This window comes from Sarcophilus harrisii, chromosome 4, assembly GCF_902635505.1.
Source record: "Sarcophilus harrisii chromosome 4, mSarHar1.11, whole genome shotgun sequence".
NCBI lineage: Eukaryota > Metazoa > Chordata > Mammalia > Dasyuromorphia > Dasyuridae > Sarcophilus > Sarcophilus harrisii.
In genome coordinates, this window is record NC_045429.1 from 355,435,260 (window position 1) to 355,507,348 (window position 72,089).

The following is a 72,089-nucleotide window of genomic DNA, read 5'->3' on the forward strand; positions in this document are numbered from 1 at the left end:
AGTTATATAAATTAAATGTTTACTGATAATAAATCATAAGTCACTGCCTCCCATTCATTTATAAGACCCTCTGTGGGATCACATACCACAGTTTGAAGCTGGATTCTAGAGTTTGGGACACTACAAAGTTTCCTTTCCATTTGTGGGGGTCTTCAACTTATGAAAGAAATAAAAATATAATTCCTGTCCTCAGTCTCCTACCTTTTCCCTCTCTCTAGTCTCTCTGTCCTCTTGTCTTCGAGAGAAATCCAACTGTGCACATATTTTAAGCATTCGCTTAAAAAATAACCCACTGAATCTAAAGACAGAAACCTGACTTGAGGATGTCTGTGACTATGGAAAAGTCACTTAAACCTATGGAGTCTCTATTTTTAAGATTCCTGAGATCCCAGAGTGTCCGCGATCTTGAAGATTGTTCAATCCCACCAATCCTTAAAACTAAGGAAAAAGAAATTCAGAGGTGGAAGAAACTCATGCAAGTTCATGCAGCCAGCAAGTCATAGAATTGGGAATTTAGAAGTCTTTTTTTAACTCTAAGGTTTTATTATATTTTTAATGTTAATTTATATATTTTATTTATTTAAAACTGAGGTGTTTAAGGGAATCAGAAAGATGAAGATTGGAACTATTTCCAATCTTTTCCTTTCCCACCCTCAGAAATTTAAGTCCTGTTCCCTAAACTAATCCATCCCAATGCAAGAAGTTTTTATTGAACATCTACTATTTCTAAGGCAGTGTGCCATAAAGTTGGTCTTAAAGTCAGGAAGCTCTGTGTTCAAATCCCACTTCTGACATATAATGGCTTTGTGTCCCTGGATAAATCACTTAACTCCCCAGTGTTCTAGACATTCACTTTCCTCCTCCATTCCTTTCTCCCTCTCTTCTTTCTTCTTTCATTCTTCCTCCTTTCTTTCCCTTCCTCTTTTCTTCCCTTCTTTCCTTCTCTCCCTCTCCCTTCCTCTTCCTCTCCTTCCCATCTTTGTTCTTTGCCTCCTTTCACTCCTTTTTTTTCTTCTTTCTCTCCTTATTTTCTTTACTTCCTCCTTCTTTCCAAGTGGTTCAAAGTGAAGAAATTGTAAAGCCCATAGCTCCCTTGGCCTTGACTGCAGCTCATATTTTTGACAAAAGCTCTTGGACTATACCCATCAAAACCTCCAAAGAGGTATAAGGCAAACTCAAAAGAATTCAATCCATAGAAAGAGACAATAAGAAACTGGAAACCAGCAGTCTGAGACAGAATATATTTAATTCAATTCAACATATAATTTATTAAGCGCCTACTTGGAGACAAGGACATGGTCAGAAATTGCTTTATCCCAAACTTCCACTGGAAAGAATTCTGGGTGAAGAATAAAGAAATTTGAGTTCTAGTTTAAGTCTTACTTCTTGATCTGCAATGTTCTTTACTCGCCATGGGGCTTAGTTTTCTCACCAAAAAGATAATGCAATTGGAATACTAATATCTAAACCTATTCCTACTTCTAAATCTTAATACTCTGATCAAAAAGTAAGGTATTAAGGTATATATACTGGCCATCACAAACCATGTCTTATACATAGAATAGGGAGGAAGGACTGGATCTGCAATTTCAGGACAGCTAGATGGTATAGATAGATAGCAGGGCCTGCAGTCTGGGGGACCTGAATTCAAATCCAGCCTTAAACTTACAATTTGTGACCATGAGCACATCACTTCATCTTGTTTACCTCAATTTCCTTTTCTGTAATATGAGGTGGAGTAAAAAATGACAAATCACTCCAGTACCTCTGCCAAGAAAACCCCAAATGGGCTCACAAAGAGTCAGACATGAGTGAATAATGCATTTTAGCTATACACTTGAGATGTTTAAGTTTAAATGACTGACCACTGTGATCAATCAAATGCATGATTCTAATAGGAGTTGGACCCCATCAGCCTCTAGCTACTCTGAAATCCCAGTACTGAGATTCTATAATTCTATGTCCTCTATACATAAAGATGGCATATGTTACAAAGCCAGTTTCAATAGGATGTTCCCTTTGAGGTCTTTTTTCCAACAATGGAGACAGGTTTACACTGAGCCTCAGCGCCTAGTGGCTGAGGATACTGCAGCCAGTGAGGCTAAAGGAAAGATCAAAGGATAGTCTTTGGGTCTGATGAATAGCATCTTTCACCAACTATATAGTTTATTTTGTTGTTGTTTTTTTTTTTAATTCCATCCAAATCCCCTGTGACACTCTTGAAACCAACATTAAAGGATTACAACTGAAGTGTAGAAAAATAGACTTCACTTAGCCCGGTTACTCAGTACTACAAAACAGATGATATAGAATAGCAAATAATACATACATACTTTGTGCATTATTATGGAGCCATCCTGGCACAACACAAACAGTGTTATATCTAGCACCTAGAGATGTCATCATTAAATCTATGGTCCTTAAGGATAAACCATCAAATGAAATAATATTCATAGAGTATTTAGCATAGCACCTGGTGCATTATTGTTCAGTCATTCACTAAGGTCCAACTCTTTATGACTCAGTGAACCATAATACACCAATATTGTTTGTGGGATTTTCTTGACCTACAAGAGTAGTTTGCCATTTCCTTCTCCAATGGATTAAGGCAAACAAAAGTTAACTGACATGCCAATGACACCCAGCTAATAAATGAGTGAGGCTGGATTTGAATTCAGGTCGTCCTGACTCCAAGCCCATTGCTTTCCACCCAATGAACCACCTAGCTGCCTCTTCCTGGTACACAGTAGGCACTTAATTCTTCTTCCCTTCCCTTTTCCCCTAATGCTTTTCTTAGGTTCATATGGTAATGATTTAGTCTTGAATTACCATCCTTGCTTCAATTTCCCCAAATAAATGTGCCTGACATTTATTTCTTAGATGATTATTTGTTTTTGCCAGCATAATATTGGCTATGTTTCTGTGGCTTCTCCCACAAAGGACCATTTTGACTCCAATTTGGAGCTTAACTAATTTAAAGATTTTACATGGAAATTAATCACTTTGAGTTATTTACAGAAATCCAATGGAGACATACCTATTATCAGTCTTGACTGTTGCTCAATAAAGTGACATGTACTTGTTTCAAAAGTATTTCCATAAACTTTTTACCTATTTATCATTTATTGTTATGTTAAATGAGATCATGCATGTACAACAGTTTGTAAACTTGAAAGTGCTATATATATCAAAGGTATTGTTATCATTTGTTTTAGCATCATATATAACCTTATGGTTCATATTGGTATAAAAACTAGATTGAATGGCCCAACTAGTCACATCAATGCTGAGCTCAATGCAGAGGCAGTTTGGTTTAGTGGAAAGAATGCTGAATTTTTTTTTAATGTTAAACATGAACAATCCTTCTATATGTATTTCCACAATTATCATGCTGTACAAGAAAAATCATATCAGAAAGAAAAAAAATGATAAAGAAAACAAAATGCAAGCAAACAACAACAAAAAATGCAAATACTATGTTTTGATCCATACTCAGTCCCCACAGTCCTCTCTCGGGGTGCAGATGACTCTCCATTACACCACCATTGGAACTGCTCTGAATCACCTCATTGTTGAAAAGAACCACATCCATCAGAATTAATTATTGTATAATCTTGTTATTTCTGTGTACAATATTCTCTTGGTTCTACTCACTTCACTTAGCATCAGTTTGTGTATCTCTCCAGGTCTTTCTGAAATCATCCTGCTGATCATTTCTTACAGAAAAATAATATTCCATAACATTCATATGCCATAACTTATTCAGCCATTCTCCAACTGATGGGCATCCAATAAGCTACAAACATTTTTGCACATATGGGTCCTTTTCCTTTTTTTATGATCTCTTTAATATACAGGTCCAATAGAGAAACTGCTGGATGAAAGGGTATGCACAGTTTGATAGCTCTTTGGGCATAGATTCATACTGCTCTCCAGAATGGTGGATCAGTTCACAACTCCACCAACAATGTATTAGTGTCCCAGTTTTCCTACTTCCCTTCCAACATTCATCATTATCTTTTCCTGTCATCTTGGTAATTCTGAGAGATATGTAATGGTACCTCAAGTTGTTTTAATTTGCACATCTCTGATCAATATAGATTTAGAGGATTTTTTTTTTTCATGTGACTAGAAATGGTTTTAATAACATGCTGTAATCTCTTTGCTAATATTTTATTTAAGATTTTTACATCAATATTCATTAGGAAAATTGGTCTGTAATTCTCTTTCTCTGTTTTGAGCCTATCTGCTCTAAGTATCAGCACCATATCTGTATCTTTTTTTTAATAGCTTTTTATTTACAAGTTATATGCATGGGTAATTTTACAGCATTGACAATTCCCAAACCTTTTGTTCCAATTTTTCCCCTCCCCCCCCATTCCTTCCCCTCTCTCTCCTCCAGATTTATTGACATATAGTTGGACAAAATAGATCCTAATTATTGCTTTAATTTCCTCTTCATTAGTGAAAAGTTCACCCTTTTCATTTTTGATACTAACAATTTGATGTCCTTCTTTCCTTTTTCTAATCAACTTAACTAAAGATTTATCTATTTTGTTGGGTTTTTTCATAAAGCTAACTCCTAGTTTTGTTTATTAGTTCAATAGTTTTCTTACTTTTAATTTTATTAATCTCCTCTTTTATTTTCAGAATTTCTAATTTTGTATTTAATTGGGAGTTTAAAATTTGATCTTTTTTTAGCTTTTTTTTTTTTTTTTGGTTGCATGCCCAATTCATTGATCTTTTCTTTATTTTATACAAGTAAGGATTCAGAGATATAAAACTTCCTTTAAGAACTGCTTTGGCTGCATCCCATAAATTTTGATATATTGTCTCATTATTGTCATTCTCTTAGATGAAATTATCAATTGTGTCTATGATTTGTTGTTTCATGCATTCATCCTTTGGGTTACATTATTTAATTTCCAATTGATTTTTGGCCTATTTTTCTCTGGCCCTTTATTAATGTAATTTTTATTATATCATGATCTGAAAAATGCATTACTGTTTCTGCCTTTCTGCATTTGATCCTGAGCCCTAATTATGCCCTAACAAATGATCAGTTTTTGTGTAACTTCCACATACTACTGCTCCCCCCCTTTCTTATTCCTTTCCCTTTCTACTTCTGTTCTCTCTTCTATTAGCCTCCCTTTCCTCTCCTTCTTTCTTATAGGGTGAGACAAGTTTCTCTATGAAATTAAATATGTATGATATTCTTTCTTTGAGCCAAATCTGATGAGATTAAGGCTCACACATGCTCATCCCCTTCCCTTCTTTCCCTCAATTATGATAGATCTTTATTGCTTCTTCATAAGATGTAATTTACCCCATGAGATGTAATTTCCTCTTTTTCCAGTACAATCCCTTTTCTACCTCTAGTTTCTTCTTTATATCATCACAATAAAGTCAAATTATACCTACGCCATCTAAGTAAACCCCTAATAGAAATACATGTTTAATTCTAAAGAGTTAAACATATCATCTCATATAGGGATGTAAACTTTTTAATTTTTAAAAGAAACGTATCTTTCCTTTTTACCTTTTTTTGCTTCTCTTGAGTTCTGTGTTTGAAGATTAAGCTTTCTGCTCAATTCTGGTCTTTTCATCCAAACTAAATGAAATTCACTTATTTCATTGAAAATTCACCTTTTTTCCCTAAAAAAAATAATGCTTAATTTTGCTGGATAATTGAATCTTGGCTGTAATCCAAGCTCATATTCCTTTGGAATATCATATTCCAGGCCCTTCAATCTTTTAAAGTGGAAGCTGCTAGGTCCTGGGAAATCCTGATTTTGGCTCCTCAATATTTCAATACTTTCCTTCTAACTACTTGCAATATTTTCTCCATGATCTGATAATTCTGAAATTTAGCTACAATATTTCTTGGAGTTTTCATTGTGGGAAATCTTTCTTTTTTTTTTTTATTTAATAGCCTTTTATTTACAGGATATATACATGGGTAACTTTACAGCATTAACAATTGCCAAACCTCTTGTTCCAATTTTTCACCTCTTACCCCCCCACCCCCTCCCCTAAATGGCAGGATGAGTAGATGTTAAATATATTAAAATATAACTTAGATACACAATAAGTATACATGACCAAAACATTATTTTGCTGTACAAAAAGAATCAGACTCTGAATTATTGTACAATTAGCTTGTGAAGGAAATCAAAAAATGCAGGTGTGCATAAATATAGGGATTGGGAATTCAATGTAATGGTTTTTAGTCATCTCCCAGAGTTCTTTTTCTGGGTATAGCTAGTTCAGTTCATTACTGCTCCATTAGAAATGATTTGGTTGATCTCGTTGCTGAGGATGGCCTGATCCATCAGAACTGGTCATCATCTAGTATTGTTGTTGAAGTATATAATGATCTCCTGGTCCTGCTCATTTCACTCAGCATCAGTTCGTGTAAGTCTCTCCAGGCCTTTCTGAAATCATCCTGTTGGTCATTTCTTACAGAACAGTAATATTCCATAATATTCATATACCACAATTTATTCAGCCATTCTCCAACTGATGGACATCCATTCAGTTTCCAGTTTCTAGCCACTACAAAAAGGGCTGCCACAAACATTCGTGCACATACAGGTCCCTTTCCCTTCTTTATAATCTCTTTGGGATATAATCCCAGTAGTAACACTGCTGGATCAAAGGGTATGCACAGTTTGATAACTTTTTGAGCATAGTTCCAAACTACTCTCCAAAATGGTTGGATTCGTTCACAACTCCACCAACAATGCATCAATGTGTGGGAAATCTTTCAGGAAGTGATTGCTGAATTCTTTCAATGACTATTTTACCCTCTGGTTCTAGGATATCAGGGCAATTTTCCTTGACAATTTCTTGAAGGATGTTGTCTAGACTTTTTTTCATTATGGTTTTCAGGTAATCCAATAATTCTTAGATTATCTCTACTGGATCTATTTTCTAGATAAGTTGTTTTTCCAATGAGGTATTTTACATTTTCTATTTTCTTTTTCATTTTTTTTATTTTGTTTGATTAATTCTTGATGTCTCATTGAGTCATTCACTTCCATTTGTTCAATTCTAATTTTTAGTGAATTATTTTCTTTAGTAAGCTTTTTTATCTCTTTTTGCATTAGGCCAGATGAACTTTTAAGTGAGTTGTTTTGTTCTTTGGATTTTTTCCATTTCACAAATTCTGCTGAAAAGTAGTTATTTTCTTTTTTCATTTCATCAAATCTATTTGTAAGTACTTACAAACAGATTTTTTCCATTTCACTAATGTTAAGGGACAGGTCAATTCTCCGAGAGCCTCCACAGCTGTGAATCATAATATCTGAAGAAGTTGCGAGGCAGCCTTTGCTGACACAGGTGTTGCGGACTGGGAATGAAATAAATTGGAGGCAGAGGGAAGAAGAGAGAGGTCAGACAATGCAATGGCCTCTTAGAGAGGTCAGAGAACAGTAACTGCCTCTCAGTCTCCTTGTGTCATCCTCTCACAAGAGGAGATCTATTCTGCAGGTCTAGGTTGAATCTTGAGCAGCCACTGTCAGGTAGCTCCTATATATTCCAACAGCTCCCATGTATTCCAACATACTAAAAATATTTTAAGAAGTTTTCTTCAGATAATTAATGTGTTTCCTTTTCCAAACTCTCCTGCAAAATTCTCATTTCCTTTCCCCATTTTTTCATCTAACTCTCTATAAGTTAGTTCTTTCATCTGTAAAATTAGTGAATTGAAATAGATGATGCCAAACTCTTCCAAATTTATATCTTATTATTGACACTTATTACTCCCCCTTGTGGTTCCTGTACTCCAACCAAATTACAATGAACTGAGTGTTTTCTTATCTCTGAAGTTTTACTGACAACTGTCTCCTGTGTCTGGAACATCTTTTTTGTCTCATCATCCATCCGTCACTGTCCATTAAAAATCATTTCTATCCTTCAAGGCCCAGCTGAAATGCCACTTTTTCCAATGGACCTTTTCTGACTCCTTCCTATGTTGCCATGGTTCTTCATATTGCTTTGATGCAATTATCATATCCTGTTCTAAGTTATGGAATCTAAGTAGCACAAGAGATAGAATAATGGACCTGAAATCAGGAAGACTTCTTTTCCTGAGTTCAGATCTGACTCTTAATAGATATATGATCCTAGACAAGTCACTTAATCTGTTTGCCTTAATTTTCTCATCTGTAAAATGAACTGGAGAAGAAAATAGCAAACTATTCTAGTATCTTTGCCAAGAAAACCCCAAATTGGGTCATGGAGAGCCAGATATATCTGAAATGACTGAATAACAATTCGAAATTATCATCACCTCTATACACATTACCCCATCCCCTTCAAGTTTTTTAAGTAGGATAGAATCCTTATTATATTTGTGTTTCCTTCAGCACTTAGCACTGTGCCTTATAGCACCTGGTACTTTGGAGGCAGTTAAATGACTTCTAAAGGAACGAGAAGCAGAGAGAAAAGAACCAAAAGTGTAGGAGAATTCCAAGGAAGATCAGTGATCCTTTGCTATAAATAAACCCACAATGTGTTTAATCCACAGACAACTGAAAGAATCAGGACTGTCAGCCCTTATTTCTTTGTCTTAAACCCAAGCCCAGGGAAGCTTGAAGATATATTCCCAAGTTTGTAGCCTACAAATCCTCTAGCATTCTTTTCCTAATTCCGCTAGCATTCTTTCCCACTCATAAATTTTTTATAAGGATATAGATACCAGGCCCTTTAGTTAGGGCCTGTTCCCTTATCACTAAACAATCTCTGAGGTGAATTCCAGCCCCTAGGAGATATGGCCCAAAATACCACAACTTTTTTCTAGGACACCTGCAGCAATGAAATTCCTTTACTGGGCTCATTCTATGCTCCTATTCCTATGCTCCATCCATCAAGTGGTGAGGAATCAGATGAAATTAGTTCAAAGAGAAAGCCTAATAACACTGAAAGAAATTCTGCAGTCAGAAGAAATGGATTCTCATCCTAATTCTGCCAAATACCTAGCTTTGTGATTATTAAGGAAGTCTTTCAATTTCTCTGATTCTCAGTTCTCTAATTTGTAGAAGGAACTTGACTCTGATGATTTCAGCCTCCGAATATGTTTATTCTGAATCAAAGAGTAGCATTAGGCCATTTCCCTTTACTGCTCCCCTATCAGAAACTGGCTCTAAAAAACCACTTGACTCTGTGTCAGATGTAGCCCAATAAATCAGTCAATAAGCATTTATTAAGCAACTACTATGTGGTAGGCACTGTGCTAACCATTCAAGATACAAAGAAAGGCCAAAACAAACACACCAAAAACCCCAATATAATGAGGGGTTCTATATGCCAAGAACAATGTATACACAAGATATATACAAGATAAACTGAGGACAATCTCAGAAGTAAGGCATTTAGATTAACAAAGAGTGGGAAAGGTTTCTTGCAGAAAGTAAGACTCTACTTAAGAGTTAAAGGAAGCCTGGGAAGCTAGGAGGCAGAAATGAAGAGAGAGAAAATTCCAGACATGAGAGACAACCAGGGACAGTGCTTGTAGATGGGAGATGGAATGTTTTGTTTGAGAAATTTCAAGGAAGTCAATGTCCTAATTGAGTATCTGGGGGTAAGGAGGTAAGGTGTAGTAAGGTATAATAAGATTGGTAAAGTAGGAAGTGACCAAACTCATAAGGTCTTTAAAAGGTAAATATAATTTATATTTGATTCTGAAGGTAATAGGGAAGTCACTGATGTTTATTGAATAGGAGTGGTCAAACCTGTGTTTAAGAAAAATCAATTTGATCGTTGAGTGGAAATTGGATTGAAGAAAAATTTGAAGCAGGGAGACCAATCAGCAGGCTAATACCATTGTCCAAATGTAAAGGAATGAAAACATATACCAGGAAAGAACCACTGTCAGAGGAAAGAGAGGTTTGTAAAAGCATGATATGAAGATAGAAACAATAGACTTGCCAGATGATTAAATATGAGGAGTGAGTTATAAAGTGAGGAGTAGAAAATAATAGGTTGCAAGCCCGAGTATCTAGAAAGATGTTGGTATAGTCTACAATAATAGGAAAATTAAGAAAAGAAGTGTTTAATCTTAAAGAAGAGATTTTAACCAATTCAATGAATGGTTTCTCTTTGATTCTGAAGAGGTAATAGTGCATTCTTAATTGACTCTACATTTTGCATTCATCTATTAGCTATATTATGTCCTGTCATTTCCTATTATAACCTTTTTATATTCTTCATTCCAGAAAAATTGGTCTGATAGCTGTTCCATATATGGCATTCTTTTTCCTATCTCCATGACTTTGTCTAAGCTTTATGTCATGTCCAGATTGCATTCCAGATTCAGCTCTCTTTCAAAGAACCTCCAACTTCCTTCAAAGGACAAGCCACCTCATACATTTTCTCTTTTTCTTTTTATTAAGCTTTTTATTTACAATACATATGCATGGGTAATTTTTCAACATTGACCCTTGCAAAACGTTTTGTTCCAAATTTCCTCCTCCTCCCCCCCCCCCATCCCTTTCCTAGCTGGCAGATAATCTAATACATATTAAAATATATGTTAAATCCAATATATGTGTACATATTGATACAGTTATCTTGCTGCACAAAAAAAATCAGATCAAGAAGGAAGAAAAAAACTGATAAAGAAAACAGAAATGCAAGTAAACAACAACAGAGAGTGAGAATGCTATGTTATGGTCCACACTCGGTTCCCATAGTCCTCTCTCTGGGTATAGATGGCTCTCTTCATCACTGAACAAGTGACTGGTTTGAATCATCTCATTGTTGAAGAGAGTTATGTCCATCAGAATCGATCGTTGTATAGTCTTGCTGTTGCCATGTATAATAATCCCCTGGTTCTGCTCATATCACTTACCCTTAGTTCATGTAAGTCTTTCCAGACCTCTCTGAAATCATCCTGGTGGTCGTTTCTTATAGAACAATAATATTCCATAACATTCATATATCATAATTCATTCAGCCCATCAACCAATTGATGGGTATCCACTCAGTTTCCAGTTTCTTGCCACTATAAAAAGGGCTACCACAAACATTTTTGCACATGTGGCTCCCTTTCCCTCCTTTAAGATCTCTTTGAGATATAATCCCAGAAGAAATATTGCTGAATCAAAGGGTATGCACAGTTTGATAACTTTTTGAGCATAGTTCCAAATTGCTCCCCAGAATGGTTGGATGTTGGATTCAGAAGGTAAAAATAACCCAGGAAGAAAAACAAAGATGCAAACAGTTTACATTCATTTCCTAGTGTTCTTTCTTTGGGTGTAGCTGTTTCTGTCCATCATTGATCAATTGAAACTGAGTTAAATCTTTTCTTTGTCAAAGAAATCCACTTCCATCAGAATACATCCTCATATAGTATCATTGCTGAAGTATATAATGATCTCCTGGTTCTGCTCATTTCACTTAGCATCAGGTCATGTAAGTCTCTCCAAGCCTCTCTGTATTCATCCTGCTGATCATTTCTTACAGAACAATAATATTCCATAACATCCATATACCACAATTTACCTAACCATTCTCCAACTGATGGGCATCCATTCAATTTCCAGTTTCTAGACCTAGAAAAAATAACAACAAAATTCATATGGAAAAAAAAGGTCAAGAATTTTCAAGGAAATTAATGGGAAAAAAATCAAATGAAGGTGACCTAGCTATACCAGATCTAAAATTATATTATAAAGCAGCGGTTACCAAAATCATTTGGTATTGGCTAAAAAATAAATTTGTTGATCAGTGGAATAAGTTAGGTTCACAAGACAAAATAGTCAATAACTATAGTAATCTAGTGTTTGACAAACTAAAGACCCCAGCTTTTAGGATAAGAATTCACTGTTTGACAAAAACTGCTGGGAAAATTGAAAATTAATATGGCAGAAACTAGGCATTGACCCACACTTAATACCGCATACCAAGATAAGGTCAAAATGGGTTCATGATCTAGGCATAAAGAATGAGATTATAAATAAATTAGAAGAACGTAGGCTAGTTTACCTCTTAGACCTGTGGAGGAGGAAGAAATTTGTGAACAAAGAGGAACTAGAGATCATTATTGATCATAAAATAGAAAATTTTGATTATATCAAATTAATAAGTTTTTATACAAACAAAACTAATGCAGACAAGATTAGAAGGGAAGCAATAAACTGGAAAAACATTTTTACAGTCAAAGGTTCTGATAAAGGTCTCATTTCCAAAATATATAGAGAATTGACTCTAATTTAAAAGAAATCAAGCTGTTCTCCAATTGATAAATGGTCAAAAGATATGAATAGACAATTTTCAGATGAAGAAATGGAAACTATTTCTAGCCATATGAAAAGATGCTCCAAGTCATTATTAATAAGAGAAATGAAAACTAAGACAACTCTGAGATAACACTACACACCTGTCAGATTGACTAGGATGACAAGAAAAAATAATGCTGAATGTTGGAGGGGATGTGGGAAAACTGGGACACTGATACATTGTTGGTGGAATTGTGAATACATCCAGCCATTCTGGAGAGCAATTTGGAACTATGCACAAAAAGTTATCAAACTGTGCATACCCTTTGATCCAGCAATATTACTACTGGGCTTATATCCCAAAGAGATTTTAAAGAAGGGAAAGGGACCTATATGTGCAAGAATGTTTGTGGCAGTCCTGTTTGTAGTGGCTAGAAAATGGAAATTGAGTGGATGCCCATCAATTGGTAAATGGCTGAATAAATTGTGGTTTATGAATATTATGGAATATTATTGTTCTTTAAGAAATGACCAGCAGGATGATTTCAGAAAGGCCTGGAGAGACTTACATGAACTGATGCTAAGTGAAATGAGCAGGACCAGGAGATCATTATATACTTCAACACCAATATTATATGATGATCAATTCTGATGGACGTGGCCCTCTTCAACAATGAGATGAACCAAATCAGTTCCAATAGAGCAGTAATGAACTGAACCAGCTACACCCAGCGAAAGAACTCTGGGAGATGACTATGAACCACTACACAGAATTCCCAATCCCTCTATTTTTGTCCTCCTGCATTTTTTAATTTCCTTCACAGGCTAATTGTACACTATTTCAAAGTCAGATTCTTTTTGTACAGCAAAATAACTGTTTGGACATGTATACATATATGGTATTTAGCTTATACATATTTAACATGTATTGGTCAACCTGCCATCTGGGAGAAGGGGTAGGGGGAAGGAGGGGAAAAGTTGGAACAAAAAGTTTTGCAATTGTCAATGCTGAAAAAATACCCATGCATTATATCTTGTAAATAAAAAGCTATAATATAATTTTTAAAAAAAGAAAAAGAAAAAATAAAGTGGAAGCTGCTAGGTCCTGGGTAATCCTTATTGTGACTCCACAGTATTTGAATTGTTTCTTTCTGGCTGCTTGTAATATTTTTGCCTTGGTCTGATAGTTCTGAAATTTAGCCACGATATTCCTTGGGGTTTTAATTTTGGGATCTCTTTCAGGAGGTGTTCAGTGAATTCTTTCAATTGCTATTTTACTTTCTGATTCTATGACATCCAGGCAGTTCTCTTTGATGATTTCCTGAAAAATAGTGTTTAGGCTTTTTTTTCCAATCATAGTTTTCAGGGAGTCTGCATCACCCCACAGAGTCTTCACCATCCCGGGTCTGCACTGTCTGCACTGGCGTCTGTCCCAGCCTGCTTGCATTTGGCTGCCTCCCTCTGTTTCCGATTGAAACAGACCTTTTCTGGCAATCTCCAAAATTATCTTCTGCTGGTAATTTGTTGCACTCCCAATATTCGTGGATTCTGCCGGTTCAGAACTAATTCAGAGACTGGATTCGGTAATTGGTCTGAGGGTTGTAGAAGAAAGTCAGAAAGAAATGTGTGTCCTCTCTGCTATCTTGGCTCCACCCCCAGAAGTGCCCACCTCATACATTTTCATGAATACTCTCTCTTTCTTGATAATTACTTTGTATATTCATTGTGTTTACTTATTTGTGGACACACTGTATCTCTCCTCAGCCTCAAGTAGAATGTAGCATCTCTGAGGGCAAGAACTTTTATTTTTCTTTTTATATCCCCTAGCACGGAATACATCTTTCAGATAAAAAGTGCTTTATTAAGCACATTTATTAATGTTTGTTGAATTAAATTCTATTGAATTGTTCCAAAGTCTAGGCCTGTATGTCTACTTCATTTTCTAATCATACAGCAGACAGCATCTGATGGCACCTAACAGATATGTGATCACAAAAAGCATAACATATAAGGAATAAGGAATGCTGGGTGCCTTCTCCCTGGGATTATTCCCAATTTATCCTGCATATATTTTTGTATGTATCGAATTGTTTGCATGTGGTCTCCTTGAGACCAAGAGTCTGTTTTTGCTTTTATATCCCTAAAGCCTGACCGATCTTAGGTGCTTGCTCACTTGATTTGACTAATCCCAGAGCTGCATCTAACTCATTGTTTGATAAGAGAGTCTCTTGACCTCTTTAGCTTCAGCATCCACATCCATAAAATGAGGAGGTCTTGCTAGATGATGGCAACTAGGCAACACAATAGACAGAGCACCAGCCTTGATGCTCAGGAGGACCTAAATTCAAATTTGACTTTAGACACTATGTGACTATGTGACTTTGGACAAATCACTTAATACTGTTTGCTTCAGTTTCCTCACCATGCCTTCATGAATTGAAGAAGGAAATGGCAAACCACTCTAGCATCTTTGCCAAGAAAATCCTAAATGGCAAACCACTCCAGGATCTTTGCCAAGAAAATCCTAAAAGGGGTCATGGAGAGTTAGATAAAATTTAAATGACTCAACAACAACAACAAATGCTGGAGTTCAAATGCTAATAACATAAGTTAATTCTAAGATTCTAAACCTGAAAAGATTGAATAAGTTACTAAATATTAGTGACAGCCAGAGCTACACTAGAACTTGGTCCTTCTACTCCCAAACCAGTAATTTCTGGCCTACAGCAGGCTGCCTCTTTGGAAATATGATTAATTTTCTATTTATGACAGTGACTCCAGACAGGACACTCCCTTAGGTATTTAGAGGCAAAAGACTTGAGTTCAGGTCAACGTTATATCCTATATAACCTTAAACAGGTCACCTGTCTGAGCTTCAATTTCTCATCTATAAAATGGGGGTGGAGGGGAAATAATAGCTTCACTACCCATTTCATGGGGCTGTTATTGTAAGGAAAGACTTTTGTACAACTGTACAAGTTGTTTTTATTCTTGGGGTGTTTTTGAACCACCAAAATCTTACCTAGTTGGTTAGCTGGAAAGAGAATCCAAACCAATGATCAACAAGTACTCCTTACACTCCCTGCTGGAAAGGGAAAGGGAAGGTATATACTATTTCACTTTTAAATTAAATTTTATTTTATTTTTATATCTGAATACTCTTTCTATCTCTCCCTCTTTCTCCTCTCACCATGAGAAAGCAAGAAAAATGTTTGAGATTCTCAATGAAACCAAATGGGAAAAAATAATTCACATTTAAATATTTTAAGGATTACAAAATCTTTTTCTCATAGTAGGTGGTATAAGTATAATCATCTCCACTTTATAAATGAGGAAACTGAGGCCTGGGGAGGTTAACTCTACTTCCTGGAGGCAGCTGAGTGGTATACTGGATAGAACATAAAGCTTGGAGTCAGAAAAAGTCCTAATTCCTTCTCAGAAAGTTTGTATGTTTGTCTGTCTCAGTTTTCTCAGCTGTAAAGTAGGGATATTAATAGTACCTACATCACAAGATTATTGCAAGAATCAAATGAGATTGTATTTGTAAAGCACTTTGCATAATGCCTGACACATAGTAGATGCTTTAAAAATGCTTATTCCCTTTTCAATCACCCCAGCTATAGCCCCACAGCTAGTAAACTTTGAATTCATTTTCAAATTCAGTTTCTCCTGATTCCACCATTTATGCTGCTCTGCAGAAATGTCTATGGGTTTTTATTCTCAAAGGACTTCAAAGGGGAAAGTAGGAATAGAAGATAAATTGCTAGTGATAGTACAAAATCTGGTGGATAAGAAAGACCCTGAAAGTCTATATGGTCCTATCATTAATTAGATGTGGAAAAACTGGGCAAGTCATTTAACATCTCTGAGTCTCAGTGCCTTCAAAAGAGGAGGTTGAACTAGATGACCTGGAAGGTCCCTCTTCCTCCCCGGCCCCACCAGTTATTTGAGTCTACATATGAATCCAAGATTTCCTGAAAGAGACAACAGCAAAACTGATCCCAAAGCTATAATTTCTTTTCTCCAAAATTGTTCTCATCCATATACCAAGATATTCCCATGATAATTCACGAACAACCCCAATAGCATAAAAGTAGCCTGAAAAAGAAGGGATGATGGAGGGAAGGGATGAGCTGGAGGAAAACTGAAAGAAAAAAAAATAACTCAGACATAGGGCTACATGCAACCCAAATATACAGTATTGGAAGCAAACTAAACTTATTTTTCATGACTAGATTTAGGCTTTCTAAAGCCTGTGCTTTTCTCCATAAGATTGAAGGACTAAGTATGACTCATAAGACCAAGGGATTCCCTTAAGGTGGCAGCTGTTCTCCCTATCTGAATGAGAGCACCTGAAAGCAAGTACAATGTCTTCTGCTATAGTATTCGGGGCTCCTAGAAGGCAAAACTAGTTCTTCCTCCAACTGATTAGGGACTTCCTGAAGAGAAGTTCTCTAAGACTATAAATTTACTGAAGACAAGTTTATAGATCTTCCCATCACACCAAGCATTCATCAAGGATATGGACTGGGTACTTCTTGAATCTTAGAGACTGCCTGTACTATAAAAAAAACTGGGAGTCTCAGAGAACAGAAACCATATTTCCTTCATAACATTGGAGGCCCACTAAAGACAGAGTCTGTGTATCCTTTTTCTCAAAATGTGAAGTCCCTGAGGGTAGGTTCTGTGTGCATACAACTCACATCCCCCTCCCAGCAGATTGGAGATTTCCCAAAAACAAGAACCTTTTAGCCCATAAGACTGGGAACTCAAATAAATGAACTGTCTCTCTCCTTTAAGACCACATATTACTCCCAATGCTGAATGAAGTGACTAGAATGAAGAGAACATTGTATACAGTAATAGCAAGATTAGTTGATGATCAATTGTGATGGTCTTCTCAGCAATGCAGCAATTCAAGACAATTCCAATAGATTTGAGATGGGAAATGCCATCTGCATTCAGATAGAGAACTATGGAAATTGAATGTAAATTGAAGTATAATATTTTCATCTTTTTTTATTTGATTATGTTTTTTTCTTTCTCATGGGTTTTTCCCTTTTGGTCTGATTTTTCTTGAACAACATGACAAACATGAAAATATGTGTAAAAGGTTTGCACATATTTAACCTGTATCAAATTGTTTGCTGTCATGGGGAGGAGGAAGGGAAAGAAGGGAGGGAGAAAAATTTGCAACACAAAGTCTTACAAATATGAATGTTGAAAACTCTTTTTGCATGTATTTGGAAAAAATGCAATGTTATTAAGAAAAAAAAGAAAATATAAAGACTAAAGGTTTTTTAAATTATAGTATATGAATGTAATGGAATAGTATTTGTTCTATAAGAAATAATGAGCAGACAAATTTCAGGAAAACCTGGAAAGACTTACATGAACTGATGCTTAGTAAAGTAGAAAAATCAGGAGAACATTGTACATAGTAACAGCAACATTGTGCTATGATAAATTTTGATAGACTTAGCTCTTCTCAGCAATACAATCATCTAAGACAATTCCGAAAGACTCATAATGGAAAATGTTATCCATATACAGAGAAAAAACAATAGACTCTGAATGCAAATCAAAACATACAATTTTTACTTTTTAATTTATTTTCTTTCTTGCGGTTTTTTCCCTTTTGTTCTGACTCTTTTTTCACATGACTAATATGGAAATATATTTAATGTAATTGTCCATAAACAACCTATATCAGATTGCTTGCTGTCTTGGGGAGGGGAGAAGGGAAGAAGGGAAAGAGAAAAAAATTGGAAATCAAAATTTTTAAAAGTGAATGTTGAAAACTTATTTTTACGTATAATTGGAAAAATAAAATAATATTAAGTGAAGAGAAAGTTCTCAAAATCAGGAACTGTTCTATTGTTGTTCTTTCAGACTGGAGCCAGCTAAGGGCAGAAGCCATCTTCCCCCTAGAAGATTAGAGGCTTTCTAAGACATTGCATCTTCCCATCAGATTGGGGTTTCAGTGAGAGAAGGGAATGTCTCCTCTGTTAGACTTAAAGCTTTCTAAATACAAAAGCTGTGTCTCTTCCTTAAACTAGGGGATTCCAGGGTGAGAGACTGTGTCTCCTGTCATCGACCTAGTAGCTAGCTAAAGGCAGAAGCTTTCCATTAGACTACGAACTCTTCAAGAATGGCAACCATGTCTCTTCCTTTCCCAAAAAATTCCTTTCCCTCACAATCCTATCCAGCACAGCACATGATGGGGAGAGGGGTGGAACTATTATTTCAGTGCTTAGCAGCTACAAAAGCTAATTTTTTAAATTTTTTCCCTTCCTAGCCCTGAGATCCTGAAGAAAAGCTTATGCTAAAAGGACATGCCCCATCAGATGAGCTGGGAAACAGGAAGAACAGCTCCTAATTCTGTATCCTGAATCAGAGCTTGATTTCCTCCCAAAGATTTATTTATCACTTTGGACAAATCGTAATCTCTTTTTCATCTCTATCCTGGAAGAGGATGGTCCCGAAGAGTGAATGGATTCTAAAGAAACTCATGATGGATCCCAAAGAGTTCTAGAGAAAAGATCTGGGAATGGAGGAAAGTTGGCCTTAATGTTTACATAATTTTAATTTTTAAAATTTAATTTTAATTATTTAATTAATATATTAAATATAATATAATGTATGTAATATAATCAATTCAAAGAACTTTGATTTGGAGTCAGATGACCTGAGTTCAAATCCCAGCTTTGCCACTTTTTGACCATGTAACTTTGGGAAAATCACTTAAGCTTCTCCAAACTTGCATTTTCTCATTTTGAAATGGGAAAGTGGACTAAAGAAGTGGTATGATATAGTGAAGTATAGAGTGACAAGATCACTAAGTTTTCAATCAGAGGGTCTGGGTTCAAAGTCTAACTATGCCATTTGCTTCCTGACCTTGAACATTACCTCTCTCTATTTTCTCCTTGGTAAAATGAAGACAGTTAGACTAAATGGTCCCTTCTAGCTCTAAGACTACCTTTGCATGACCTCATAACCTCTTCTGGTTCTAAATTTCTGGTCTTAGAAGCCTAAGATCTCTCATGATGCATGAGCATCATTTACTCATCAGGTCAATTTGTAGTTTCAGGATGCATCTCTCCCAACAAGATCCCTTGGAAGCAGAATCAAGATAGCGAAGAATAGACAGGTCTTTGTCTGAACTCTTTCTGGCTTCCCTCAGATAAACACCAGATTAAACATCTGAATGCATTCTAGAGTGACAGAACCCACAAATATTTGGACTGTAACAAATTTCCAGCAGAAGATATTTTGGAAGAATTTCAGGAAAGGTCTGTCCCAATCAGGCAGGGGGGAATGCACAGGTGCAGTACAATGATAAATATATTGTGTCCAAGATGAGATTTGAACAAAAACTCCTGTATTTTCCACTGTACCAAAACTCCTTAAACTGTATATTGTAAGCACATCTGGGATCACATAAATGTATAGGTCCCAAAAACTTTGACAGTAGAAGATATCAAATATTCAATCAAGATTTAATTCTTTACAAAAAAATAAACATCTCATTAGTATGTAAATTTGCTTTCATCCTTTATAAATAGTAAAATTACTTTATACCAAATAACATTTTGGAATACATTTCTTTATCATATATTACAGTAAATATTTTCTTTGTATTTTATTTTGTATTCTATTTTATATATCTATATACCCAAAATCACATAAAAATTCTCTGGTGAAAAGGGAGTAGATAAAGTTCTAAAGACCCTGCGCTGTGCCACCCTGGCAGTTATAAATATAGGGTATCCTATACCCTAAAAAAAGTATAGTCATATGTGGCAATAGGACATATATATATAATCATGGATTTAAATCTGGAAGGGACCTTCCAACTCCCTTCTTCTTCAGATGATTTTCTGAAATCATTAATTTCAGAATTAAATGATTTTCCCAGGGTTGCACAGATAATAAGTCATCAAAAAATGGATTTGAAACTAGATCTTTCACCTATGTGGAATGTATGCCTTGAAGATAAGGACTGTGGTATTTTTGTATAGATATTCCTAGCACTTGGCAGAATTCCTGGTACATAAAAAAATGCCCAATCAACTTTTTTTTCCAATTTTGTTATCTATTTTTAACATTGTTTTCTTTTTTTAAATACACATTTCTTTATGAATCATGTTGGGAGAGAAAAATCAGCATGTGTTGATTTACATTCCTTCTCCATAATTCTCTCTCTGGATGTAGATGGTGTTTCAATCCAAAGTCTGGGATTGTTTGGATCAATGAACCACTGAGAAGAACTAAGTCTTTTGTAGCAGATCATCACACAATCTTGCTGTTACTATGTACAATATATTCCTGGTTCTACTTGTTTTGCTCAGCATCAGTTTGTGTACATCTTTCCAGGCCTTTCTAAAATCAGATTTGTCATCATTTTTTTATAGAACAATAACAATAACTTATTCAACCATTCCCCAATTGATGGGCATCTATTCATTTTCCAATTCTTTGCCATCACAAAAAGAACTGCTACAAACATTTTTACACATATAGGTCATTAACATTTATTTTATTGCTGTATTGAAAACAGAATAAAATAAAATAAAATGCCGAATCCTTTGAACTCAATATGGGGGTTCAAGGTTATCTAGTCCATTGGTGTCAGTTTTAAAGAAAAACATTCTTATGGCTGCATATTGACTTAGAAAACCAACAAATTCACATTATCTGTGTTTTATTGTATTTTTATTTATATTTTAATTGAATTCAGGGTCTACTGGCTGTGAGGTGAATTGTGTGTGTGTGTGTGTGTGAGAGAGAGAGAGAGAGAGAGACACAGACAGACAGACAGACAGACACCCATATGGCTTTATTATATATTTAAAAGAAATAGCAAGTTGTATATAACAGATTTGCAGTTTCACATCTTATAGAAATGCTTAGTTTTTTTCCACAAATTAAGAATAAAATCAATAATGTTTTAAAAGATAAAGTGATTTGTTTAAGGTCACACATAGATGACATAATGACAGAATCAGGATCAAACCCAATTTCTCTGAAAATCAATCCAAGGCTCTTAAACTAAATTAGTTCAGTTCACTACCACCATTATACCACTAATTCCCTCAAGGAAGATAAGAAACCTGGCTCCTCCACAGCAAATGATTCCGTGTCTTGATTGATCAACCATAAGGGAATTTTTCCTCCAAATCTCTGTTCACAACAGAATAGATTAGAGGCATCAAACCATTTTTTCTCCCAATTTTGAGGAGCCTTCTTTCAAGAGAATTCCTTGTTTCCTGAGTTTCTTCAGTCTCACATCCTTTACAAAATTAGGGTGTCACAAGTTTCTAGTCTCTACTAATCAGGATTTGGGTCATCAAAAACTGCACCTTAATTAAGAGACAATGTATACTATAGACGATTACAGTTGTCATTTCAACATGTTACTGGGTGGAACAGAGTTAAAATATGATGTCTCAAATATCTAGGTTACCAATAACAATCCAGTTTCTGTGGTCAATCAAAAAAAAAAAGAAAAGAAAAGAAAAGAAAAGAAAAGAAAAGAAAACATCAACATAGGTTTGTTTTTTCACAAACTTGGTTGGTGTTATAATGCTACTATCAAGGACATAGACCTCACCTATTAAATTCCTACCAATTCTTCATACTCATTTCAAATTCTACCTTGTCCAAGAAGCCTTTCCTTGAACCCCGGGAATAGATTTTCCCCCTTGTACTGGATGATTGGATTTGTTCTACGGTTGCCAATGTTCTTAATTATTATCATGTACCAGAGTAGTCTATATTTGTGTTATATTCCCTCTGAATAAAATAACTATATTTTATCTACATGTTTTTATTTCCCTCATTCCATTGCACAGTGTTCTACATATATGTTTAAATGTTTCTTGAATGAATAAATAAATGGATTAATGGATGGTTTGATTTGTTTTTCTAGTGGAGTACATTGTTTTTCTCTGAGTCATGCCACATATATCTCTGGTCCTCCTCTGACTAAGGGCAAGTATTTGCTACATTTGGCCAAAGTTAGAATTCTGGTGGTCCTAAAAGACCATAACATCAATTAAATGATGTTTAATTTAGAAGAATTAAAGAAGGTCTTAGGAAATCAAAGTTAATTGGCCCACAATAGAATGAAACCCACAGCCTGAACCAGAAAAGACCCAATCCCTGTTCTTACAATAAAGAGCTTCCAATCTAGATAGAGAAATAAGGTAATGTGACTGTGGAACAATGAGAGAGAGAGAGAGAGAGAAAGAGAGAGAAAGAGAGAGAGAGAGAGAGAGAGAGAGAAAGAAAGAAAGAAAGAAAGAAAGAAAGAAAGAAAGAAAGAAAGAGAAAAGAAAACAGACTTTCTTCCAAAGTGATTATTGTGAAGCAATGCAATGATTGGACCAATCCTGACAAATAAAGGATCTTCAAGTCCTGCTAGTGTGAGATGGGGGAAGAAAGAGAGAAAGGGAGGAAATTATAAAATGTCAGAACTATATGAAATCTTGAAGATTTTTTTTATAACTTTACACTTTTTTCACTTTTATACTTTACAAATAAGAAAAATGAACATTTAAGATAAGTTACTTTCCCAGTGTCACATAGCAAGTAATGGCATAGCTAGCACTTGTACTTGAGTCTCCTGCCTCCCAGGCTAGGTCACCTCTTTGACCTCTGTGATGCTATCAAAGCCCAAAAACTAAGAATCTTGGGGCAATAGTCTAGCAAGCTCCTCATGCCATTCGTTCCTTGCCAGATCTTTCAGAAACAATGTCAACTATCCACCCATGTTAGTCCTTATTGACACCATTACATCAGGGATGGGATCAAGTCACCTGTTAAGTTGTGCATTTCAAGAATCTCAAGTGGTCCACCCTGTGCCTTCATTGAGGGGGAGGTGGAGCCCCATAGCAAGAAAAATCACATAAGGATTGGCTCACAAATGCAAATGAGGAATCAGGCACAGTATAAAAGGCTCTGGAACCAAGTGTTCTTCACTCATCTCAGCTAGCTTCTCTTCTTGCTTATCCCTCCTGGTGAACCAGGTAAGTAAGAGCCTTGGGCTTGGCTGATTTGTCTCCTCTAGGGGCTTGGTCATTTTCAGTCTTTTTGGCTTCTGCCTCAATTTATGGTAGCTGGACAGGGTCAGAGATTCTTCAGGCTTTATAGGGAGTCAGAACCTGTTCAGTCTTTGTGTTGCCAGATTCTGCAGTTCCGAAACTATAGATTTGCTTTTTTGAGGTGGAGAAGAGATATCTAAGAACATTTGCGGGGGGGGGGGGGGAGAAGAGAAGGGGGAAAAGATTTGGCATTGATGTCTCCTCTGAAAAAGTTAGAGGACACATCTGTCAGTGCTTGCAGTAGAGCTGGGATCTGAGCATCCCCAAATGCCTCCAGAAGGTATTAAGTACAAAGGGCAGGCACTAGGCTTTATCAGAATTCCAGCTCTTGTCTTGGCTCTGACACTTAGGAACTTTGTAACCTCGGACAATTTTATTTCTCAGTTTCTTTATTTACAAAATGAGGCCATTTGAACTAGAGGATAGCTAAGATCCCTTCCAGATGTATGATGCTCTGGTTATGGTCCTCCCTAAGGAGAGGCTCATCTTGAAGCTTCCTTTCATTTTTTTAATCTCAAAGAGTATATCTTCAAAGACAAGGACTACTCTCTTAAAACTTGAGAGTGCTGAGCATAGAGTAGGTGCTCAGCATCTCCTTAGAAATTGGTTAGTTGAGGAAGGAGAGTTTGTGGGTGTATCAGGATTTCTCTATCTACAGTGAAATGAGCTGCCTTGAAGCTGTTTTCATAGACTAAAGTGGACTAGGAGTCTTCCCTTCCGTTTCAGGTGTAGGGAAACAGATTACAGTACACCAAGTGTGGATTTCAGCCAATCATGTTGGAGTTAGAATCTCTCTTCCAAAGCATGGCTGAAGTACCAGCACTTACAGGAGGCCTTCTCTGATGCTCTTTCCTAATTAATGCTTTATTTTCTCTTAAAATTACTTTATATCAGTTTATATATGCTTTAGGTTGACTTCATTGTAAACATGTTGTATCTTCCCCTAATACGGTAAAATGTAAGCTTCCTGAGTGGAAGCTTATAGTTTGGGCTTCAGTTTTTTTCTCCTCATCATTTGGAATGGTATCTTGCATTTGGCAGGTGTTTAATAAATGCCTGATGAATTGATTAAAATTGAATTTATGGACAGAGGTCCAAAAATTCTGAGGCTGAATGGAATTGAGGAAGCCAAAGTCACTGAGGTCAATTCTATCTCTAAGTGGAACTACAATAGAACCAACTTCTTCTGATACTTGTTTTCTAACTTTCTCAGTCTCAAACCATCTACAAGATTCTAGGTCCAAAATCTATGCTTGGTCTACTATAAAGAGTGTGGAAATTGAAGGATGATAGATTCAAATTCTACCTCTAATAAGATTTGTGTTGGAGCTGGAGTTGGATATGAGTAGATCACAAACTTTATGCCTCAGTTTCCTCATCTGTAGAGATAATCATGCGTGTAGTTTCTACCTCACAAGGTTGTTTTGAGGCTCAAATGAATTGAATGCAAACCAAGTGCTTTGTATATATTATTTTCATAGTAGGTTAGTTGTATTATCATCTGTGATGGAAAGAATCCTGAATTTGGAGATACACACAAAACAAACAAAAACAAAAACAAAACCAGCACGAAATCTCAACTACCTGTGTGATTCTGGACAAAGCACTCTGAACCTTGATTTCCTCACCTTTTCCTCACACTATTTCTCTAAATCTCTTCCAGATATAATTCTATGACCTTATTAAATGATCACATTGAGTCCTGAAAAAAGCAGAACTTTTCAGAAAACCTCACTGTGGTGGTCTGGGTGGAATTGCTGGGCGAAATCTGGGATAATATCTTATTACACTTGTTTAGAGTTTTCTGAGAAACCCCAATTAGTTGCGATCAAACCAGGACGCCCTCCCTTCAGCTTGAATTCTCAGTCCAGACAAGAGGATTCTCAGGTCTAATTGTTTCTCTTTCTTTCCAAGTTCTTCATCCCTCGCTACTTAAAAGATGTCTTACCAGAAGACCCAGCCCACACCCCAGCCCCCAGTAGGATGTGTCAAGATCTCCGGTGGCGGCGGCGGCGGCGGCTCAGGGGGCGGCGGATCTGGTTGCGGTGGGGGTAGCAGCGGTGGTGGCAGCGGCGGCGGCGGCGGCGGCTACTGCTACTCCAGCGGCGGTGGTTCAGGTGGCGGCGGATCCGGCTGTGGTGGCGGTAGCAGCGGTGGTGGCAGCGGCGGCTACTGCTACTCCAGCGGCGGTGGCGGCGGCGGCAGCGGCGGCGGCGGCTGCTACTCCAGCGGTGGTGGTTCCAGCGGTGGTGGCGGCTCCTCCGGCTGCGGTGGCGGCTCCGGCGGTGGCTCCTCCTACTATCCCAGCCAACAGAAATACTGCGGAAGCAGCGGCGGCGGCGGCGGCGGCAGCTCCGGCGGCTCCGGCTGCGGCGGAGGCTACTCTGGAGGCGGCGGGGGTGGCTCCAGCTGCGGAGGCGGATACTCCGGTGGAGGCTCCAGCTGCGGAGGCGGATACTCCGGTGGAGGCTCCAGCTGCGGAGGCGGTTCCGGGGGCGGTTCTAGCGGCGGCTCCAGCTGCGGAGGCGGCTCTGGCGGCGGCTCTGGCGGTGGCTACTACTGCGGCGGCGGCGGCGGCGGCGGCTCCAGCGGCGGCGGCGGCGGCTACTCTTCTCAGCAGTGCGTCCAAGCTCCGTCCCAGCAGAGCAGCGGAGGGGGCTCATACGGGGGCTCCTCCGGCTGCGGAGGCGGCTCCAGCGGTGGCTCCAGCGGTGGTGGCTGCGGCTACCCCAGCGGCGGCGGCGGCTCCTCTGGCTGCGGCGGCGGCTCCAGCGGTGGTTCCAGCGGTGGTGGCTGCGGCTACCCCAGCGGCGGCTCCTCTGGCTGTGGCGGTGGCTCCGGCGGTGGTTCCAGCGGTGGTGGCTGCGGCTACCCCAGCGGCGGCGGCGGCGGCTCCTCTGGATGCGGGGGTGGCTCCTCCGGGGGCAGCGGCGGTGGCTCCTCCGGGGGTGGCAAGGGAGTTCCCGTGGCCCACCAGACCCAGCAGAAGCAGGCACCTTGCTGGCCATCCAGCAAGTAAACCATCCTGCCCAGCACCCAGAGGAATGAGCACAAAGTTTGCTCTTGCTGTAGCCTAAAGGTTTACAGTTCTCATGATATTGCCTTAAAATTTCCAAATGCCTTCAATTCTTCCCCAGTCTCTAAAAGGAAGGGTCTCCTTTCAGCTGCCCTTTAACCTCAATGGCAGTTCCAACACCTGTGTCTTATTTTCCGGGATATTTAACCGGACTGGGAAATGTCATCATCCCATCCACAGACCTTTCACCCTAGTTTCTGTACCATCTTCTTATTTTGCCTTAAGCTAATAAACTTGCAATTCATGAGAATTTCTGTGTCTAAAGCAGTCTTTCTATATCAGGTTCTTCTGTTCTTTGGGGAGGTGGGACTTGGGGAAAAGTGCAAGCAGAAATGGGGGTGAAGGTGGAAAAGAACTGAGGATATTCTACATTTTCACATTCACTTATGAGAAATCCACATAATTTTTTTTAATGGATAGGAAAGTTGCTCATAATCAAATCCTTCTTTTGGTGGAAGAAACTCCAGCTTCGAGGGGAAAAAAAAAAAAAAAAAAAAAACTAGAAAAGTCAGATATTCCCAGGCTCTTGACTCAAAGACAACCTTCTAGTCGAGTCAGTAAGAGAGGTTGAGTAAGTGATCTGGCCAACCCAGAGGAAGCACCCCAAATGAAATGCAGAGTCGTCCAAGTTTTATTCACTATGATGTCTTTATGTAAAGGACATTAAAACAGGAACTTAAAGATAAGGATGTGGGGGCAGTGTACAATTCTGTAAGGATTGATGAGGGAAGGACTCATAAGTAGTCAGGTTCACTGTAACTCTGGGATTGTAGAACATTGTAGGGGATGGAAGTGTGGCCTGATCTCTCAACCCTGCAGGCTTAGGAAGTCTATGATCAGTTTCACTGAAGAATGTGCAGACCCTGAAAATACTGATTTCTGCCATCTGAATTAAAATAAAAACCCATTAACAAATTTCAAGAAAAAATTAAGGAGAACACATTGTTTGTCTAACTTTGTTCTGGGCTCTCTAGAGGGACCACAAAGAACATAGATGTTAAAGAAAAACACATTTTTTGCATTTCTATAACATTTTAAAGTTTGCAAAGCACTTTCATCACAATAATCCTAAAAGATTGGCAGTACAATATTGTTATCCCCGTTTTGCAAATGATAACCAGGACTGAACACCATGCTTCCTAGGTGATATGATCAGCAAAGAGTATTTCCACCCTTTTCCCCAATATGATATGAAAGATGCCTTGTCCAAGATCATGTTAATAGAGTTTCAAAGACAGGATTGAACAAAGATTTCCTGATTCCTTGAACAGTACTTAGCTACTTTACCTCAATAGATAACATATTAATAGGCAATGAATGAATTAATGAATAATTTGGGGGGGAAACAATTCATACTAGAGAAAGTGCAGGAAAGGACACAGATTTCCTAGAAACCTGGAAGAAGAACTAAGATGATGCCATAACAATAATAATATCTCATATTTACAAAGGACTTTAAAAGGTGTTTTTCATAGATTATCTTATTGAAGACTTGCAACAGCCCTTGTGGAGTATTTTTATTCTTATTTTAAGAACAAGGAAATTATACTTAGAAGAAGTGAGCTCAGGTCATAAACAAGTGAGTCAAATCTCCCATATGGATCAGAGGCGGAATTGATCCCATGAGTAGCATTTATGCTTCCAACCTGACCAAGATGCTGAGACCTCATCTTTTTAAAAAATGATGATGTACATTTGTACAATACTTTGAGCTTTTGATATTCCTTCTTGGATTGAGGGTCCAAGACAGTAGTCAAAATGATGTTAATGGTAGTTTGATTTGCTAGGAATATATGGTAACTCCTGTCTCTCCCTCAGACTTCCTTGTTGCTTCGGTAGGTTGAAATGTAGGCTTCCCTATGGAAGCCAGTTGGTTGTCAGAAGTCTGCTTCTTTTTTCATAGGAATTGCTTCCCAAGATGATGGCTATGAGGGCTGGTACAGAAGCAGACAGTGTGTGTGTGTGTGTGTGTGTGTGTGTGTGTGTGTGTGTGTTTGTATGTGTGTGTGTTTTGGGGTGGGGGGTGGGGAGCAAAAGGGAAGGGGGTCAGGAGTGTTGCTGCCATTCCCAAAGCTCTTCTGCTTATCTGTCTGTTGGTGGTCAACAGTTGTTTTTGGTGGTGACAAGGAAAGTGGACTCCCTATTCAAAAAGATTTCTGCCCATGATAAGAATGCTCAAAGTCTTCTATTTCTTTTCCAGAGAAAATGTTTGGGTAAGTGGCAAATAAGAGGGATTATAGTTATTCTATGTAAATACCACAGACAAAACTAAGAGAAATTGATTTGCTTGCAAAAAGTTATCAAACTGTGCATACCCTTTGATCCAGCAGTGTTTCTACTGGGCTTATACCCCAAAGAGATACTAAAGAAGGGAAAGGGACCTGTATGTGCCAAAATGTTTGTGGCAGCCCTGTTTGTAGTGGCTAGAGACTGGAAAATGAATGGATGCCCATCAGTTGGAGAATGGTTGGGTAAATTGTGGTATATGAATGTTATGGAATATTATTGTTCTGTAAAAAATGACCAACAAGATGAATACAGAGAGGATTGGCAAGACTTACATGAACTGATGCTAAGTGAAATGAGCAGAACCAGGAGATCATTATATACCTCAACAATGATACTGTATGAGGATGTATTATGATGGAAGTGGATTTCTTTGACAAAGAGAAGATCGAACTCAGTTTCAATTGATCTAGGATGGATAGAAGCAGCTATACCCAAAGAAAGGACACTGGGAAATAAATGTAAACTGCTTTCATTTTTGTCTTTCTTCCCAGGTTATTTTTACCTTCTGAATCCAATTCTTCCTGTGCAACAAGAGAACTGTACAGTTCTGCACACATATATTGTATCTAGGATACACTGCAACATATTTAACTTGTATAGGACTGCTTGCCATCTGGGGGAGGGAGTGAAGGGAGGGAAGGGAAAAGGCAGAACAGAAGTGAGTGCAAGGGATAATGTTGTAAAAAAAAAAAAAATTACCCAGGCATGGGCTTTGTCAATAAAAAGTTATTTAAAAAAAAAAAAAACGAAATTGATTTGCTTGATTTGGGCATCCTATCTCTATTTTGATCTTGTGCTTTTATCATCTCTCATCCTGGGTCAGCATTAACCATCACCTTACAGGTTTGTATTTGCAAATGAAGTTAATTGGAAAAAATTCTGATGGGTCGGCTAGCCTTTACAAAACTGAGAAAGTCTTGATTAGTATATTATTATGCTCGAGCATGATTTTCTATCAAAAAATAAAAATAAATTTATTGTTAAAATAAGACATAACAATCAATCTCTAGACAGTAATTGTGAACAAAGCTATATACAATGGAGAATAGCCTTTGCAATAACACACTGTAGAGAACATGTTTATAGACATCACTTCCTACAATGCTTAGGAAATGAGAGAGCCTTATTTATTAGGAGGAATTGTCAGGGCTACATTTCTCAGAAGTTCACTAGTTTAGTGATATTATCCAGCATATATCTCATCTGACACCCCATTTGGAACATGATAACTAAAAGAGCTACAAGAGCTACAGCAAGAAGCTTCAATATTTGCCTAGACTCAAGACTTTGGTCTGGAACATTGAGACTAAAAGGGAAACTAAGCCAACGAGTTTTAAATTCCAAGTTCAGCAGTGGTACTACTGACTTCATCCTTCTTCTACTGTGTGGTTTGTATATGTTGGGCAAATTTATGTGTGGACATAGGCAATATTTACTATCTAATTCATTGTTATTTATCTTATTCTATTTTAATTAAATATCCTATGTTTTTTTTTTTTTTATTTTATGTCTCACTTAGAATGGCTTAACACTGAAATATATTGATGGGAACTTGAAGGATTATTTTGAAGAAACAATCATCTAAATGGTGTTCTGAACCATTTATGCGTAGCTAAATTGAGAGGAGGCACAACAAACACCCAGCTAGAAACGTATGCGCACATCTTCAGTAATAGCTAGTAAAGTCAACCTTGCTGTTTGTTTCCTATTCTACTTTAAGGAGAAAATTTGATCCTTTCCTTAATAGGATTTGGGGTTGAAAGTAACTTTGGCTCATCCACACAACCTACTTATGCTTGAAGTCAATACAACTTCCCCCAATACTGGATTTCATTGCAAAATTGTTGGTGTCCCCAGCTTTTTCCTTCTCACCCACGGTAATATGCTCTCAGTAGCTGCCCTATTTCTTTCTTCCTTTATAAGAGAAAGTGGCTTTCTCCTGCCTGGACCTGATTTTCTGCTTTTAGGAGGCCACCCAGGCAGCTGCTCCATGAACTGGGCTTTTTTACGTAACACCCTGTATGTCAGGGTGTTAAGAAATGGGAAATGGAAGAAGATAAGTTCTGAGTGTGTCATTTGCCTCCACCTCATAGGCAAAGTGAAAGTAGTCAGTCCCTGCAGCAAATATAAAAGGGAAGATGAGCTAAATGAGTCCAGAGCTACCAGGTCGAAGAAGAGGACTTGTTAAACTTTTTTCACTTGTGACTCCTTTTTGCCAAAGAGATTTTTGCGTGACCCTGGGTATGTAGGTATATAAAATGGGTATACAAATCAAACATTTATTAATAATAACTCACAATTTTATAACCCCCACATCCAATTATGAAATTCCATATAGGTTCGTGAACCAGAGTTTAAACATCTGGGTTGTAGAATGCCAAGGAGTAAAAAGGTACAAGAAAGACAAAAGGTCTTAAAAGAAAACCAAAAGGTTTAAGAGTTAAGAGTTAAGTAAACTGAGGAAATGCATTTAAGGATGTTTCTTTCCTGTGGAGCCTTTAACTCTTGGACTCACCTGCCACTGAATTTTACTTTATTCTACATATTAATGAGAAAAATCTATGTCTTCTAGGTTTGTGCCAGGCCAGCAGTTTTGCCCCCCACCTCCAGGAGAAAGTTTTCTTTCTTTAATTCAAATAAACAAACAATTATTTCCTGTCTGTTATGTAAAACTTTGTACTCAACCCAGAAGCTTTAAAAACAAAAGGCAGAACAGACCCTGCCCTCAAAGAGATTAACAATCTACTGGAAGGAGAAAAAAAAAAAAGTCTTAGCTGGAGCAACTAGCAATCTTCAAAACTGAGAAAGGTGTTCATGGGGAGGAGGAGTTCTTCATAGTGCAGAAGCAATGGCAACCAATGAAAGTTTCAAAGAAGCAAAAAAAAGTTTTTTATTTAATTTAATTAGGTCATTTATGCTTTAGTATTTTTTTCTTCAAAACCTCATAGATTAGTTACCATTTTCATATTTTCATGTTCAAGGATCTGGTCAACATATGTGAAGGTCTTATCCCTTCATGTCTACATTATTATAATCATTTCAGTCAAAACACTGGACACTGAGGCATTAGGAATACAAATTGAAATATTCTCTGACTCTGGGAGATGACTAAAAACCATTACATTGAATTCCCAATCCCTATATTTATGCACACCTGCATTTTTGATTTCCTTCACAAGCTAATTGTACAATATTTCAGAGACTGATTCTTTTTCTACAGCAAAATAACGTTTTGGTCAGGTATACTTATTGTGTATCTAATTTATATTTTAATATATTTAACATCTACTGGTCATCCTGCCATCTAGGGGAGGGGGGGGGGGTAAGAGGTGAAAAATTGGAACAAGAGGTTTGGCAATTGTTAATGCTGTAAAGTTACCTATGTATATATCCTGTAAATAAAAGGCTATTAAATTAAAAAAAAAAAAAAAAAAGAAAGAAAGAAATATTCTCTGACATTAAGATGGTGACATTCTATTAGAGGAGATAACATACTCATATAGAAATACTATATTCAGAAGAAATACAAATAAAAGCAAGGTGATTTAATCTAAGGACAACTGGGTAATGCCATGGATACAGTACCAGGCCTGGCGTCATTTTCCCGGGTTCAAATCTGGCCTCAAACACTTATTATCTATGTGGCTCTGGGCAAGTCATTTAACTCTGCCTCAATTTCCTTATCTGTAAAATAATCTAGAGAAGGAAACAGCAAACCCATTCTGGCATGTTTGCCAAGAAAGCTCCAAATGGGATCACAAAGAGTTGTACATGGCAGAAAGACTAAACAGCACAAATTTGTGTTAAGGAAGGCATTAGAAGCAATGGAAATCAGGAAATCATTCATGTGAATGGTAGTTAAACTAAAATAGAGTTAAGATTAAAAGATTCTTAGAAGTATGGTAATGAGATAAAGATGAGAGATGGTGTGCTATGTGTGAAGACAATCAGATCATTTTGGCTGAACTACAGAATCCTGGTATATAATAAAACTGGAGAGATAAATTGGAGTCAAGTTATGAAGGGCCTTAAAAACCTAGATCTTCTGTGATATATTCCTTATTCAGATGAATCCTGCAACTGAAATTAAAGGCTATTATATTGGAAAATCACCCCTGAATAGTGTGAAGCTGAATGATGGAAAAATCTCCATAAACTCCTTTGAGAATCCTAGACCTTCATGTGCAAGGGCACTGTTTACCACACCTTTACATTTTCTGCAACTGTTCCACACACCTATCCTCATAGTGCAGGCTATACTTTTTTATCTTAGAGTCACTAGGGAACTACTGAGATTTATAAAGGAGAGGAATGACATAATACCGTGTATTGGTTAGGAACTGCTGCGATACCATAGCCCCAAGTCCCAGTGTTTATTTGAATCAGAATAAGAAAGTACCCTACCTCTCTATGGCACAGCAGAAAATTAGCTATGTGGGAAAAAAGAAAACCATATAATAAAAAATAAAGATAGAGGAGAGTCCAGAGGCTCCCAAATCACATACTCATTTTAAATATATATATATATATATATATATATATATATTATTATTATTATTATCATTCTCTATTGTTGTATCACCTAGATTTCCCCTATGTCCCTCCCAGGGAGCCATCTATCCTTTATAGCAAAGATTAAAAAAAAAAAAAAAGTAATGAAAAAAGAAAGAGAAAAAGTGAAAATTCTTTAATACATAGAAAAATTTTATATCATATGCAATATTCCATACCAAAGGACCCTACAAGGGGGTCTCTACAAGGGAGATGGGAGATTAATATTCTCATATATTTTCTTTGGGATCAATCTTGTTTTTTATGCCTTTATAACATTCAATTTTGAATGTTTTGTCATTGTCCTTCCATTTACATTGTTGTCATCATTGTTATACTGGCCTTTTTTATCGTGTTCATTATTTCCTACAACACAGAATATTCCATTATATTCCTGTATCACAATTTGCTTAGCCATTTCCTAATTGATTAGCATCTATTTTTTTTCCAGTTCTTTGACACTACAAAAAGTGCTGCAAGAAATATTTTTGTGTACATGGAGTCTTTTTTTTGAAAATGATTTCCTTAGGGGAATTTCCTAGCAATAGAATTTCTGAGTCCAAAGGTATAGACATTATAACTCCTTTATTTGCATAATTCCAAATTGTTTTCTAGAATGGTTATACAAATTCATGCATCCATTAATAATTCATTATTTTGCCTGTCTTTCTACTACCTCTTCAACATTGTACTCCTTCAGTCAAAAGGAGGGTTACATGGAGGGTTACATTTCTAAGAATGGTCCCTTAATAAAGCTATGATTGTATTTCTTCCAGCATGGACTTCCTTACTTGCCATGTATTTAGCTTGTCATGAATTTGTTGGATGTCCGAAGAAATCTCAGGACTGTTTTCATTTACAATTTTCTTATTAGTAGTAATTTGGAATACTATTTTATATAGTTGTAATCATTTGCAGTTTTTTTGAAAATGGTTTGTTCAAGTCTTTTGACCAATTCTTTATTGGGGAATAGCCTTTGGTCTGATATGTTTCTGTTAATCATCTATATATCTAGGGTATTTAATCCTTATCCAAGTCTTTGATGTGATTTTTTTTCCCCATAAGGAAATTTTGAATTTCTGGGTTCTGTGAGGAAAATAGAACATTATATAAGAAGATTAAATAAGAAAAAACTGCTGGAACAAGCTAAATACATGGCAAGTAAGGAAGTCCATGCTGGAAGAAATACAATCATAGATTTATTAAGGGACCATTCTTAGAAATGTAACCCTCCATTGGTTGTTGCCATGGTCATCCAAGGAAGTTCTGTTCCTAGGCACAGCGCTATTATCCAGAATTCCCGAGGTTTTGACCTTAAAGGCATTTCTTTCCAAGGAAAGCTTCCAGAGAGGTCACACAAGACCATAGGATCAGAGATTTGGCACTAAAAGGGACTTAAAGGCTATCACATCAAATCCCCTCATTTACAGAAAAGGAAACTGAAATGCAAAGAAAGGGTTTGAGTAATTTATCCAAGGTCACATAAGTGGTAAATGATGCAACTGGAATTTTAATCCAGGCCCTCCTATTCTGATTTCAGTGCTTTTTTGCTATTCAATACTGTCCTATCGATTTGATTTGAGTTGAGTTGAATATCACTTTATCTTATATATGACTCAGACTAAAAACCTGTTGTACATTCAGTTATCAGTTCCTCAATTTCCAAGAGTTGAATGGCTTAGTAACAAATTCTGATGTTGTAACATAGTACCTGAGTTTTTCATTCTGATGTACCTATTAACATTCCTTATTCACTGTAGCATTTCAAACTCCGTTGAAGGATGTGATGAGAATTTTTTGAACCACAGAATTTCAGATGTGGGAGAGGGTTTTTAAGTCCATGCCAAAAACAAGAATCTCTTAGTATGTCTTTCCATAGGGATTCCTCTAAGGAAACTTTTGCAATAAGCTTTCAAAAAGCTCTGGAATCCGACCTCAGATACTTAAATGTGATCTCTTACACTTACTACCTGTGTAACTCTGGACAAATCACTTAACCTCAATTTCCTCAAAAAAAAAAAAAAAATACTCTGAAATATGAAAGGGAAGGTTTCATGCAGTTTTCTATCATCACCAAATTTGAGACCTTCAGGCTCTTGATTGAAAACTTTGTTCAGACTCAGATAATTTACTTGAAGGGCAACTAATGTGGCACTGCAGATAGAGGACTGGCCTTGAAGTCAGAAGGAGCTGAGTTCAAAAAGCAATAGAATGGGTCAGTATGAGGAATCTCGGGAGGATCAGCGGTGGAAGATTTTGCTATTTACAGCAATACATACTTAGAGGAAGAACTGATTATGTCTGAATACAAATTGAAGCATACTTTTTTTTACTTTATTTTTTCTTGAAGTTTCTTTTGCATAACTTCACTTGTATTTTCTCAATAGGGGGAGTATGGGGAGGAAGGAGAGAATCTGGAAGTCAAAGTTTTAAAAACAAGCATTAAAAAAATTATTTTACATATAAATGGGGAAAATGAAAATATTAAATAAATTAAAGTTTAAAAAGAAGAAGAACAAGGAACCCCAGGATAAAACAAGTTAGGCCTGTTCTATCATACAGAACTTGAGCTATAACAAGACAATTCCTCCCTAAAAAAAATCAAATAATTGTTTTTTTAAAAAATCAAATACTTTGTTAAAAAAAATTTTCATTATAGCTTTTTATTTACAAGATATATGCATGGGTAATTTTTCAGCATTGACCCTTGCAAAACTTTCTGTTCCAACTTTTTCTTTCTTTCTTCCCACCCTCTCCCCTAGATGGCAATTAGACCAATACCTGTTAAATATGTTAAAGTATATGTTAAACACAATATATGTATACATATCCATACAGTTATTTTGCTGCACAAGAAAAATCAGATTTAGAAATAAGGTAAAAATATCCTGAGAAGGAAATCAAAAATGCAAGTGGACAAAAACAGAAGGAGTGGAAATGCTATGTTGTGGCTCACACTCATTTCCCATAGTTCTTTCACTGGGTGAAGCTGGTTCTGTTCATTATTGAACAAATGAAACTGATTTGGTTCATCTCATTATTGAAGAGGCCCATATCCATCAGAATTGATCCTCATATAGTATTGTTGTTTCCTTGTATAATGATCTCCTGGTTCTGTTCATTACTCAGCATCAGTTCATGTAAGTCTCTCCAGGCCTTTCTGAAATCATCCTGTTGGTCATTTCTCACAGAACAATAATATTCCATAACATTCATATACCACAACTTATTCAGCCATTCTCCAATTGATGGGCATCCACTCAGTTTCCAGTTTTTAGCCACTACAAAAAGGGCTCATGCAAACATTCTGGCACATACAGGTCCCTTTCCCTTCTTTAAGATCTCTTTGGGATATAAACCCAGTAGTAATATTGCTGGATCAAAGGGTATGTACAGTTTGATAACTTTTTGAGCATAGTTCCAAATTGCTCTCCAGAATGGTTGGATGCATTCACAGTTCCACCAACAATGTATCAGTGTCCCAGTTTTTCCACATCCCCTCCAACATTCAGCATTATTTTTTCCTGTCATCCTAGTCAATCTGACAGGTGTGTAGTGTTATCTCAGAGTTGTCTTAGTTTTCATTTCTCTGATTAATAATGACTTGGAGCATCTTTTCATATGGCTAGAAATAGTTTCCATTTCTTCATCTGAAAATTGTCTGTTCAAATTCTTTGACCATTTATCAATTGAAGAATGGCTTGATTTCTTATAAATTAGAGTCAACTCTCTATATATTTTGGAAATGAGGCCTTTATCAGAATTGTAAAATGTTTTCCCAGTTTATTGCTTCCCTTCTAATCGTGACTGCATTAGTTTTGTTTGTATATAAACTTTTTAATTTGATATAGTCAAAATTTTCTATTTTGTGATCAATAATGATCTCTAGTTCCTCTTTGTTCACAAATTTCTTCCTCCTCCACAGGTCTGAGAGGTAAACTAGCCTATGTTCTTCTAATTTATTTATAATCTCATTCTTTATGCCTAGATCATGAACCCATTTTGGCCTTATCTTGGCATATGGTGTTAAGTATGGGTCAATGCCTAGTTTCTACCTACTAATTTCCAATTTTCCCCGCAGTTTTTGTCAAATAGTAAATTCTTATCCCAAAAGCTGGGGTCTTAGTTTGTCAAACACTAGATTACTATAGTTATTGACTATTTTGTCTTGTGAACCTAACCTATTCCACTGATCAACTAATCTATTTCTTAGCCAGTACCAAATGGTTTTGGTGACCACTTATATATAAAACTATATTTTTTAAATTTCAATATAAATTTTTTATTTATATATAAAACTATATTGTTTTAGGTATGGTGCAGCTAGGCCACCTTCAAAAATCAAATAATTTTAAAAAGAAGACTATCCAAAATCCCAGTTTCTAACTTTACATGCACTCACATTATAATACTCACAGCTACAGCCCTCCCTCACTTATATACAATTCACTTGCATGTCATGGCATCATCTAACTAATATCATGGTCTTCTTCGAAAATGAAGGCAAACAACAACAACAATCTTATATATAATAACAAGTTCACATAACACTATGAAGGCTAAAAAGTGCTTCCTTAAACAATACTGAAGGGTAAGTAATTCAATGCTGTGATTTCTATTTTATAAATGAAGAGATGAAGGTTTCTAAATAAATGAGGAAACTAATTAGTTATCTCAAGGCCACACAGCTAGTAAGCAGTAGAATCAGGATTCAAATCCAGGTTTTCTGATTAGAAATTCAGGGTTCTTTCCACTATAACTTGCTTCTTACTTTAAAACTTCAAAAGATCTCAGATTTTACCTAATGTTTCTACCTCTCTCCATTTGCTGTACATTGTAATCCATTCATTCCTTCTCATTGTATAACTCTTGTTGTGTAAATTATTCACAAGATGCTCATCCAGTGCATAAGAGGTCTTTCTCTAGGTCTCTTGTCATTGTTTGGGTGTCCATGGAAGATAATAAAGATTTATTAAGCACCTACTATGTGCCAAGTACTGTGCCAAGTCCTAGGGATACAGAGTCAAAAGACAGCTCCTGCCCTTAAGAAATTAATGAGGAAAACAAATATATACAAAGCAATTTATATACAGGATAATTGTTCAGTCCTGTCCAACTCTTCGTGACCACATTTGGGGTTTTCTTGGCAAAGATATTGGAATGTTTTGCCATTTCCTTCTCCAGTTTATTTTATAAGTGAGGAATTGATATAAATAGGGTTAAGTGACTTGCTCAGGGTCACAAAGCTTGGAAGTGCCTGAGGCTGGATGTGAACTTGGGAAGATGAGTCTTCCAGGCTCCAGGCCTAGAGTTCTATCTTTTCAGCCACTTAGCTGCACCACAGAGGAGAAATAGGAAATAATTAAAAAAAGAAAAAACACTAAAATTAAGAAATGTAAGGGAAGGCTTCTTTTGGAAGGTGGGATTTTAGTTAGGAATTTTAAAAAGCCCTGGTGGGGATGGAAAGAAAGGGTTCAATAGTCTGAAAAGAGAAGGGAAGGAATTCCAGGCATGGGGAGAAGGAGGATCAGCAAAAGAAAATGCCAAGAGCCAAGAAATTGATTCTCTTTTTTTGTGGAACAGGCAGGAGATAATGTTACTAAGTTAAAGAATATATGTTGGAGAGTAAGGTATAAGAAGATTGAAAAGGTAGGAAGGGAATAGGTTATGAAGGGCTTTGAACACCAAGTAAAGGATTTTGTATTTACTTCTGAAGGCCATAGGAAGCCACTGGAATTTATTGAGCGGAGAGGGGAGTTAACATGACTGAACCTATGTTTTAGGAAAAATCACTAATAATGGAATGAAAGATGGATTGGAGTGGGAAGAGACTTGAAACAGATCAACCCATTAGTAGGTTATTTTAATGATCAAGGTGTGAGGAAATGAAGTTCTACTCTAATGGGTTGCAGAGTCAGAGGAGAGAAGCGGGTATATTCAAGAAATGTTGCAAAGATGGAAAAAGCAGACCTGGGCAATAGTTTGGATGGGGGGCTGTGAGTTGCGGTTCAGGGATACTGAGGTATGAATCTAAGAATCATAGAAAAACCTACTCCTTAGGAAAACCTACTCCTTTGATGACTCCTATGTTGTGAACCTGAGGGACAGGAAGGATCACTTTCTGCAGTAACAGAAAAAATAGGAGAGGAGGGTTTTGGAGGAAAATAAGAAATTCTGTTTGAGACATACGGAGTTTAAAATATTTACTGGAAATCCAGTTTGAGACATCTAAAAGGGAGTTGGAAATGGAGAATTATAGATCAGAAGAGTGATTGGAATAGGAATGGTAGATTTAAAAATCCTTAGAATAAAGATGGTTATTAAATTGATGGCAACTGATAGAAACACCCAGTGAAGTAGCATAGAAGGAAAAGAAAAGAGAATCCAGGACAGAACTCTGAGAGATTCCTAAAGATATAAGGCTATCTGTCTGTTATCCTTAAATCTTGCTCTTGGAAGGCTTGGGTGGCTCGGTAGAATATTAGATTTTAAGGCAAGAAAACAAGTTCAAATTCTCCATTGAATATAGTGCCTATCACATAAAAGGTAGCTATTTAATAAAATGGAACAAATCTTTTTCCCTTCCCCTTTGTGATATGTTAACTAGGAGTAAAATACCTGTAATATCTAATTTAAATGAGAATGCTGTGAAACCCAAATGTTTTTTTAAATGCTTTGCAAACTTTACATTGTCACATCAATGTCAATTATTATTATTGGTACATGACCAGCCCACTTCCTTTTTAGTCATACATTTCTTTGATGATATCTTTAATGTTGATTCCAATGCACAATTCTTCATTGGAAACATGCCATAGTCCACTACTACTCATCATCTAGGTCTCCACTACCCTGGGACAACCAGAAATATTGTTTCTTCTAAGTCTGTGATAATTGATAATTTGCAGCCATACTATCAGAAGAATATTGGTGTGGGTTTTGTTGTTGTTGTTGTTGTTGTTGTTTAAATGCGTTCTCACTTCAGGAAATTGCTTGGGATTATTAAAAAGCACTATTCCATTTTCCAAATATGTTCCTATTATATTCTTGACCCAAATCATTGTCCAACCATAGGGAAGGAAGGAAGGAAGGAAGGAAGGAAGGAAGGAAGGAAGGAAGGAAGGAAGGAAGGAAGGAAGGAAGGAAAGAAGGAAGGAAGGAAGGAAGGGAAGGAGGAAGGGAAAGAGGGAATAGGAAGGAAGGGAGGGAGGGAGGAAAGGAAGGAGGAAGGGAGGGAGGGAGGAAGGGAGGAGGGAGGAAGGGAGGGAGGAAGAGAGGGAGGAAAAAGAAAAAGAAACATATTCTGACAAAAAAGCTTTATAAGAAAGCAACTCAGGTCAACAAATCTTTATTAACTGTCTACTATGATCCAGTTGTGGATATTCAGTCACTTTCAGTTGTATCCAATTTTTCATGATTCTATTTGGGAACCATTTATTTCTCCAGTTCATTTTCCAGATGAGGAACTGAGTTATACTATGTTAAGTGACTCGCCCAGGGTCACACAGCTGTCTGATTTTTAACTCAGGTCTTCCTGACTCTAGGCCCAGCACTCTATCACTGTGCCACCTAGCACCCCTCTGTTTCAAGCATTGTGCCAAGAGCTGGTCCATCCAACTATACATCATAATTTGTATTGCATTTGGTTTTTCTTCTGTGTATAATTAGAGCAAATTCTTTTTGTGATTATAGATCTCAGTTAGGAAGCTCTATAATCTTCCAGGGCTGGGTGTACTAAGTACATTGTCACCTACAAACAGTAGTATCTAGAGGGCCTCACATTCTATAGGAAATATTTCCTCCATTTTGAACTCTGTGCTGTAACTCTTCCAAGTCAGTGGCAAACAACTTGGCCAAGAATGCATCTCCTTGTTTTATGCCTCATTATTATGTCTCATTAGATATGAGGGACATCAAAAGGAATTACTCTATTGCTCCAACTATCAAGGAATTTTATATGATTTTAATATATGCAAGGAGACCCTTTGTTGGTGAAAAAACCTTTAAAGTGAATACTTTTCTAAATTAGTCAACAAACAATAAGTCCAGTGAAATCTTATATTTCCCTTACCTTTCAGTCAATTGTGCACTGTAAAGATATGATGGATTGTCTTTTTACTTTTGCTTCCCTTTAAGATAACATGTGCATTATTGTACACATGTAAATTTTTCTCATAAAAGCTTTGTAGAGATCATAAGGAAAATGGCATATAGTTTAAAAGTTTTGCTATTTTATCCATCATGTTTTTTTGCTACTAATAACATCCCTGATTTTTCCAAATGTTTCCTAATCTCCACTCTTTTAAATGAGGAATAAGTTCCTTACTATGTTTTATCATTCTTACCATTTTTGCTGTCTTTAGTAGCATTTCTACTTTCTTAAGCTATATATCAGAGATTGTGACATTGTCATTGATGGAGACGATAGTTTAAACATATCAGCAGGTTTGTTTACATTTTTCTGCTGTTTCTTGTGAGGCAGCAAGGTGGTACCAGCCCTAGAGTTCATGTTTGTGAGTTTAATCTGGCATCAGCTACTTAAATGCTACGTGACCCTGAGCAAGACATTTAATCCTGTTTGCCTCAGTTCCCTTATTTGTAAAATGAGCTGGATAAGGAAATGGCAAACCACACCAGTATCTTTGCCAAGAAAATTCAGAATGGAATTATATAAAGCCAGACATAACTAAAATGACTCAATAACAACTGTATGTTGCCCCTTTCCCTTAAATGATCTGGCTTAACTAAGTCTCTTAATCAATTTTTCTAACTATGTTTTTCCCTCTTTTACATCTCAGTGTTTTATGAAAATATATTGTTCATAATCTTCTACTATCCTTTTCACAAGATTTTGGAAATCATGTTTATATTTTAAACCTGTCTTGTGAGGTTAAGACATATATTACTCTAAGAAAGAACTCAGTCCTTACTTACTCTCTTCCCCTCCCCCACTTCTAGAATTTCACTCTAATAATTTAGATTTAGTTGTTGAAATTGTCTACCTTTCTTTGTCCTCATCCCTCCTCTACTATGGCTTCTGGGATATTTGGAAGATGACAAAACCCCAGATAAAGTTATATGTGGTATAAATCCCTATAATCTGAGACCTCTGCTTCAATATGAAATGCTCTACTTTCTTGTTAAGCTCCCTTTACAAAGACCAAGAAGCAAAGGAACCTTATTGTCATTTTTTAAAATAAATAACTGACTTCTGATTGCCTCCGATTTAGCTATAAAAACTGAGACTGTGAATCCTAAGATCTTTCATTTTCTGAGCAGGTTGGTCTCAGAAAAACGTGGAAAATCCTCCATGAACTTCAAGCAAAATGAAAATGTACAGTGCACAAAGTAACAGCAATACTGCAGAATGATTAGTTGTAAATGACTTTGCTATTGTCAGCAGTGCAATGATCAAGGACGACTCTGAAGGACTTATGATGAAAAATGCTATCTATCCATACTCAGAGAAAGAACTGATTGTGTCTAAATAGACTGAAGAATTCTCTTTTCCTTCCTCCCTCCCCCCCTTTCTTTTTCTTGAGGGGTTTTTTTAGGGGAGAGATCTATGTTTTCTTCCCAACATGACTTTTATGGCAATGTTTTATATAATTTCACATGTGCTCTCTTAGTTCTCATTAAGAAAGGGGTTGGGATAAGAGAGAGAATCTACTTTTAAGTTTTAAAGACAAATATTTAAAAATTATTTTAAATGTAACTGGGGAAAAATAAATTACTTTTAAAATGTTAAAAAAAAATTAGTTGTAATTGGAAAATTAATGAAATAAATAAAGTGTATTACTAAAAAAAAATCTTTCAAATTCCTTTTTCCATACCTCAAAATTCAGAATAACAAAGGTAAGAAAATTAGGGATTCATCCCAAGCCTCATGATCTCAGGTATTTGTCGACTTTATATTTCAGAAAACAAAACCTCCCTCTCTTCTTCATCATTCATTATTAAAAGAACACTTCAAGATGATAGGAAGTGGGTCCCTGGGACTATAGGGAGCTACAATATATACTTCCCTATCTACGATTTTGACATCTCCAAATATCTCAGAGGCTGTACCAGAACAGGGATGGGGAATACAAAGGTAGCAAAATTGAGAAATTGAGCCTAAGATTTTAGAGTGACTCGAGTATTGAACTCATTTTAAATATTGTCAAGACAAGAGTAAGGCAGGCAATGAATCAAAAGCTTTCTCAATACCATTCACTTAAACCCGTTATCTTCTTTCCACCTCTCCCACTGCCTCCATTACACCCTGCTCTCCCACCCAGTTCATCAGGCTTCTCCATCTCTATCACCTACATCTCAAGCTGATCTCAGTTAACAATAAGGTATCTTAAACCTTCCATCACCTAGATCTGTTTCACCTCCATGACCTTCAATTCTGGCATTGCCTTTCTGATCACAATCTCTCTCTTTTTTTTGCCTTTCTCATTGTCTTGATACTTCTAAACCTTCTTTTCATTTCAGCCTTCCCTTCCCAAACTCCTAGTTCCTCACTCCTATTCTAGGTTCAACATCCTTCCTTTATAGCTCAGACTCTATAATTAGCTAATTCAGCAATGTAGTGTCCTCAGCTTTGGAATCTCTTGCCCCTTGTCCTTCTGCTCTTCATCATCTGCCAATCCTTTTGGATGACCTTTTCTACTCCTCAATCAATGAATGCTACTCATACAAATCATGAAATCATACCAAATGAGCATACTCCATAGTTAAATGAGTTCATTTCAACTGGGTTTGCTTCATGGCAATTCTTTTTTTTCTTCCCAGATTGATTTTTTAAATATCATTCCATAATAGCAGCTGTCACAAACCTATTATTTGAAATCCCCAATATAAGAGCCAGCATTTACCTAGCACTTTAAGATTTGCAAAGAGCTTTGTTTGCTTTTCAAAACACCCAAGTGTAAGTTTTAACTCCGATTTTATAGATGAGGAAACTGAGACCAGGAGATGTTAAAATACCTCCCCAGGGTCACATAGGATGCATTCCTAAAAGGAAGTCAAATTCTGAGCAATTGAAAAAAGCAAAGTGATCCAAAGGGAATACTAATGAAATATACCTACTTCTTTTTGCCAGAGAGGTGGGGAAATATTAAGAATGAAGAAAACAAACACTTTTTAAGCACTTTACTTTGTGCCAGATACTGAGTAAACGCTTTTCAAATATTATTTCAGTTGTTCCTTACAACAACCCTGAGAGATAGGTACTATTTTAGAGATTTTAGAGATGAGGAAATTGAGGCAAACAAAAGTTAGGTGACTTGCTCAGGGTCACACAGCTAATAAGTATCAGAGGCCAGATTTGAATTCAAGTCTTTCTGTCTCCAGGACTAGCTCTACCTACTATGTTTCTTAGCTTCTGCCAAATTATTCAGGAGATCGTATCAATAATGAGGTGATTCAGGCCAATTCCAATGGACTCGTGATAGAGCCATCCATATCCAGAGAGGACTATGGGGACTGAATATAGATCACAACATAGTATTTTCATCTTTGTTGTTGTTGCTGCTGCTGCTGTTGTTTGCTTGCTTGTTTTTTTCTTTCTCAGTTTTTCCTTTTTGATATGATTTTTCTTGGGCAGCATGAGATATGTGGAAACATATTTAGAAGAATTGCATGTTTTTAACCGATATTGGCTTATTTGTTATCTAGGGGATATGGAGAGGGAGGAAGAAAAGTTTGGAACACAAGGTTTTGCAAGAGTGAATATTGAAAACTATCTTTGCATGTATTTTGAAAAATAAAAAGCTATTATTATAAAAAATTGAGCAGAATGTAACAAATATACATTGTTAGAAAAAAACATTGTATCATTTTTATGTAACTATTTTTGTTTGTTAACATCTGGGTCAGTTATTTTCAGAAATGACTTATTTAAATAGCAAACAAGTGGCATCGATTAACTTTAGTGTTTTTAAAATAGAGGGTACATGGCCTAACTGTACCAGACCTAAAACTCTATTATAAAGCAGCAGTCATCAAAATAATTTGGTACTGGCTAAGAAATAGTGTAGTTGATCAGTGGAATAGGTTAGGTTCACAAGACACAATAAATAGTCAATGACTATAGTAATCTAGTTTTTGGTAAACTCAAAAATAACAGCTTCTGGGATAAGAACTCACTGTTTCACAAAAATTGCTGAGAAAACTGGAAAATAGTATGGCACAAACAAGATATTAACCACACCTAACATCCTATACCAAGATAAGATCAAAATGGGTTCATGATTTAGACATAAAGAATGATACTATAAGCAAATTAGAAGAACAAAAGATAATCTACCTCTCAGGTGTGTGAAGAAGGAAGGATTTCGTGGCCAAAGAAGGACTAGAATACATTATGGAATAAAAAATGGATAATTTTGATTACATTACGTTAAAAAGTTTTTGTACAAACAAAACCAATGCAGACAAGAGTAGAAGGGAAGCAATAAACTGGAGGCAGGGAATTTTACATCCCAAGGGTTCTGATAAAGGCCTCATTTCTAAGATATATAGAGAATTGACTCAAATTTATAAGAATACAAACCATTATCTAATTGACAGTTGGTCAAAGGATATGAACAGACACTTTTCAGATGAAGAAATTAAATCATTTCTAGTCCTATGAGAAAAATGCTCTAAATAACTATTGAGCAGAGAAATGCAAATTAAAACAACTCTGATGTACCACTACACACCTCTCAGATCAGCTAAGGTGACAGGAAAAGATATTGATGGATGTTGGAGAAGATGTGGAAAAACTGGGACACTGATACATTGTTGGTGGAGTTGTAAATTGATCCCACTATTCCGGAGAGCAATATGCAACTATGCCCAAAGGGCTCTCAAACTGTGCAAACCCTTTGATCCAGCAGTGTCTCTACTGGGCCTGTATCCTAAAGAGATCATAAAAAAAGGAAAAGGACCTATATGTGCAAAAATGTTTGTAGCAACCTTTTTTGTAGTGGCCAAGGAATTAGAAATTAAGGGGATGCCCATCAGTTGGAGAATGGCTGAATAAGTTACGGTACATGAATGTTATGGAATATTATTGTTCTATAAGAAATGACCAGCAGGATGATTTCAGCAAGGCCTAGAGAGACTTACATGAACTGATGCTAAGTGAAGTAATGAATTCTGATGAATATGGTTCCTTTCAATAACAAAGCGATTCAAGCCAGTTCCAATGGTCATGTGATAAAGAGAAAGGTCATCCTCACCCAGAGAAAGGACTGTGGGGACAGAGTACATATCATAACATAATATTTTCACTTTTTTACTGTTGTTTGCTTGTATTTTGTTTTCTTTCTCATGTTTTCCTTTTCAATCTGATTTTTCTCATGCATCATGATAATTGTGGAAATATGTATAGAAGGGTTACACATGTTTAGGGGTGAGAGTAAGGGAAAGGAGGGAGAAAAAAATTTGGAACACAAGGTTTTGCAAGGGTGAATGTTTAACTCAGATACCACTACACGCCTGTCAGATTGACTAAGATGACAGGAAAAAATAATGACAAATGTTGGAGGGGATGTGGGAAAACTGGGACACTGATGCATTGTTGGTGGAGTTGTGAATGGATCCAACCATTCTGGAGAGCAGTTTGAAGCTATGCCCAAAGGACTATCAAACTGTGCATACCCTTTGATCCAGCAGTGCTACTACTGGGCTTATATCCCAAAGAGATATTAAAGAAGGGAAAGGGACTCAAGGGAAGGGAAAGGGAAAGGAGGGGAAAAATTGGAATAGAAGTTTTTGCAAGGGTCAGTGTTGAAAAATTACCCATGCATATGTTTTGTCAGTAAAAAGCTATAATAAAAAAAGAAATCATATATACCAGATCAACATAAAAAAGAGTGAATGTTGAAAATTATTTATTCATATGTTTTGAAAATAAAAAGCTTTTTTAAAAATAGAGGGCATAACATTTAGTGGATTTGTACTTAAAAAAAAAAAAAAAAAAGAAAAAAGTCAAGTCCTTTCCCAGCTCTGCCCCTCCCCCAGGCACCCAGAGAGTGACTACAAGTCAACATAACTAAGGGAAAATCATGGCAAGGTGAGGCAGAAGGAGTTTCTCTTCTACACTGTGGGTCAACATTCTAGGATTACCAGTCCAGCTGCCATCTCTCCACCAAGATCTGGAGAAATCAGGGCCAGGCATCTAGCTCCAAATCTATGTCTTACCTCCCACTTGCCAAGGTTTCAACATTCTGGGTTCCTCCCATAAAAGATGAGATCAGGAGGATGCAAGGGATTAGAACTGGGAGGCAACCCTAAAATCTTTCATTTTTTACTCAAGATCCTTGGAGAGGAGAGGAGGGAGCAGGAAGGATGCACAGAGTTTCTCTGCTACTGAGCAATGGATTGAATGAAACTTCGATCTTCTATCATCCTATATGACCTAGTCCCTGCTCATCCCAGCATAGTCTAGGACTTATTCCAAGGACAGAAATGAGCAAGTGAGCCTGCAAAGGAAGAGATGGAGATGGAGTTTGAGGGATGGTGATGACTAGGACTGAGGGATCTACAGAACAGCACCCTGGCACCTGACCTCCAAGTGACAGGGCGAGAAAGACATCTGGTCAGGCTTAAAAGTCTTATATAATCCCATACAATTCAGCCTTTTCCTGCACTGACAAGGTCTTGACCTATTTTACAAGAAGTGATGAAAGGAGAAGGAGAGAGACAGAGAGACAGAGAGACAGACAGAGACAGAGACAGAGAGAGAGAGACAGAAAGAGAGATAGAGAGAGACAGAGACAGAGAGACAGAAACAGACAGACAGAGACAGAGACAAAGAAACAGAGACAGAGAGAGAGAAATAAAAAGAGAGGGGGGAGAAGGAAGAGGAGGAAGAAAAGGAGAAGGAGGAGGAAGAGGAAGAGGAGAAGGATGATGACGATGATGACAACAATGACTCTATATTCCCTTGTTCCTTCTTTTGGGACCAAAATAGAATGAAAGTACAAGTTTGATAAATGCGAAGATACAAGCTTTTGGAAGAAGTTATTATCTGATAAAAACTTTTGGGAAAACTGGAAAGCAGTTTGGCAGAAACTAGACACAGAACAACATCTTACACCTTATGTCAAAATATAGTGAAAATGGGTATATGAGTTAGACATAAAGTATGATACCTTAAGCAAATTAGAGGATCATGGAATAGTTTACCTGTCAGATGTATAGAGAAGGGAAGAATTTATATTCAAATAAAAGATAAAGAGCACATTAAATTAAAAAGGTTTTAAATAAACCTTTAAACAAACCCAGTACATTTAAGATTAGAAGAAAAGCAGAAAACTGAAGAGAAAATTTTTATCTGAAATTTCTCTGATATTAAGAAAAAAGTCAAATTGATAGCATTGTGAATGGATTCAACCATTCTGGAGAGCAATTTGGAACTTTACACAAAGGACTATAAAATATGCATACCCTTCAGCTCAGCAATATCACTACCAGATCTGTATCCCAAAGAGAAAAAAAATTTTTAAAAACAAGGAAAAGGCCTCCTATGTACAAAAAATATTTATAGCAGCTCTTTTTGTGGTGGCAAAGAACTGGAAATTGAAGGAAGGCCCATTAATTGGGAAATGGCTGAACAATATGTGTGGTGTGATTGTAATGGAATATTATTATAACTATAAGAAATAATGAACAGGATGATTTCAGACCTGAATGATACAGAGTGAAATAAGCAGAGAGACTATTGTACATAGTAACAACAATATTGTTCAATTAGTAACTGTGAATGATTTAGCTATTTTCAGCAATGCAATTTTCTATGACAATACCTAAGAACTTATAATGAAAAATTCTATCAAAGAATTAATAGAGTATGAATGCAAACTAAAGCATATTATTTTTCTCTTTCTTTTTTTCCTTTTTGAGTTTTTTTTTCCTACAAAATGACTAATATGGAAATGTTTTACATTTCCTATATCAGAATTGCCTGCCAACTCTTGGAGGAGAGTGGGAGGAGAAAGATAAAATTTAGAACTCAAAACTTAAAAAAGCAACAAATATTAAAAATTGTTCATGTAATTTGAGAGGAAAATAAATAGTTTTTAATAACAAGCAGGATGTTTTTTTCAGAAAAACCTGAAAACATTTACAAGATTGATGCAAAGTAAAATAAAAAGAACCAGGAAGATATTGTATACAGTAATAGCAATATTGTATGATGATCAACTGTGAATGACTTAGCTATTCTCAACAATACAATGATCCAAGACAATTCCAAAGGACTTATAATGAAAAATGTTTTTTACCACCAGAGGAAAAAAATCTCCATTCTGGATGCAGATCCCTTTACCCTGTTTATGAGTTTTAAAAGTTAGGCTTATATCTTTTATTTATTTGTTCATTTCTAACATAAAGAATTTTTTTTTCTCTTCTTCTGTAAACATAGTATTATGTCTCTTCAGTTATTTTAGCTTAATTGATTCTAAGGCAACCTTATTCTCACTGGATCTCTTCCCTTCATCCTCAAGGCCCCGCCCACTCTCTTTTGCTTTTCCTCTCCCTGGTTTTGTACTTTTATATATTAGTTCTTTTTCTTTCTTGATTTTATCTATTTAATTCTCAACCTCTTTCTTCTTTCTGGTAAGTAGTCAAGTAAATTGAGGCAAATGGGATAAAGTGATTTGCCCAGGACCATGCAGCTAGTGAGAGTCTGAGGTCAGATTTGAACTCGGGAAGAAAAGTTTTCCTGTCTCCAGGCCTGGTATTGCACTATGCTTCCTAATGGAGGAAAAAGGGAGAATGCTCTTCTTAGCAGCAAAATTCTCTGCACAGGCTGGGACAAAACTGTTCTGCTATTGCCCTCTGCTGGCCTCTTCTCAAAACCAGTTCCCAAGGTTGGGGGGGGCGGGGGTGGTGTAAGGGGAGAAAGAGTTCATTTTTGGCTACTCCTCCCTCACCTCACTCATGGTTTATCCAAACAATTTCTTAGAAGATGATTCATATTTGATGGAGAAATAGCTTCAGGAACTGATGCTTGGTGAATCTCAAATTCAATTTCTGAGCTTTGAAAGAAGGAATTGAACAACCTCCCTCTGATTCACATTGCCAAGCCATTAAGTAAATACAGTGTCCTCTCCAGGGATGTTTTGAAGTCAACAATACAAGAACCCATAGTTAAATTTTTATCCTGAGCATTTACATCTTAAATGTTAGCAAATTGGATTTAATTTATTTTTGATTGTCTGGATTTAAGAAAATGAAAGAGGAAAATGTTAATAAAACAATAAAGAAAACTTTTAAATGCTGTTTGCTTTTTTAGAGAGCCACTTTTAAATATTTATATATATACATATATATATATATATATATATCAATACGCCCCTGCCTAGCACACATATGCACATTCATGTGCACATACACACACTCACACAAACACACACACAAGACATAGCTCTTCCCTTCCTGATGCAAAGTGAAGTATTATACCCACTGACACCTCACTGAACCCTTTCCAAATGTACTGGCCATCTGTCCCCAGCGAGTAAAGAAATGCATTTCCTCTGTCAATTCTATATATCATGTGTGTTGGTTCCTAGAATTTCTTCCTTGCCAACCCACAACAACAATAATTACAATAGTTTGTCTGTATAGAGCATTTTACAGTTTATAAAGTGTTTTCATATCTCATCCCATCTGATCTTCACAAACAGCATTGTGAGACAACTAGTGGAAATATTATGATTTCCATTTTACATGTGAGGAAACTAAGAATGAAAAAAGAGATAATGTGCATTACTCTGAACTGAAGCATGAGTTGCAGGAGCCTAACTTAAAAACTTAAGGAATGACCTACTTGGCCAAAATTTGCCATTGCTTGTGTGTGTTTGCACCGCACACTGTGGGACATGATAGAATTCACCTCACTTCATTCTTTCTTCCCTCCCTCATTGTTGCCTCACCAACTGGCATAACCACCCTTGGAAGTTTGTTGTTCTATTTGAATTCTGTTCATTGGCTATCTTATTTTTATAAGGGACATGGAATTTTACAAAGGGGCAGCTAGTTGGTGCAGTAGATAGAATGTGAAGCCTTGGAATTGGGAACACTCGTCTTCCTGAATACAGATCTGCCTTCACTAGGCAATCCTGAGTAAGTCACTTATCTTTGCCTCAGTTTCCTCATCTATAATAGGATCTGGAGAAAGAAATGGTAAACTATTCCAGTGTCTTTGCCAAGAAAACCCCCAATAGGGTCACAGAGTCAGACATGACTGAAACAACTAAACAGCAAAACTTTAAAAAGTTATCTCCAATAATGAAAACTAATTTTTGTTGCATTCTGCGTAAGTAGCTCATACGTGGAGGGAAGGTCAAAGTGGAACCTCAGACCCCTTTCCTTAGATTTAACTTAGATGACAATACAAATGGGCTTCATGAGGAAGGCCACTCAAGACTATGCTGTCATTAGCTCTACCAACCTAAAACATTGTAGATATGACAAGAGAAAAGGTACACAGTATCACCTTTATCGTGGACCCTGGAACACACTACAAGAGCCTGGAAACTAAGACCACTAATAAAAGAGCAGATTCAGGTCTCCCATCTTACACCCATTCTTGGAAATAGTCTTATTGAATGAAATGGCTTCTGGAACTAAAGGCAATATATTTACTTTCTTTTTTGAATTTTTCCTTATTTTTACTTAGATGTGTGATTGAATTTGAGTAAGTTAAATGTATAGATGATAAAATTCCATTGTATAGGCTCTTAGAAAGCCAATTTGTACTTTAAAACTATACCATCTCTTGAGGTGATGATTTCTATCAATCTATTATTCATTTGATTTGTGATGTAATCACCCTCCTATTTTTTTTAAATTTATACCTAATTTTAAATGCCAGGCACTATGCTTATAGTACCTGAGGATGCAAAAAGAAGCCCGAGATTTTCTAAGCTTTGATAATAAGCTGTCCAGATAAACTTCATCTCTCTTTGGGTCTTTCTTTAGCCTAATGTTCAGATCATAGAAAGGTAGTGTCACTACTGTCATCCGTGCTACATAAATATTAGCTATTATTATCATCCTCATCATCACCATTACCACCATCATGTCCCACTATCACCATCATTATCATCTTCAGCAGCAGCAGCATCTTTTTCACCATCATCATTATTATCATCTGTGTCAATTCTCCCCTACAGTTATTAGATTTCCCTTTTTCAGACTTAAAAAGTATTACATTTGAGGGAAAGCATCCTTCATCCTCTTCATTATTATTGTCCTTTTCAGAGGGTGAACTCAATTCAAAAAGCTTTTGTTAAGCTCATACTGTGGTCAAAGTGCATAAAATCAAAGAATCTCAGAAGTAGAAGGAGTGTCAGAGATCATCTTGTCCAGCTTTTATCCAAGTCACAAATTCTAGTTGTAGTATATCTGACAAGAAGTCATTCCGACATACAAGATGATCTCTGACACTCCTTCTGCTTCTGAGACTCTATGATTTTATGCACTTTGATCACAGTATGAGCTTAACAAAAGCTTACTATATGCCTGGCATGCTAGTGAGTATGTATGTGTGTGTGTGTGTGTATATATATATATATATATATATATATATATATATATATCAAAAACAGGGGTTCATTCCCAGGGTAAGGAACTTACCCAAACTGGGCTTTATTTATTCTCTAAACATAAATTAGATACTGTTGGGAGATCTCAACCTTGCTCTATCAAAACTAGATAAGTCAAACTACAAAATAAACAAGAAAGAAGGCAAATAGAATTTAGAAAAGGAATATGAAGAAAGAAATATACTTTTTTCTCAGCAATACACAAAAAGTGACTATTTTTAGAGCATAAAAACCTCAAAATTAAATGCAGAAAGGCAGAAATAGTAAATGCATCTTTTTCAGATCATGATGCAATAAAAATTACATGTAATAAAGGGCCAAGGGAAAATAGGCCAAAAATTAAATGGAAACGAAGTAACCTAATCCTAAAGAATTTATGGTGAAGCAATAAATCATAGAAACAATTGATAATTTCATCCAAGAGAATAAGCATAATTAGACAACATACCAAAATTTATGCAATGCAGCCAAAACAATTTTTTAGGGGAAAATTTGTAACTCTAGATGCTTACTTGAATAAAATAGAGAAAGAGAAGATCAATGAATTGGACATGCAAACTTAAAAAGCTAGAAAAAGAACAAATTTTAAACCCCCAATTAAATACCAAATTTGAAATTCTGAATATAAAAGGGGGAGATTCATAAAATTGAAAGTAAACATAAATCAGTTTTCCCTTTTAGATAAGATCCCACCCAACCTTGTTAACTAGCATATGCCTTGGAGGCTAAGGGTAATCTCTTATCATGCCCTTCAGAGACCAACTTACTTTTTCATGAATAGGGTCTTAACAGAAATAGGAGGAAAGGGATGGATCACAAATAATTAGTTATTTTTATATTATTATTAGTTATATATAAACTATATATAATAGTATAATATTAATTTCTCCCATTTATATATAGTTATTTCATTTGTATACCATAGATTTGAACAAAGACTAGGATAGTATCTGTTTTTTAACTAAAATACTTCTTAGTGATGCTCAGCAACTCCTAACCTACAAATTGGAGCCAAATTCTTGGGGTCAGATTATTCCTTGGTAAGAGACAGGGGGTGTGGGAGGAGAAGAGAACCCTTTCTCAGCTATCTCCAGCCTCACAATCCTGACCTTTTTTCTCAATAACCTTTCCCCAAGAAGAGGGTGGAAAACTTTTTTGAGATACTAACTAGATGCTATTTTAAAGACTACCTATTTATAACATGAGTGTCACTTCATGGAACTACACAAAATACCTATAAAATAAAGGGAGTTGTCAATGAGGTAGGGGGCATATTCATTGTATTGTTCAATAATTTCAGTCATATGCACAAACATTCATATGAGATGATTCCGGTCGATTAAGGACTGATAAAGGGTTCTTGCAGAAGGAAAATATAAGCTGAGACTTCATAGGATCCAAGAAGCTAGGACAAAGAAATGAGGAGGGAGAAATGAGATGCAGCTAGTGAAAATATTCAGTGTCAGGACACAGAATGTCCTGTGTGAAGAATAGAAAGCAATAAAAGTAACTCATGTATTTTGTTTCATAATTAGAGAGGTGGTAGTTCCTCTACCCCTAGCAAGGACCAAGATTACATTTGAGTATTGTGTATAGTTCGAAGTATCATATTTTTTATAATAGCTTTTAATTTTCAGAAAACATGCAAAGATAATTTTCAACATTTACCCCTGCAAAACCTTGTGTTTCAAATTTTTCTCTTTCCTTTTCCCCCACCCAGTTCTCTAGACAGCAAATAATCCAATATATGTTAAACATGAAAGCACCATATTTTTGGCAAGGATACAAATGAGCTGGAATGCATTCAGAAAAAGCAACTGGGATGATGAAAGACTGGAGACTATGCTATATAAGGATGGATTAGAAGAATAGAGATGTTTTACCTGACAAAGACATGACAATGCTGGGGTACTCACCTGTCTTTAAGCTGTCTTTAAGTATCTGAAGGACAAATATATGGGACAGGGATTGGATTTGTTCTCTTGGGTCTCCATGAGGCAAAACAAGTTGTTATGGTTGTGGTTCATCCTCTGTTCTGGAAGACGACCACGATGTTAAGGAAATAATACCATGACATGCAAGTGAATTGGATTTGAGTGATGGAGGGCTGTGAAAGGTCAAGAAGCAATGGATAGAAGATGCAGAGAAGCAAAAATTTAGCTTCATATATGAAAAAAAGCTTCCTAACAATTACATTTAACTAAAGACATAATAAGTTACCTTGGAAGGGGAGAAGGGAACCCTATCATTGAAATTATTGAAATTCTTAAAGCAAAGTTTAGAAGACTATTTATTGGGGAGAGTATAGAAATTACTGGTCTGGCCTAGGACTTCTCTAGACTGCTTTACCACACTTAGATCCATGAAATCTGTGATTCTTCTTCCCAAATCTCTTTCCTCGGTTATAAATGATTGTTTTGATGGGACTTTGAGTTGTAGAAATATGAGCAACAATGTCAGACATAGTGAATGGCATGAGAAAAAAGCATACAAATAGAAAAATATGGGATGAAGTCAGGGAATATGAATAACTGGGCACAATGATATATAGAGAGGAGGAATAAATAATGAGACTGCAGAGACAAGTCAGAGCTTTATTGTGGTGGCCTGCAGATGACAGGTTTAAGACTCTAGCCATAATCTAGAAGACAGTGGGAAGCCTTCGTGAGCAGGGGATAAGGAATGGGGTGGAATTGTCACACCTGTGCATTGAAAAGATTAATGTAGCAGCTGGGTATGGGAAATATTGGTGGGCGGGAGATTGGTTAGGCGTCTATTGAAAACTGTCCAAGTTAGAAATAATGAGGGCCTGATTCACAGGGCAGTGGCTATGGAAACAGGCAAGAAGTGAGGGATGTGAGAGACATTTCAGAGGTAGAATTGACAGGACTTTGTGATTGATTTGGACATAGAGAAGGAAAGAAAAGGAGGAGTCAGAAATAAATCTGCTTTTTCAAGTCTGGATGACTGGGAGAACAGCGATGCCATTAACAGAAAAAGGGAAGTTACTAGGCAAAGCAGGTTTAGGGGAAAAGATAACGAGTGCAGTTTTGGACACTACCAACCTACTCATCATCCAACATGTCAAAAGGCATTTATTAAATAACTTGATTTATGGCTGTGCAAAAAGTGTGTCCTAAACAGCAAAGGGTCCCTTGAGGAGGTCATAGGCCAAGATCAGACACTGACATGAATTAGGCCAAGATCAGACACTGACATGAATCAGCACAGAAAGAACAAAAACTGAAAAGAACACAATGATAGCTCCAAAAGTAAAGCCAAGAAATGAGCGTGCACACCACAGAGGAAATTGGCCCCAAAAGAGAAAGGAGTACACACTGCAGCACAAATGAGAGGGATGAACTGGGAAGCAGATGAGCTGGGTTCAAATTCTGGTTCTGTCCTTTATGAACTATGTGATTTGGGAAAATTACTTTAATTTGTTTTTCTGCCTACACAGCAAAACCAAACTAAGTAGCAATAAAAGGATAAAGCTGTTATTAGGCAGGCAGTCCTTTTTAAAAAGTGGAAAATCCAAATTGCAGAATAATTCAAAAGAGGTTTCATTTTACTACAGTCAATAAAGAATGAATATGTATTAATAAACACAGACTATACAGTAAACTGATCTGATTATGATGCAAAGAGAGTGCTGCATTTACATATTTAGAGCTAGAAGGGAACCTGGAGGACCTTGTACATCATTTTTACAGATGAGGAAACTGAGGTCCCAATAGGGGGAGTGACTTGCCCAGATGGAATTTGGATACAGGTGTTCCAACTCCAAATCTAAAGTACTTTTCACTAAACAACACTGTCAAAATGTTGGCAGAAACCTTGATTCAGATGCCATCTGGGAAAGTCACTTTTCCAATCCCAGACTCATCTTCCTTATAAAATAAGGGGGGGGGGTGGCATTAGAAAAGGTGACCTCTAAGGTTCTTTCCAGCTCCAACACTCTGCAGTTTTCAATTTTAAAAGACATTGCAGGCCCTCATCATATGGTGCATATATAAGCATATATAAGCATCAACAATATAAGCATGGCTCATGCCAGCTTATTATCTGTTAGACACTGAATATTCAATGAAACTCATCCATGGCTTGTGAATTATCACAAATTTTTGATTTAATAAAATTGTATTATTACAGTTAAATATAATTAGGGAATGAAAAACACAGAAAAGTCCACCATCACATTGCAAGTTTGGTTCTGTCCAGTTCCTCCTTCTATCACCAAATCCTTTTTATAATCATACTCTTACCCAAAAATTCAGGGGCCTTTAGCAGAGTCATTTTCAGGATCTTAAAGTTGGAAGGGACCTCAAAGGTCATTAGGTCCAACCTTTAGCTGAACAGGAGACTTCTACAATATCTATTATAACATTCAGTCTCTTCTTGAAGACCCTGGGTGAAGGGAAATACACCAGTGCTCTAATTCTAATTTTAAGCAGCTCATAAGAGCCCAAATATTTCTCTAACAAGCTTCCATCCACTGCCCTTAGTTCTGTAATCTAGGGCCAGGTAAAACAAGTCAAATCTCTCTTTCAATAGATTTTTAAGTCAATATCCTTTCTAACTATTCCTTCTCTAGGGTAAATATTCCTAGCTCCTTCCATCCCTCCTTATATAAGTCATAAGAGTCATAAGACTCTCTCATTATTTTTGTTCATCTCTCTGTAGTTATGCCCTTTCAGTATGTTTCATAAAATTTGGTCCCTGTAAGTGATTCCACTTCTGACCATGGCACTCAACTCCTTCCTTCCCCGCACTTGAGACAGAGTAGTTGACTGAGAGCTCAAGAAGCCCAATATAGTTCTTTTGGGATGATCTGCTTCCACAGCGACTCCACCAGCCCTCTCCCATTATTGGTCTCATCTCACCATACTACCATGGTAAAGTAATATGATCTTCAAAAAGAAACTGTGATCTTGGAGTCAGGAGGCCAAAGTTCAAATCACTCCTTTAATTTCTATAAACCTCAGTTTCCTCCTCTATAAAATGGGAAAAATGAGATTGACACTACCTAAATCATACAATTGTTGTGAGGAAGAAGACTTATAGCAAATGTTATAACAATTACAAAGTTCTATATAAATGCTGTTTTCATTACTATGATTGTATACTTAGCAAAGTGCTGCACATATGTGAATTATTGCAACTGTCAAGGCACAAGGAAAGGAGACTACAGCAGGATCACCCCTGCTCCACCCAGGAAAACGTGGCTGCCAATTTTATATCCACGACACACCCTAGTAGCCTCTTGTCCTCAAGCCATTTGTCTTTCCCAAAAAACAGCTCCTACTTAGTTGCTCAATCAGCTTTTCCCTGTGCCTGTGCAGCGGTCACCAACACTCACTTGCTCATCTTTTACTTGTTGTCACCTTGCAGCCTGCCCCTGGACTATGGCAGGACTCCAGGTGTGACTTCTGGGGACTCAGCCAGCTCTCCAGCACCATCTTCTGGGTGATCAAAGATCTGTGCTCATGAGCACAATTCTCTGGTCATTTCTTAGGCTTCCTTGTTTAAAAACTAGGATTTCCCCCGAAACAGGCTGTCACCCCTAGAAAATTTGGTGCTGGTCTCTTGGTAAATTCCTTAGGATTCTGATAGATCACAAAAATACCTTTGGTAATTTATAATGTCCTGAGCTTCTTCATTCATAAGGTCGTAGATTTAGAAGGGATCTTGGAGTTTAAATTTAATCCATTTCACACATGAAGAAATTGATTTTCAGAGAGATTAACTGATTTTCCAAGGTCACACAGTTCATAAGGGACAGAACCACAATTTGAACCCAAGCCATTAGATCCCAAATTCATCCCTCTGGTCTTTGTGCTACAACACTATATCCTTTCCCTTTTTGCCAGTTTCCTCAGTCTGACATCTAAAAACATGGATAGTCTCATTCCATCCTGTCCTATATAATCTTGATTCCCCAGTATCCACCTCAAGTTCAGTAGATTTGGTTTCCTCTGGGCCTATGTTTCCTCGTTTTTTTATTGCATTTCCCCAATATATGTTGAATTACATCAGCTTGTATTGTTTTCCCTCCCCACTTCACATCTTTGCTCTTCATTGTCCCAACCAGATCATTCTGACCTTCAAGCCTAGTCTCATGTTGCCCTCTCCCAAACTAGGCAGCTTGACCTTTCTCTTTATTTTTTCAAATCTTAGACACTAACCTCTACCTTCTTTCATGAAACCTTCCCTGATAATGAGAGCTGACACTGAGCTTTACCTATCCAACTTATCCATAACACATCTTGTCTACATCAAATCTTCACATATATTGGACATAAATGTAAAGAGTGCTGGACTTGGAGCCCAAAGAGCCAGGAGTTTGAATCCCAGAAATAACACTTATTAATTTAACCTTATTGCCACAGACAAGTTGCATTACCTGCTCTGAGACCTGGATTTTAATCCTGGCTCTGACATTTAATATGTAAATTTTAGTATATCCCCCTAACTTCTCTGAGCTTCAGTTTTCACATATATAAAAAGGACATAATAATATATTTACTAACTCCCCTCCTCACGGGGTTATTTTCAGGAAAGAGCGTTGTAAACCTTACAATGGTGGTAAATATACGTGACATTATTATTGTTGTTATTATTGTTATTCCAGACCTAAATCTATCTAAATGAGAGAGCAGCAGTATTCAGAACAATAAGGCCAAATTCAATACACTGGAGTATAATATTTAAATTATCTACTTCAGCACAATTGTGAGAGAAGGACTTGGTAAACTATAAATCATTATATAAATAGTAGCTATTTATGAATCATGATATTTTGGATTTTAATTGCACAGGATGAAAAGCCATTTAAGGGTGGAAGTCTTTATTAAAGAAAAGAGTGCCCACAAAGATGAAACTGTAAATCCCACAAAGATTCAAAGTAAAGTTTCGGGTGTATAAAACAGGAGGTTCATGTCCTTAGAGTATAAGGGATATTTTGTATTCCTGTCAGTATTTAGCACTGAGAAGATAGATATATGACAATGTGTGGGTTTGTTTATTCATTTGTTTTGGTTTTTTGGACTCAGTCAGAAGCAATATAGCATGCCTTCTTTCATACTATAACTGACAATCTCTGGATACAAGCTTTTCACAAAGTCCCAAGTTTTGCACGAACTTTTCAACTTTATCTCTCTGAACAGCAACCTACCAGAAGCTAATTTCAGTGCCTGGCTGAGTTTTCACTGGGTATACATAGTGGTAAGAGCCCTAGACAAAAGTCAGTAACTACTGTTACTATAACTACTGTAACTTGACCAAGTCACTTCCTCTCCATAGACATTGGTTTTTTCATCTGGGAAATGGGTGTTGGGCTGGATAATGGTGACTCTAATGACTAATTGCCATTTTATAGAATAGAATAATGGACTTCACACCTTAAAAGTAGCTTCCTTCTTCTTCTAATTTAATGGTTCTTTCTAGAACTTCCATTTAAGAAGGGTACAAAGTCTAGTCATGTCTTCATTTCTAACGAGGCTACACTCTTAGACTTCTCTATCATATCCCAATTCTGGTTATCATCATTATCACACTCTTTTTCAGCTTTCTTTTATGTGTTGTCTTTCATTCTTAAAATGTAAACTCCTTGAGGACATGAACTAAAATTTTATTTATATTTATATTTCCAGTGCCCCTTGGTTGACACAGAGTAAGTATTTAATATATTCGGGTTGACTGACTGACTGACTGACTGACTGTGATCTTGTGAAAAAAATGCTGAACTTAGAGTAAAGAAGCACTGTGTTGAAATGCTGATTCCAATATTAATTTGCTATTTTATCATGGACAAGTTGAACAGCTAGATGACACAGTGGAGATAGCCCTGAACTTGGAACCAGAAAGACACATCTTCATGAATTCAAATATAACCTCAGATATTTCCTAGCTGTATGACCCTGGGCAATTCACTTAACCCTATTTGCCTCAGTTTCCTCATCTATAAAATAAGCTGGAGAAGAAAATGTCAAATCATTCCACTATCTCTGCCAAGAAAATCCCCAATGGAATCATGAAGAGTTGGATACTACTGGAAAAAAGACTTAACAACAACAACAACAAAATGAAACTAAGGCCACAAATTCTATGTCCATAGAGCTTGGTAAACTGGACCTATTCTGCCCAATAAATTACCCTCTAACCTTGACCAACCAACTAAATCAACAATCAACTTTTGAAATTTTGTTAAAGGTCCTCTTATACAGATTCCTGAACTAAGTTCTCAGGAAAAATGCCTTTAGAAAAGGCAAAGTCCTGTCCAAATGAAACAGTCTAGGAGGAGAGCCTGCCCACAAAGGAAGTTTGGAGTGGAGAATAAGAGAGAGAATATCCATGGATTAGTGTAAACCCATCTCCAACAACCAGAACAATATTCTTGAATATTCCTTCCAGTCCCACCACCACCCCCTTGAATACTTAGTCTTAAGTCACTATTACTTACCAACCTGCTCCCACAGTTATTCCAATGAAGCAACAGAAGAATCACAGAAGAAATCCTCACTTACATTTTCCATCCCCAAGACCTTTCCCATCCCTTCCCTCTTCACATCTGCCATACCTCAAGTTCAGTTCTACCCAGCAGCCCCCTCCTTTGGCTCACAGAGAAGGCATGATGTGCTATCCCTTTCTTCTCTTTAATGAAAGAAGCTGCATTCAATTCACTCTCAATTATCCACATGCAACTTATTTACCTCCTAGATTGTATTTCATCACATCTGATCCCAGACTGTTGTACTATACCATTTTTAGCCTGCCTCTAAACCACATCCTCCATTGTCAATTGTTTAAAAGAAACTTAGGGAAAATGACTTTTCCAGAAAGAGTGAAGAGAAAACTGCTCAAACAGAAGAAAAATCAAGAAGTACTTAGATTTTAAATTATTAATATCTCAGGCTTTCCTCTATTGATTCATACAACTAACATTTATTAGCTGTCTACTCTGTAGCATGTGATCCAAGTTATCCAGTATTCAATAACCCAAAGATTCACATGAAAATGACAAATACTAGAGAGAATGTGGAAAAATTGCACAATGATATACTGATGAACTAGCTAACCATCTTGAAGAAAAATATGGAACTTTGCATAAAGCAATAGAAAACAATGTACACCCTTTGACCCAACAATTCACTACTAGCTCTATGCCCCCAAAGAAATCAAAGAAAAAGGAAATGGACCTATTCATATAAAAATATTTATAGCAGCTACTTTTTTAGTGGCAAAGCATTAAAAATTGAAGGGGTACCAATCAATTAGTCGTAGTATATGATTGTGATGGAATATTATTGTGTTACAAAAATTGGTAAGCAGGATAATTTCAGAAAAATCTGGAAAGATTTACATGAACTGATGGAAAGTAAAGTAAGCAGAACCTGGAAAAGATTGTACACATATCAGCAATTTTGTGCAATAAGTAATTGTGAATGTTTTGTCTATTCTGATCAATAGCCAGTACAATTCCAAAGGATTTATGATATAATATGTTATCTGCTTTCAAAGTGAGAGATGATGGAATCTGAGTGCAGATTGAAGCATAATTTTTTACTTTATTTTTCTTGCTTTGTTTTTGTAACATGGCTAATAAGGAAATGTTTTACAGGATTTCAAATAAATAATTGATATCACATTTCTTGCTCTCTCAATGGATAAGGGATAGAACTCCAAACTCAACATTTTTTTTTTAAAAATGAATATTAAAAATAAATATTTTTAAAGAAACAACTACTTGTGCAGAACACTATGCTAACAGGTGAGGAAGTTACAATATTCAGAAAAGCGCAGAATCACAAATTTTGAGTTAGAAGGGACATCATTGGCCATATAGTCCAATCCATGAACCCAAGAAATCTCCCACAAAAGCTATTCGATAAATAATCGCCCAGCTTCTACTTGAACACTTCCAAGGAGGGTGAACCCAACAACTCTTCAAGTTATTGATTCTACCTTTGGAGACCTTTGTTAGGAAATTTTCCCTGACATCGTCTAAATTTAGTTCCTTTGCAACTTCTATCCATTGCTGTTGAGTCTGCCCTCTGGGACAAAATTGAAAAAGCATAATCACTTTTCCTCATAATAGTCCTTCAAATATGAGAGCACAACTTTTAGATCTCTCATGAATTGTTTTTTTCTCCAGGCCAGCACCATAAATTCAAGGCTCCTCAACATCATGGCTGCCCATCTCTGAATACTCTGCAGATTATCAATGTTTTTTAGAAACCACAGTGTCCAAAACTCAGTACTCTAAATGAGTTCTGATGAGAGCAGAGCACAATGGGACTATAACCTTCCTTTTCCTTGAAACTATGATTCTTTTAATGTAGTTCCAAATGATATTAGCCTTTTGGGCTGCCATCTTATACTGCTAGCTCACATTGAAGCTGCTATCCATTAAAACCCCCAGATCTTGCTCAGAATAATCTCTTTTCCTACCTTCTTTATACTTACAAAGTTGATTTTTTTATACTTAAATGCAAGACTTTACTTTTATTTCTATGTAATGTGGCCAATGCTTTAGGCTGTCAAGAAACTTGACTATCATCCAATGTGTTAATTATCTCTCTCAGCTTTGTGGTATCTGCAAATGTGATGAGCATACCATCTACACCTTATTCAAGTCACTAATAAAAGTGTTATGTAGTACAGAATCAAGTATAGATCCCTAGGATACCCTACTAGATATCTCCTGCCATACTGACATTAATTATTGACAGCTGCTCTTTGAGTCCAGTCTTCCTCATCTAAATCCATCTTATTACTGCCTAATCTATATTTGACCATCTTGTCGAAAAGAAGAGGATGAGATACTTATCAAAAGCTTTGCTAAAATCTAGGTAAACCATATCCATAGCATTCTCCTTGTTTACTAATTTAAAAAAGGAAATGAGGTTAGTCTGACATGACCTGTTCTTAATGAAGATGTTTATAATTACTGCTTGCTCCTTTTCAAATGTTTACCAACCATCTCTTTAATGATCTAATATAAAATTTTCCCAAGAATCAAAGTAAAACTCACTACCTAAAATCTTTTCTTTAAAAAGAAAATTGGGACATCTGCCTTTCTCCAATTTTGTGGCACCAGAGAATTCTCATTTTCCAAGATCCATTTGTCCTCCTGACTCTAGTTTTGTTGTTCAGTCATTTCAATTTTGTCCAACTCTTCATGATCCCATTTGCTATTTTCTTGGCAAACATACGAGAGTGGTTTGCCATTTCTTTCTCCACATCATTTTACAGATGAAGAAACTGAAGTAAAGAGGTTTAAGTGACTTGCCTATGGTCACACAGATAGTAAGTCTCTGAGGCTGGATTTGAACTCAAGTATTCCTGACTCATGGCCCAGGATCCTATCCACTGCACCTTTGGCTTCCCCTTGAATTCTAGTAGGGGGTGATTAAAAATAAAGTTAGCAGCACTTAGCACAATGCCTGCAATATAGTAGTCACAAAATAAATGCTTATTGATTGATTTAAACACAATCATAGTTAACTAATACACAACATTGTATAATACATTCATTAGAAAGGGTTTTTTTTAACTATAATGTTGTTAGGAAGGAGCATGAAGACTTATGAAGGCTTCTTCTAAAACTGGGGTTCTTGAGGAAGATTCTGGGAAGATGGCAGAATAGATTGGTAAGTTTCAAGCTTCCTCATTTCCCCCACAAATAGAACAAATTTGTACCTCAGGGTAAACATAAACTGGTGAAAAATCAAGACTTGGAGTAGAACAGGGGTTCTCCTGATACAATCCAAGAAAATCTGAAAAAAGACCCAGGGCTGGGGACTAATCTGTCTGAAGTGCAAATACCTAAAGGCTAGCTCCATAAAAATATCATATGAGAACCCTTGGGCTAGTGGGGTATGGCTGGAGTTTCTTCAGGAACCACAGAGACTTTTGCCTCAGAACTGTTTGTCCAGTCGGGGGCTTGAGTAGGGGAAGATAGAGTGAACCTCAATTGATGGGGAACTCCAGCCTCAGATGTGCTGCTGAGACACAGCCCTAGGCAAGGAGAAATGAGCACCTAGTGAGTGCAGAAGCAGCCAGGCAAGGATACTGCTGGCTGTAGGCACTTGCAGGAGGGTGAAGCTCTTGGTTTGGGGTCTCCTTGTTGGGAAAGCTGAATGGAAGGAAGCTTGAGGCATCATCCCCTTACCCCACGATTAGAGATGCTTACACTAATACCTCTCATTTAAAAAAAAAACAGGCAAGAAGAAAGAAAAGAACTCCATCACTAAAACATATTATGGGAACAGGGAAGATCAGGGTTCATCTTCAGAGGAGGACACTTTAGTAAAAGGAAAAAAGCTTCTATCCCAAAGAGTAATGTGAAATGGTTCCCTACCCAGAGAGAATTTATAGAAGAACTCAAAAAGGAATTTAAAAATCAAATGAGAGACATTGAGGAAAAAATAAAAATAAAAACCATCCAAGAAAAACAGGAAGATTATAAGAAAGAGTTAACCAACTAAAAAAGGAGGTACAGAGTCCCAAAGATAAAAATAATTCTTTGAAAATTAGAATTGATATTGTTCGATAAGAAATGAGCAACAGGATGATTTCAGAAAGGCCTGGAGAGACTTACATAAACTGATGCTGAGTGAAATGAGCAGGACCAGGAGATCATTATATATTTCAACAACAATACTATATGATGATCAATTCTGATGGACCTGGCCATCTTCAGCAATGAGATGAATCAAATCAGTTCCAATAGAGCAGTAATGGTTTGAACCAGCTACACCCAGCAAAAGAACTCTGGGAGATGACTATGAACCATTACATAGAATTTCCAATCCCTATATTTTTGTCCACCTGCATTTTTGATTTCCTTCACAGGCTAATAGTACACTATTTCAAACTCTGATTCTTTTTGTACAGCAAAATAACTCTTTGGACATGTATACTTATATTGTATTTAATTTATACTTTAACATATTTAACATGTATTGGTCAACCTGCCATCTGGGGGAGGGGGTGGGAGGAAGGAGGGGAAAAATTGGAACAAAAGGGTTGGCAATTGTCAATGCTGTAAAATTACCCATGCATATAACTTGTAAATAAAAAGCTATAAATAAAAAAAATTTTAAAAAAGAAATTATAATTGAGCAAGGGGAAGCCAATGAAGCTATGAAAGACCAAGAAATAACAAAACAGGTTATAAATAATGAGAAAATAGAACAGAATTTGAAACATAAGAAAAATGACCAATTTGGAGAACACATCAAGAAGAGAAAATATAAGAATAATTGGACTGTCAGAAAGTTGTAACCAAAAAGAGAATCTTGACACAACAATACAGGAAATAATCCAAGAAAATCATAATGGAGTTATCACTCCAGGGGACATGAGAGGAAAGTAGAAATAAGAAATATCTATCAATCACCACGTCAAAGAAATCCTTTGTGAAAAAACACAGGAATGGTATTGTTAAATTTCAAAAACTCCAGATCAAAGAGAAAAGTATACAAGAAACAAGAAAAAAGTTCAAATATGCTGGAACTACAATTAGAATTTTACCAAGGCATAGCAGCTACAATAAAAGACTGCAGGTTCTGGAATCATATCTACCAAAAATCAAAAGAACTAGACCTAGGGCCAAAAATATCATATCCAGCAAAATCATCTATAATTTAAAATGCGAAAAAAATGGAACTTAAACAAACTTGCAGATTTTCAGGACTTTCTATCAACCAAACCTGAACTTAACAGAAAATTTAACATATAAAAAGACGATATCAAAGACCAATTTTAAGGAACTCAACATGAACAAACTGTTTAAAAATGGACAAATTGGTTTTTTTCGCATGAGAAATGTATATTATATGTTTAAGGTTCACATCAATAATAGGGCAGCTCAAAAGAAAGATTGACAGAGTTAAGGTAAAAATAGTAATCATATCATATAAATGAGGTGCAGAGGAAAAATAGGCCCAGAGGCATTAGAGGGGAGAGGAGGGCTCATAATTCTGAAAACCTGCTTACATTGGGAATGGATTCAATAGACAACACTATATATATATGTGTGTGTATATTCCCATGAAGGGAATAATACCCTCCAAAATCTATAAAAAAAAATATGCAGGGAGGAATAGGTGGGTGGGAAAACAAAGGGTAAGAGAAGAAGACAAGAAAAGGATCCTTGGGTGGGGAGAGGTTAAGTAATAGCAAAACAAGTTATGGAGCAGAATTTAATTAAAGAATTAGCAGGGATAGGAAAAATCTCTGTATGCGGGATGTATGTGTGTATGTATATATATATATATATGTTATATATATAAATATATATTATATATACATTATATATATATTATTATTATATTATATATATTATATAATTATATTATATTATATAATAATAAAATAATATATATTATATATTATATTATATATACAGACTATATATATATACATATATATACAGACAATTGTTTCTTTTTGTGAAGACAAAAAATAAAGATAAAATTTTCAATTAGAAGTTGGTAAAAAAATAAAGTTGTGATTATTTTCCCAATCAAGTTCACAGACCCTTCTAACTACAAACATCTATGTACTACTGACCAAGAATCACAGAAGTAGAAAGTAGCATTTGAGTTGGAATTTACAAGCAATGTAGGAGTCTATAGGTGAAGGCAGAGACATTTAAGGTGCAGGAAACTACATGAGGCAAGATGGGAAAGAACAGAATGGATAATAATCCATCCTGAATGGAGTACAGAGTTCATGAAAGGGAAGAATATGTGATGAGGCTGGAAATATGAGATGACATCAAATTTATGAAGGATGGTGAAATCCAGGCAAAGGAGTTCAAATTTTACTTCTTGGTCAGTTGGGAACCACTGGGATCTTTTGAAAAGTAGAGTGTAGAAATGACACGGCCAGATGTAGGTAGAGTCAAGATTATCCCTATGGAGTGAATTAGCAAAAGTAGCCTATTTTCAGTTTTCAATGAGACTTCTTGGTAATTTCAAGAGCAGAGTTCTCCCATTTTCCATGAGAGATCTCTTTCTATTCCATATTATTTGGAATGCCCCCCCAACAGGATGTCACCCTGCCAGCCTCACCCTGGATGGATTTCACCTGAGTCTGACACACCCTCTTGCTAATTATTACCTGGTTGGTATACTCCTTGACTACAGCCCATTATTAAGTGCCTAACATTTCTTAGTCACTGTCTTGGGAAAACCAGCCAAACTGGAACCACCTAATGGGCTTCCCTCCCACTGAGCCTCTTTGAGTCTAGATGAAAGCATCTGGGACATCTTCACTGTTGGGGATCTCCACCCAGTCCTCACACCTCCCTTAGTTAGTTCAACTATAACAGCCTCTTGGGGAGTTCTTTGGAGAAGAGAAGCATCTGTGAGCTTGGGTTCATTGCTCTGAACTTCTTTCCTTCCTGTTTATAAATAATTTTCACATAGATGATCACATCAATCATTTGAAGGAAACAAGAACAATATCATTTTTCTTTTTTTCTTTTTAATCCAATGTAAAAACTGAGGCTAAAGCCAATGGTATGACTTTGTCTATTTAGTGGAAGTAGTTTGAATTCAAAAGTTCTTCACTCTGGGGGTCTTTCTACTGAATCACACTGCTTCAAATTCAGGAGTTGGTTCTCTAAATTAAGCCCTCTCCAGCATATGGTAGACATGGGAACAGCAATGTGCTGATAAAAGATTTAGTAACTAAATCCCTGAGGGGGAAAAAATGTACCCACAACACACTTCTTAGTTTCATTTGCATTATTACTATTTTCTCTGTTACTTTTTTAAATCTAGATAATCAGTAAAACAATGAATCAAACACTGACTTAGAATGTTTGCTAATTTCTGAAGTGTAAATACTCACACTGAAAATTTAACAAAAATTTAACACAAAAGCAGTTCCAGCAGAGTCTTTCATGAATGTGAAGGAGAGTGGTCCAGAGGGCCTGTAAATTGATTGGAAAATATCTCCATCTTAGTGTAGATTATAAGAAATAGAGTGTCTTTTTGATAGTCATTCAGTATTACAGAAAAGAAATCTCACATTGCCGTTTTCCAGTGTCAAACATTCTTCTGCAGTTACTTCCTCAGAAAGGAGTTAGAAAGTTCTGGCAGAAAGTTTTTCCTCTCCTTATCTGTTCTGGCCCATGTTCTATGATTTCACAGGAAGAATATGGAAGGATGAGAATGAGAAAGTCTGTAGCTCACTACCCCCTGCTGGATAGATTGAGGTTTGCTGTGAAGTTTACTAAAAAGAATTCTGGATCGTGGAAGAGGAAGAAGTGCTGGATTTTTATCCTGGCTTCATCACCCATTCACTGAGGAAAGAAAATAATATAAAGCACAATTACAGAGTGCATCATTGAGTCTTTGGGCTTCAGTTACTCCTTCTGGAAAATGGGAAGATCAAACCTTCTGCCTCCTTGTGCCATAAGATGAATTGAAGGATGGAATGAGGTAGAACAAGGTCAAGGGAAAATCCTCTAAAAAGTATCACATGCTATAAGACATGTCGAGCTTTTGTGGTTGTCATTCAGTCATTTTTAAGTCATATGCAGTTCTTTGTGACGCCCTTTGGGCTTTTCTTGGCAAAGATAATAAAATGGTTTTTGGCATTTCCTTCTCTAGATGAGGAAACTGAGGCAAACAGACTTAACTAACATTCCCAGGATCACATAGTCTAAGGCCAGATTTAAATTCAGGAAGATGAACCTTCCTGATTCCAAGACTGGAACTCTACTGCAAGTTTTTATTAGTATCATTTTATTATGTTACAACAGATTTTTTTTAATTGTCTTATAGCATAGGGGTGTGTGTGTGTGTGTGTGTGTGTGTGTGTGTGTGTGTGTATAAAAGTTTCTCCTCCAAAAGTTCACATTGCTGACTGGTTCCTTTTACTCCTCCTTCTTCTGCCTTCTCCTTCTCCAGAAACTCCTTTCTTTTAGATCATGAACATAGAAAAGGAGTTAGCCAACGAGCCTCCAAGACATACTCTTCATAATACCTACTCCCCACTTAAATGGTGCCTTTTTTCAGCAAAAGCATATGTTAAGTGCAATGTATTGCTGTATATAAAAGTATAAGCAAGACTCTGTATTCTCCCTCATGTCAGTTTCCAGCCTTTTACACCAAGCAAGGGAATAGCTAAGAATCAATTTTATCAACATTGACCAATAAGAGATCCTGAGTGTCCCTTGTAAGCAGGACCTTGCTTTGGGTTCTGCAGGAAGATCCAGAAGGAAAAAACAGTCACTGCCCTCAGAGAGTTCCCCTCTAATTGAGAAGACACAATCTCAAAGAGTCTCCAGGTAGTTGGGGAATCAGAATTGGAAAAAGACAAAGACCTTATGCTTGAAGAGATCCCAGTTTGATAAGAGAAATAGGGAAACCCCTGGTAACAGAGACAAAAAAAAAAAAAAACAATTGCAGATGATGTGATTAAATAGTGTGATCATCAAAGCACAGAAGGGATGTGGAGAATTAGAGAAAATTAAACAAGAGATAGGAAGCCTGAAAGAGAAGTACTTGAACAGAGAGAAGTGGAGAGGATCACAAAGAAATGACCCTTCCTACTGGTGAGGCAAAGGAGAAATATGGGTACAATTCAGTTATTATTGTATTATCATATGCATCATATGCTCTCAGAGTCTCAAAGCTGTAATATTTTCCTAGCGTCCAAGAGGAACACTATGATACCCACAATCACCTGGGGTTGGAAATGGGTTTGGAGCCACATTAATATGAAGAATCTTGTTAACATAGCTGTATCATAAGCAACTTTAAGTAAATAGAACTAGGAAAACATTGTATACAGTAACTCCAATATTACAACGATAATCAACTGTGAAAATTTAACTATTTTGACCAATACAATGATTCGTTATAATTCACAAAAAAACTCATGATTTTAAAAAAGCTACCTCAAGAGAGAGAACTGATGAATTCTGAGTGCAAATAAGCTTTTTTCCACTTTATTTTTCTTGCTTTTTTTGCGACATGGCTAATGTGGAAATATGTTTTACATGACTTCATATGTACAATAGGTATCCTACTCCTTGCTTTCTCAATTGGTAGAAGAGGAAGTGGAGGGGGGGGTGAGAAATTAGAACTCAAAATGAATTTTTTAAGTGGCTGTATTATAGTTGTCACAAACTAAAATCTTGGAATTTGATGGGAGGAGCCCAAAGAAGCCTAAGTGTAATAAGAAGAACTCAAGAAATTGAGTTTTTAACGAGTTAGGAGAAATTCATTCCCAAGAACTCTCTGAACCAAGATGGTGGCTGCGTGTTAGAATCAGACCAAATTACCATTAATGGGGGCATGAAAGCTATTCTAGTTATTAGTTACTGTGCCTGTCCATATGTTGCCAAATTAGGGAATTTGAAGGTGATTTCTAGCTTCTAGGTTGCTCATAAAATTGCCCTCTGCTGTATGATTTCATATACAGTCTTCTCTGTTTTTCTTTGCATATAAAAGTATACATGTTAATATTCAACAAGTTCATAATTACTTTTTTATTTTGAATGTAACAAATACTAAATAAAACAAGCATTTCCATGCATAAAGTAAAATAGAAAAAAAGTATTATACATGACAAGAATAGCAATTTCTATTGAGTAAAGGTAAAATTTTAGTATAAGCAGAAGAATAATAAAACTCCCCCTTCCCAATTTCCTTCAATGGAACTGGAACTAGATTCCAGGCTTAGATTGGAATCTGGACAGCATCTCCTTTTTCTCTCTGAAGTCACCCACTTTTCATTAAGGATGACCCAGGGTAGGGGAATAACTGATATGAAGACTGTTATCAAATTTCCCCCAGAAACCTTTGGGAGGATGGGATCAGATTTGTCATCTCCACTCCTACTCCCCAAGCAGAAGATGTTGACCCACAAGTCTCAGTATCCAAGGAGAAGTAAAAAGTAAAGAAGTAAATTGGTAGTAGACATACTCAGTGTTTGAAGTGGGGCCAATTCTTGATTTTATCATACAGGGCCTGTCCTGGAGAGACAACGTTGACAACATCACTATGTCCCACCAAAAGGTAGTCAGGAATCAAGTAGCCTTTGTCCACTGCACACTGGATCAAGTTCTGGGCCGCATTCAGAGCCGCCTCATTGGGAGAAATCTCTGAAAAACACCACCCAGACCATCTAAAATTTGCCATAGCAACTGATGCTGAGTGAAATAAGCAGGACCAGGAGATCATTATATACTTTAACAATAATACTATATGATGATCAATTCTGATGGATGTGA

The 72,089-nt window shown here is 36.6% G+C and overlaps 2 protein-coding genes across 2 annotated transcripts in view; one reads left to right on the forward strand and one right to left on the reverse strand.

Moving 5' to 3' along the window:
• Positions 1-23,182: 23,182 nt before the first annotated feature.
• LORICRIN (loricrin cornified envelope precursor protein) lies at positions 23,183-26,652 on the forward strand. Its single transcript, XM_031966583.1, has 2 exons — positions 23,183-23,251; positions 25,241-26,652. The coding sequence occupies exon 2, from the start codon at positions 25,266-25,268 to the stop codon at positions 26,343-26,345; it is 1,080 nt and encodes a 359-aa protein (XP_031822443.1). The 5' UTR covers positions 23,183-23,251; positions 25,241-25,265; the 3' UTR covers positions 26,346-26,652.
• A 44,313-nt stretch (positions 26,653-70,965) lies between these two features.
• The window catches only part of PGLYRP3 (peptidoglycan recognition protein 3), a 20,463-nt gene continuing 19,339 nt past the window's right edge, over positions 70,966-72,089 (reverse strand). The window contains exon 9 of the mRNA XM_012548125.3: positions 70,966-71,960. Within this exon, the coding sequence (XP_012403579.2) occupies positions 71,782-71,960 (179 nt within the window). The 3' untranslated portion in view covers positions 70,966-71,781. The remainder of the gene's footprint in view (positions 71,961-72,089) is intronic.

Excerpts from the sequence above, each read along its gene's own strand:
- LORICRIN (XM_031966583.1), top strand. The coding sequence starts at position 25,266 with ATGTCTTACCAGAAGACCCAGCCCACACCCCAGCCCCCAGTAGGATGT.